Genomic DNA, 72,089 nt, shown 5'->3' with positions numbered 1-72,089 from the left:
AGGACCACAAATCTTTTTTGTGCACTTTTTCCAGACTTTGTCTTGTCTGGGGTTTCTTCTCCTTATTTACCTTGGTTTGTAGCTCTCTCCTACTTCTAACAGACAATTTCTTATGGCGGGATTCCACTACTGCTTGACGGGATGACCAAGCAATATTTAGCAAATGCCAGAGAAAAAGGATGACTACAATGAGAGCAAACCATAGGAATACATCGCAGACAGTTTCAAAAAACTCTGCGAGTCCTTAAGCTTAGTGTCAATGCCTTGTGACTGGAGCAGATCTAGGATTCCCTTAATTACCTGCATTTTAGAGAGTTCTTGGCCCATGATAAATTTGCTTATGCCCCTGCAAAAATTATAAAACCTGCCTCTAGATTTCTGGGGTCCCTCAGATTGTCCCTCATACCCCTGGATGGGGAGAAGGCCTGGGGATAAAATTATTTATGTCCCTCTAGTGTCAAATCCTAAACTTGCCTCCTGATTTCCGGGGTCACTCAGATTGTCCCTCGTGCCGTAGCACAGGGAGAGGGTCTGGGGATTTAATCAGTTATGTCCCTGCAACATTCCCAAATTCCAAACTTACCTTCTTAGGTTCAGGGTTCCCTCGGACATCCTTTGCGCTGTGCCCCACGTTACGGCGCCATCTGTCGCGGCTAGCTGAGCTGGTATAGCAGGCACAGCGGATGTCCGAGGGTCAAGCACCAACACACGAAGACCATGATAGTGGTGGGAGCAGCCTCTTCCAGACTCTTTATTACCCTAATTTATGCTCTTTCCCCCAAACCCATTAACATGACAATAGGACACCAAAGAGTCTGGAAAGGTCAGGTGCTACCGCTGCAGGCCTAATACCTGAGTGCTCAACTTAAGGAATGTAAATCAACTCCTCAGCCCACATCTTTCGGAGGCCAAGAGCTCTGAGGTCACCCACCCCCTGCCGGAGCTTCCGCAGGGGATGGAAGAAGTCCAAACACTACCGTGCAGAATGACAGCCATAGCACTGAGCAGTCCTCAGAAACAGAAGAACAATAAACGTCCTTCAGAACCAGGAAAAGGAGCTTTCTCTGGTCCTAGCCTGATTCCAGCTCTGGACTCCCACTCTCCCTTGCAATGACTATCAGGATTGTTCCAGAAACAAAGAAACGAACAAACTAAAAAAAGCTAGAAAAAATAGACAACAAAAAGTAAAGCTTAGAATCTGACAGGAAAGAGCTGGCATGGATTTACTCATACCTCACCAGGTCGGAAACAAAGATTAGTCACTCCTCACCATGGTGTTGAGGATTTCTCTACACACCCCTCCAAAAACAAAATGTTTTGCACCTTAATTGTCGACAAATGTCTTGTTAGAGTTATAAGCCAGTCTAGATTACCCTAAAATCTGCCAAGTTCAACAAAATTATACTTCAACACAACAAATGGCTAAATACTAAAATAAAAATAGACACGAGACAGCTTGGTAGTACCCTATAGCCATTTTAACAGATATAGCACCGGTTCTGTATACAAACTAGAAATGTCAATGAGCTAATCACAGGATGTGGCTAAGAACTTGCATTTTCTTTTTTTTTTAACATATTGATTACTCAAAACCATGTCAATTCCATAATGCTGTAAATTGTTGCTGATGTTATGTTGGGACTCTTAATTGATTGGGACAATATTCTGCCAGCTCTACCTTCACACCAGAAATGGTCTCACCAAGAAACTGTTCAACTTATATGGACAATAAGAGGCTGGACGCTATACTTGGTATATGTTTGCACAGAAAGAATCTTGATTGAATTTTAACTGTAATACTGCAACAAGGTAGAAGAATCCACCATAGGGGAAGGGCATGGGGAGGGTTTGGGAGAAATCCAGAGCCTATGAAACAGTCACACAATGCAATGTAATTAACAATAGAAAAAGACAAGGGAATTGACTTACATCTTTTAAACCCCTAAGCTACATAACTGTCAACCAAGAATATTATATCCTGCAAAGCTTTCATTTCTATTTTGAAAATGATGTTAGATACTTCCACAGAAAAGAGATACTACAAGAATATGTCCACATTAAACCAACCCTAGAAACATTCCTCAGAATTGTCCTGAAGTCAGAAAGAAAAAAATATAAACCTTAATCAAAAATGGCAAAGGGAAAGGTCTCCACAGTAAAGCTTATGTCTTTTTTTTTTAAAAGATTTATTTAAATGAAAACCACCTTGAGGTACCACCTAACTCCTGTGAGACTGGCCTACATTCAGAATTTGAAAAACAACACATGCTGGCGTGGATGTGGGGAAAAAGGTACCCTCCTTCACTGCTGGTGGGAGTGTAGGTTAGTCCAACCACTGTGGAAATCCATATGGAGAGTGCTTGGAAAATAGCAAATAAACCTGCCATATAACCCAGCAATCCCGCTCTTAGGAATATACCCAACATAAGTAAAATCTGCATACGAGAAGGGGATCTGTAATCCTATATTCACAGCAGCACAATCCATAATAGCAATGTCATGGAAACAAACCAGATGTGCATCTAAGGAAGAATGGTTAAAAAAACTGTGGTACATCTACTCAATGGAATATTATTCAGCTGTCAAGAAGAACGATATTATTCTATTCAAAACCGGGTGGTCCCAACTAGAAACTATTATGCTCAGCGAAATGAGTCAATCACAAAAGAATAAATACCATATATTCTCTCTCATATAAGGAAGCCAACATGGAAAGGTGGAGTTCATCAAGTGCCCATGGAGTATGTGATGTAAACATAGTTCCTAAGAGACTTCTGTATTTCCTTTTAGTTAAGTATGTGCTGCCTACTCAGTGACACATTATTTAATCAAGGTGTTACAATTTGTCATTGACATTGTTGCTGCTGTTATTCATGCTGTGATTGATGTGTTAAATTTGCATTAGTCAGTCATTTTCCTTGTAAAATGCTATGATTTATAGTTAGCTGAAAGAGCTGTGCATTTAGTTTAATCAGTATGTATAAAAGTGCATATGCAGTGTTAGAGATGGGAATCATTGAAAAGATGGTTGATGTTACTGTTAAAATTATTGTACCTCTTTATAATTAGTTCTGATCTAAATATAGATTGCTGCAAGTCAGGTCCCATGGCAAGAGATGGTGAAAATTCTCTGTTCTAGGCATGTAGGCATTCCATGGATGAAGTAACAGCAGAGTATATTTAGCATGTTGTGAACATGAATATGGCAAATTGGCAGTTTCCATCAGTTGCTGGCAATAGTTTAGAGTGATGACAAATATTATTTTGATTTTTTTTGCGTGTTATTTAGTTATGAGGAAAGTGTATGGTAAACAGTTCATTTGATGGTTTACTAATTTCCTCGTTGTTGAGAAGTCCGAGTTGATTATGTATTTAATATGATAACCATTTGTGTGCTGTGAATTGCATTAAGAGTTATGTAGGGCAGAGTTGATGCTTACTAAATGTACAAAATGGATTGATGAGATTAGCCAGTTAAATCTTTTCACCAGTAAGGCACTCAACAGCCCATGAGATATTTATTAAAAATGTCAAGTAAATCCTCTTATTTTTGTATCATAGTGTCAAGTAGCAGTAAAATAAACATGTTAAGATCCTTAATCTACTGCTATGTTTCACTGTAAAATTTACCTTTGTTACAATTTGCTTCTGTTCAAATTTGTTGAGACCACACATAAAAGTATCCTAATATTACTTTGGCTGGTATTTTCTAATTACTGTATAATATTTTGGGAATGCAAATTTTATTTGAATGTCAACTACAGTTAACCATGTGTTGTTTGTTTTTCTTACTCAGGTTTTGTAATTTGATGGAATGTTTTTATCACAATTTAATAAATGTTTGCTTTATTTAAAAAAAAGATTTATTTTATTTTTATTACAAAGTCAGATATATTGAGAGGAGGAGATATAGAGAGGAAGTGGAGCTGCTGGGATTAGAACCAACAGCCACATGGGATCAAGGCGAGGACCTTCGCCACTAGGCCACGCTGCTGAGCCCCAATGTTTATGTCTTTTAGGAAATGCTGAACAAGACGCCAACACACACACACACACACACACACACACACACACACACACACACACACACACAATCATGACAGCTAAATTGCAGCCTATCAATACTACCTCTGACCTTGTCAATCAGAAGTCATAGACTTGGGCCCAGTGTTGTTATCTAGCAATTAAAGTCCTTGCCTAGAACATGCTGGGATTCCATATGGGCACCGGTTCTAATCCCAGCAGCCCCACCTCCCATTCAACTCCCTGCTTGTGGCCTTGGAAAGCAGTCGAGGTCAGCCCAAACCCTTGGGACCCAAATGGGAGCCCTACTGGAGAAAGTTCCTGGCTCTTGGCTTCAAATCAGTGCAGAACCAGCCATTGCCCTCACTTGTGGAGTGAATAGTTGCACGGGAGGTCTTCCCCTCTGTCTCTCCTGTTTTCTGTATATCTGACTTTACAGTAAAAATAAATGAATCTCTGCTAAAAAAGTAATAGACCAACTGAATAAATCAAAAAGCAGGAGCTAACTATTTGCTGTCTATAGAAGACTTACCTAGTTAACAAATACGTAAAGAAGATGACAGTGGAAAAAGATATTTCATGCTAATGGAAAGGGAAGAAAAGAGCTGGTGCAACTGTTCTTATTTCAGATAATGTAAACTTCACTTTAAGATATATCAAGAGATAAAACAGACACTACATAATGATAAAGAGAGCCATTCATCATGAAGAAATAATAATAGTAAATACAAGAGCAAATAACTAAATGAAACAATTATTGACTGACTTGAGGGAAGACATTGATGACAACACAAACATTACAGGAGACTTTAAACCCCATTTTATATAATTGATATACATATATATAGAAACTTTCATACTGTGGACACCAAATACGCATTTTTTTTTTCACCTATACATGGCACATTCTCCAGTATAGACCACATGATAAGGCACAAAACAAGTCTTACCAACTAACCCCCCCCCAAAAAATAAAAATTATCATCCATCTTATCAGACCATCATGAAATAATACTGGAAATCCATAAATCAAAACACCCTAGGATATATGTAAACTCTTAAAAGAACAACATGCTACTGAATGAATAATGGGACAATGAAGAAATTAAAGAAAAATAAATTCTTTAAACCAAAAACCAACAGAGACTCAAGCACAACATGACAAAATTTGTGGAATAGCACCAAAGTAGTAACCAGAGCCCATACCAAGAAGCTCCCCTTTGATGTTGACATTTTCTTTTCTGGATGGATTTATGCACTGAAAAATCAGTAGCATTTTGGTTGTAGATCCAGTGAAAAATGACTCTGGTTTATGATCACATGGTTACCCTGAGGGGTGTTGAATTTCTAGTCTTATTGAGGCAGGTGTGAACTGGGTTAGCTGAGGTTTTCCAGGACTCACTCCATCAACAGTGGCATCTTCATTCTCTCTTGTGAACAACCCCTAAGGAGACTACATGGTTTGAGTTAGGCACCCCTCATGCATCTTCTCACACCTGGTGCCCAATTGCTTTGCCATATTTTGTGGATACTGCATTGATATCTCACAGAGTTTGGAAGTATGCCTAGCTTGATCATTTTTATCCAACAGTGGAGGCTTCCAGCTACCAATCAAATCAACACAGCAGTGACTGCATGAATTTGAATGGAAATACTCAAACTTGTACTTTTGACTTTGGCATCAGGTAAACACATTTTATACTATAGGACCATGCATTAGTCCTGTCATTAGCTGGTACATTAAGCCCACTGAGTCTGACATATTTCTAGACCATGTTTGTTAATTTTGTTTTGTATTTACTGTGTCCACCCTGAACATCCTAATTTTTGCCAGGCAATGTGTGAGTCATGCCTGGACTAGCTGTATGGTGTAGGTATGCACTTCATTCCCTGTCAGGTGCTCAATTGCATGTCCCCCAATAGACAGTATCTCTGCAACTCCAGAAATATTGATTTATTTGTTTGCTTGTGTCAGAAGTAAAATGAAGTAAACTTCAGAATGTAAATAAAAGTTCTATAATACAAAATTGTTGGGCATTCACAACATGTCCATTGCAATGTGTAGTTTACCACTCTATGAATATAGCGGAATCCAAACTTCTTTGCATAAAATTAAGCAGTGGACCTATTTTTTGTTTGTCATTTAGAATAGTTTTCTATTTGTGAATTTTATTTGAAACAGTTACAGAGTTGAGAGAGAGAGAGAGAGAGAGAGAGAGAGAGAGAGAGAGAGAGAGAGAGAAATCTTCCTCCACTAACTCATTCCCCAAATGGCCAGAGAAGCTGCAGCTGATCCCAAGAGATTCCTTCAGGCTTCCTACATAAGTGCTATTGCCCAACATCTTGAAACATTTTTCAGTGCTTTCACAGATCATAACTAAGTTCAAGATCAGAAATTAAATGCTAGGACTTGAAAGATGACTTATATGGGAGGCTGCCATTACAGGAAGAAGCTTATCATGCTGTGCCACATTGTCAATTCCTATTTGTGTCTTTTAAAAATAAAATGTTGAAAACAGTGAGCATATCCTATTGATTACTATACGTATTATGTTAAAGATGAAATAATGGACCTGGTGTTGTTGCCTAATGGTTAAAGTCCTCCACTTCAACACACTGGGATCCCATACAGGTGTGGGTTCTAATCCTGGCAGCACAGCTTCCCATCCAGCTTCCTGCTTATGGCCTGGGAAAACAGTTGAAGATGACCCAAAGCCCTGGGATCCTGCACCCATATGGGACACCTGGAGGAAGTTACTGAACCTTGGCTTCAGATTAGCTCAGCTTCAGTCATTGCTGCCACATGGGGAGTGAATCCTTAGATAAAAAAATCTTCCTCTCTATCTCTTCTTCACTCTGTATACCTTTCAATAAAAATACATAAATAAAAAAAGATGATGAAGTGTTAAACTCTCACTGTAACTTGAGAAAACAAACTACTTAAAGAAAATCAAAAAGCCTGTCTCACTTTATAAGATTTATTTTACATTCAAATAGAACACTTAATATGTTGATATAATGTTAATCTTTCTGAGAAGTTCATTTTACACTCTTCTGATAAAGACCCAAATTTTCAGAAACTTTAGCCGTAGTGCTGAATCACATGTTTGGTATCAATACTGTTGGCCCAGATACTTAAACTTCCATTTTTATGATAGCTCATGATCTTTTTGAGGTTGTGCAAATGTCCTATAATTATTTTAAGGTAGAGAAATATCTGCTATATGATATTTTAATTAAATGCAGTAGGAGAAGACAACACTCCTACTTAATTTATAGCTGTGAAACTACAGAGGTTGTGGGGTTTTTCTGTTTTTATTATTAGTATTTTATTTTCTTCTGCTAAGATATGTCTATGGGAACAAAACGGACACTGCACATTTCCATTATTAAAATCTGTTGTTGTACTCTCTTCTATTCACTATTCTTGACTTATTGCTTTAAGATTGTTTATTTCAAAGGCAAAGTAGCAGGTAAGAAAAGGTAGGGAGAAACGAAAGAGGGGCAGAAAGAACATAAACATATTTTTTCATTGATTTGCCTTCGAAATTGCTTCAGTAGCTGGTGACAATTTTTCTGCTAATGTAACAGGAGAAAAAATAAAAGGTCTTATTGCCCTCACATTTTATCTATCTATCTATCTATCTATCTATCTATCTATCTATCTATCTATCTATCTATGTAGCTATCTACCTTTCTATTTACCTATTTATCTATCATCTCTCTATCCATGTATCTGTCTATTTAATGGGAAAGACAGTTTAAAGAGAGAAGGAATTACAGAGAGACAGATCTTCTATCCAATGTTTCTCTCCCAAAGTGGCTGCAAATTCCAGGAGCAGAGATGATACAAAGCCAATACTAGGAGTTTCTCTGGGTTTTTACATGGCTATAGTATCCCAAGGGTTCAGGCCATCTTCTGCTGCTTTCTCAGGACACAAATGTGCGACGTAAGAATGTAGTGTCCGAGTCACCTTAATCAATATATACCATGATATTATGAAATACATTTAAGTAGAAAAATCATGGATTTTCTTTACATTGCTGAAGGACTATGTATTGTTATAATACAGGAGAAAACAGTTAGGAGGAGGGGTTTGAATGTTAAAGTGGGAATGCTTGTACCAAACTAGGGCAGGGATGGTCCAAACAACTCCTGGAACTTGATCTGCTTTCTTTTCCTACATTACATATTCATCTTTTTCAACCGTTAATTTATCAAACTATATTTTGGCCAATATTCTAGATCACCCAGAAAAAATTAGACCTGCAAGGATAGTATATAAGATAAAATGTTTAAAAATTCAACCGCTGGGTTCTGGCATGTTTGCCAAGTGGCTAAAGTCTTCACTTGAACATGCTGGGATCCCATAATCTAAAGGCAAAATCTGAAAATACTATAGAGCATAAGCATATGGTAAATGAGACTGCATGTCAGAGACTTACTTAAAATCTAAAGGGAATTCTTCCCCAGTGAGTTATATTGAAGCACAGCGAGATGTATTAGAGGCAGTGTTCCTGCCCAGGGGTTTATACATCACATCACTTCTCTGCCCATATGCACAAGAGATCTCCCACTCAGCATTCACATGTGGGTTAGTTCTGTGTAGGTGTGACCTGTCATTGGGGCCACATTCTGAATGACTGTGATGAGAGACCTCATCACAGTGTCTGTGTCCTGAAGCACTGCATTGGGAATAGAATGTGAAATGAGTAGTGGTGGAACTCTACATTTCAGCTTTTACACACACCCTTCCTTACCATCTTCAATATTATTGCATTCAACCCATTCAGAAGCAAAGTAGACTTCATCTGAGCTGGTTTACCATGTGTAGTGCTTCCTAATGATTACTATGGTAACTTAAGGAGGACAGAGTTTGCTCCAACCCAACCTGAAATGGAGGGCAGAATTTGGGTTGGCCCCTCACTATTGCACCAATGGGGTACAAAAACCCATATCCCCCACCAATAAGGACTGATAGGATCCCTGTTTTGGCTTCCATGTCAAGAGAGATCAAAAGGTCCCTGCATGTCTCTTCCTGGTGTTCTTAAAACTGTGTAGCCCTTTCCTTTGCATTTCTCTTTCTGCTGCATGAGTAAGGTAAGCCTGTTACTGTGGTTCTCTGAAATATAAGCCATCTCATTTCTTTTTATATATTCAGTTTACATATTCTCTATCTGGTGGTCAGTGAATCTAACACTGTAACTTTTATTCAAGTGACTGTCTATGAATGTAATGTCTCAAAGCATGCAGCAGTGTTGGGCATGTATTCTAGCATAAGGGTTAAAAAATTGTCACATTAATGTAAGAGTTTATTCGTTTGCAGGTCAGATGTTGCAAATATGTTATTGTGCATTTTCTGAAGGGGTGTATGGGAATATGACATGGTGGATGAAGCTACATTTAAGTGGCTTGGTTTGAATGGAAAATTATTCCTTCCACTCGGAGGATACAGATTCAGCTTATTTTGTGTGCAGAAATTTGTTCCCATTAATTCAATGAGGCTCTGGACAGTCTCCATTCAATTCATCCCTGTCCATGACATTGCATGAGGATTTCTAATTGCTCACGTTTGACTTGTGGCTGAGGAGCTGTGATTTATTCTTGGGACCATATTTGCAGTGTTTTCACTAAACAGATCTCATCTTAGTTCCATTACCCTGAATGACTCCATTGTGAAAAATGTAGAGTAACTAGAGGTTGGACAGAGTGACAAAATTCCAACTCTTGTCTACAAATAAGGCATTCCATAACATCTCCCTAACTATCATCTTTGATAATGAATTCAACTCATTCAGGAGAACAAGTAGACACCTTCTGTTGTGATGCAATGCTCTAATCTTTTTTTAAGTGATGTTGGGACCTCCACACATATATCACAAGCGTCTTCTTGAGGCTTCTGGAATTCTGTGTGGATAATAACAACATGGCAATCTCGAAATCTGGTTTTTACCAAGATGCCCATCTTTTCAAAAGAGTAACACATGCTATTGGTATGTCCTTATGCATATGACCATTCCTAGGTCGTAGTGTTTCAGAAGCGATGGTGCCTTAGCCATTACATGAATCTGAAATGTTTCCTATTTGTTTACTGCCATGTAGACTAAGGCATATGCCCTATTCAAGCCATGTAAACAGCACTCTTTTACAACTCTCAATTTTATATATGGTTATGGCTAGTTGACACAGTCTATTTTTATACATATATACATATTGTATATGATATATATTGATTTTATATGCATCTGCTATGTGGTGCTTACCTATGTGTTTATGTTTGTGTGAGTATGCAAATTTGTGCTTCTATGTTACTGTGGGTTCAGTGATATGATCTCTGTTAAAACAATAGACAAAACATGGTGGAAATACCATACAGGAATTTCCTTCACATGCAGATCTTTTAAGAAATTGACACATAGCAGATAATGTTACCTATCAGGTATATGAAAATCAGTTCTCAAAATATCAATGTGCAATTCCTCAAGAGATTTATAAAGAAATCATTAATGAAGATGCATTTAAAAGCAAGTGTCAGAAGCAGAAAAAAATAATCCCATTTCAATGGGGTGAATCAGGCGATTTTCTTAGCAGAATCTTGTTCCATGTGTGTAGATGTGGCTCTGGAGATTTTCCACATATCTCACCCCTGTCACAGCCGTTATTTGGGAGATTTCTCTGTATGCATCTGGCTTGCTCTTAATGAACAGTGCCCTCCATTGAACCATATTCCCAATGAATCCTTACCCAGAGACCTGTGTCTCTTTAGTGCCTGTGTCCTGAAGAACTGCATTGTGAAGGTTAATCAAATTGGACAGTCTGGCAGTAGTCATTCTGTGGTATATGTTTGTTTTATGCTGTGCATGTCAATTGCATTTTTTCAGAGGTTTCACTCATGTATCTCCTCAAATGAAGAGGTTTCAGAGTGTGCCAATCTATGAAACTACAGATACAGCAAGCTGAAAAAGCCTAGAGAATTTGTCTCACCACATACATTTTTCTGAATAGCTAAATTGATTGTTGATGTTGTGTCCTGTGATGTTAATGGCTGTATATGGAAGTCAGTTCTTGAAAAGCTTAATGTATAATGTGTGTTGAGTATAGTAATGTGATAGTGAATAAAAATACATTTAAAAATGGTTACAGGGAAACAGATTTCTTCTTCAATAAGTGTAGTGAAACAGGTGATTTTCTGAGCAGCAGCTCACTCCCAATGTATGGGGGAGGTTCTGAAAAAATGCTTTTATAATCTCATTAATGCCCATGTTATCATTTGGAGATCTCCAAATTCTCATTTCTGGCATGTTCCCTGTAACTGGGGCAACATGTTCAATGAATCTCTATCCAGTTCTCCACCCTAATGTCTTTACCTTGAATAATTACTTTGCATGGCAAATGTGTGCAGTATAGTGTTTGAGATTTGTGGTTGACTTAAAAATCTCATCTGCAAGTAGAACTTCACATATACTCTTCCTAACCATCTTCTTCAATAATATGGGGTTCAACTGAAGCTGAAACAAAGAAAGCTTCATCTGAACTGAAGGAACTCTCTTTTTTCATTCTTTCAAGCCACACACAATGCAGGAGCATTCTTTTGAGGGGCTTGATTTGCTGTGTGGGAATTGACAACCTGTCAACCTTAAGCTGTGGCATCACTGCAGTTGTTTGCTCTTTCAAAGAATAGTAGAGTAAATATATGTGTCAGTCATGTAACTCTTGTGAGAATTGTTATTTTAGGATAGAAGGCAATTTTGCCAAACCATTTATCTCTATTATTACCTCTTGCCCTTTGCTGTGCTGACTGAAGTATATGTCCCAGACAAAGCACAAAAGCAGGTGTCTTCAAAAATGTTCAATAACACTCTTGTGAGTTTGTTGAGGTTATTTTCATGATGCTTGTATGCATATATATGTACATAGAAATGTGTATGGATATGCAAGTATATATGTATTTCTATGTACATGTATATATGATCTCTGTGCATGCACATGTAAATATATTCATACCTATCATATGTATACACACATACATATATCTATATATGTGAATACATACATACACACTTACATACATACACACATGCACACCTCTTGATTATGCATGTCGGTGTAAGTTTTGTGAGCTATGTATCCATATTTCCTTGGTTGAAAAGATATCTACTTGTATCAATTGGTAAGTCCTCAGAAACAGCATGTGAAAAATTCATTGTAGGATTCTCACCACATGTATTTTTCTGAAGACCTAAAGAAGTTGTGGATATAGGAACCTATGGGACCAATGGCATCTATGAAATCTTTTCACAGAGGTGTTCTGTACAATGTCTCTACTAGATGATAAGAAGATGAAGAATGAAGTTAGATTTGAGAAAATTGGTTGAAATATTATTGATTCTTTTTATAATTAGGAGTATAATATGTTCATATGCCAGCATGAGCTGATTTCCTTGTTGGGAGTCTCAAGGCAGTTTCCACGTGCATTATCATCGCCCACTTGAGGACCTGCTCACATTGAATTTTCTAACTGTGACTTGTAATTCGGAACACATTCCCAGTGAGTCTCTCCAAGTTCCTTTGCATTGAAATGTTGTGTTGTAAGGGGAAAGTGCATAGAGTAAAGGTTGGCTGTGGCTGGTTTACAACTCTTCTTTAATTTTACACTTGCTCTTTGAATCTTTCTTACCACGCTTTTTTTTTATAAGAATGATTTTATCCTAAGCTGAAAAGTAGGAGACATCATCCTCCTGGGAAGAATTATCTCCTTCTTTCATTAGGTGAGCTGGATCCTTCACACATATCTCAGAAAAATGTTCTTGTGGATTTTACAATGCAGTATGTAAAGAGTTGTCACTCTTCAGAATGGTATATGAAGTGTCTGTTTTGTCAGTCAACATGGGACTTGCTATCATTAGAATGAGATTAAGTTCAAAATATAAAAACATAGATTCACCACCGCATGTGCACTCCAAGTAAAACTGTGGCATGCTGCCTGGCCAAGAATTAAAATCAATAACTTTTATTTTTTCTTGGATTGCATTATTTGGGAACCGTGTGTGCATGTGCATGTGTGTGTTTATATATAGTCTGCATAGTCAAGCATAATTTGTGTCTTGAAGTTGTTCATCACATAGAATGTATCCACAATGTGCGGTGTTTTAGTATCTATCATTCTATTTGTCTGATTTTGTTTTTAGTAATTTCATTATAGTTATGAAATTCTGTGAAATGCTCTTTAATCAAGTTATTTTACCTTAGCTTTCTCAAGCTTATCAGTGTTGCCTACTGTGTAAAATTGGAATTGTCAGAGTGAAGAAATTAAATACTGTGTAATTCAAAGATGATACTGTATTACAATTCCAAATTGGCATAGTAGACAGAATCATCACAATTAAATTTAAAGGAGAAATAGCAATGTGGCAGGGGTTAGAGCTAAGCAAATAATGTGGAGTAAGACGAAGATTGTATACCTACAAAGAGTAAGGGTATTCCCCAATAGCCCACACAAAATTTAGCTTTTGTGTAATTTATTGGTAGCCCATAACACAGGCTGACTTTATTTCTATATACGCAAGCAGAGATATGGTAGAATAGCTTGTTGCATTTTGTTTTAGGTTGTGGAAATTTGTAACACATTAATACACAGTAGAAAAATGTACCAAGTTTGTGTAAAGGTTGTATCTAACCCATGGGTACTTCATTCTTTCCTAATTTCTCTAATGTTTTGACTTCATATTGTTGAATTGCTGGTTTGAATTTTGCTAACAGAAATAACTAGTTCTTAGAACACTTCTAATTCTAGTCACAGGCAGATATTTCAGGAAACACAAAAATATATATCCTGCTAAAAACCCAAACACATTGTGTGCACATTTGTTGGTGACTACACACCATAATCTGGAATGTTCTTAGTATGGGCAGAGGTCTTGTGTCTTTCAGGTTTTGCTACTTTTTATTGAATCTTTCCTACCAACCACCTCAGTCCCAACTTCATTGGCTAACATTTTTTCCTCTTTACCTCCACTATATTTTTTCACTCTTTCACTCTCTTCACTTCACCTTGAAATGGACACAAGCATATAAATTAATATCCATTTGTTCAGGTATTTAATTTGAGTTTTTAAAGACTATATATATATTTATGAATTTTCATGTCACTGTTACTGTTAATTGTTAACTAAACTCAACATTTGATACTCAATTCTTGAGATGATCAATTGTGTCATGAATTTATTCTATTGTGTATGATTAGCTCATTGGATTCACACATCGCAGTAAAATATTTCATTGTATTCAGTGTGTTGGGTGTATTTTTCTTCATAGCATGTTAGCACAAATTGAGTTGAAGCTTATATGATTTAGTGATATGTGAGTGTTGCAATCAGTTTAGTTTCCCAGCCCACACTAGTGCCAAGGGAGACTACAACTGTTTCCTAGATAAAAGAGTTTAGTTTTAAAGGTAGGTTTTTACTTTCCATTTGTAGGCCAATTTTATGCACAGCTGTATTGTTAGTGTCACATCATTCTATTATGAATTTACGTATGTTTTATGGTATATGAAATGCATTATGCAGTGTTTGGTGAGTGTGTGTGTATTTATGTGCTATAGTGTGTGGTTCTATGTTTTCAGCATTTTCATGTGTTGAATTTGTTGTGACTTCAGTGATCTGTGAGATGAATGACTGTGACTAAAATGTCAATAAAACAGAAGGGAGTTTCAGTTGGGGAGGTTATGGGGAAAAAGAAGAGATGGGGGCCTGACACGATAGTGCAGTGGTTAAAGTCCTTGCCTTGAGTCTACTAGGATCTCATATGGGCACCAGCTCTAATTCTGGAGGCCCTGAATCCAATCTAGTTCTGATTGGGCAAACAGTCCAGGAAGGCCCAAAACCTTGGGACCCTGAATGAGTGAGAGAAAGTTGGAAAAAGCTTCTGGCTCCTGGGTTCACATTGTCTCAGCTCCAGCCATTATGGCCACTTTGGGGGTGGGCCATCAGGTGGAAGATCTTCCTCTATGTCTCACTTCCTCTCTGTATGTCTGCCTTTCCAATAAAAATAAATTAATGTTTAAAAAAAGGAATAGGAGATGTGGGGGCAATCCCTATTGCAATAAAATATATAATGAAAAATAATAACATGTTAAGAAATGAAAGTGAATTTTCAGAAATTCAATCGTTTGGCCACGGACTTGAGGGCCAGGAAGAGTAGCCTAGCTGCTACAGTCCTGCACACACTCAGCTCTCATAAGGCACTAGTTCTAATCCGACAAGCTCTGCTTCCCATCCAGCTCTCTGTTTTTGGCCCGGGAAATCAGTAAAGGGCCGCCAAAAGCATTAGGATTCCGCATCTGTGTGGGAGACCCAGAAGAGGCTCCTCTCTGGCTCCTGGCTTTAACTCGATCCAACTCCAGGACATTGTGGTCACTTGGAGATGGAATCTTCGACAGAAGACCTTGCTTGCTGCCTCTACTCCTTTCTGTATATCTCACTTTACAATAAAAATAAAACAAATCTTTAAAACATTAGGGACTTGTGGGTTTGATGCAGTAGCCTAATGGCTAAGATCCTTGCCTTACACATCCCAGGATCCCATGAATGCCTTGGTAATTCTAGTGGCCCATTTCCTGTCCAGATTCCTGCTTGTGGTCTGGGAAAGCAGATGAGGATGGCCCAAAGACTTGGGTCCCTGCACCCATTTGAAAGACCCGGAAGAGGCTCTGGGCTCCTGGGTGAATATTAGCGCAGCTCTGGCCATTGAGGCCACTAGGGGAATGAATCAATGAGCAGAGGATCTCCCTCCTCATCTCTACTCCTCTTTGTATACTTGAGTTTCCAATAAAAATAAAATTAGAGAATTGTATTGAAATGAGATTGAGTGTATTCATGGCACATAATTCTAGATAGCTCACAAATTTGAGGGTGGAAGTATCTTACTATGCAGTGCATACAGGGTAGGAAACATCAGGATGAATGCAGGTGAATTTTAGTTGGTTATTTGTAAGAGAAATGGTTCTTTCCATGATGAGGTGAGTAGAGCAGGTGAGTAAGTGAGCATGAGCTTGTGTACGAGAGTTCCAGAGAGGTTTTGACATAAATTATTACTGTACCTGGCCTCACTTACAGGTCTTCCAATGCTGAAACATTTTGAGTTGGTTTTGAGGAGCTATTATTTGTTTTAGGGACCAAAATACGTGTCCCTTTTCAAAGCCATCATTTTATTCACTGTGTCCCAAAGCACTCCACAATGAAGAGAAAGTGGAGTGAGTAGAGGTTGGGCTGGCTGGCTAAATTATAACTCCATCTGAATTCAGAACTTCCATTTTACAGCTTGCCATCTTCTTCCATAAGAAGCGGTTCATTCCAAGTAGAAACAAAATACACATCATTTGAGGAGGAAGAACTCTTTCCTTCATGGGATGGGTTGGGACCTCCACACATATCTCAGCAGCATCTTATTGAGGCTTCTGGGCTGCTGCTTGGAAAATAACAGCACGTTAGTCTTGAGACGTAGCATCATCTTACTTGTCTGTTTTCCAAAGTACAGCACATAATGTGCATGTTTTGTTTGTCATGTGAATACTCATAAATCTTGCTGTCACAGGAGTGAAGTTGACTTCATGAAAGTCAGATATTCATACAGAGGCTACTCAAAACTTTATTGCAGAAATCTTTACTAAGTTTCAGGTTTTTCTGTGTCTTGACATATTTATGGATGAAAATAATTATTTATCACTTATTAGTTTTCATCTGTTTTGAAGCTATGCTGTCAGTGAATGTAATACATTTTACGCTAACTATGTGCTATTTTATTTAATGAATCCATAAGAGTTGTGAACAGCTTGGCTAAAATATGTTAATCCATGGAGTTTGTAAATGTTGCCATATTGTCTAAGGGGAGATGTGCAAATAGGATGGCATAAAAGATTGTGTGGCAAGGAAGAGACCCTTAATTACGTAGGCAGATCACAAATACAGATTAAAGAAACATACAAAAGGGAGGTAGGGAATTCAAAGGGAGTATGGAAGTAAGAATTGGAAGTAAGAATTGCAGTAGCTAAAAACAAGCAGCATGAAAATTCAGACAGGGAAATTCAACTTTGAGCCAGCATAATAGAACTACTGTGTTAGACTCAAAAAACAAACTTTGAATATGTGTAAATCCTCCAGAGCAACAGGCAATAATTTGTTACATAATATTTTATGCATCTAAATCTGTAGTAATTTGTAAATGTGATTAATAAGTTTAAAATAAGACCATTAGTGCTTCAGCAACACATATAATAATTCCATTGAACTCAAACTGAGACTTTTTTCTAATTTGTAAATGAGCCTGTAGTTTCCTGAGTTTTGAGTTGTTTATTGCACTCTCTGGTTTAGCTTTATTTTATGAACTAGCAGGAGCATAGGATACTTTTGCTTCTAGTCAATATTTTTTTTTTTGACCTGTTAAAAAGTTTTATTTATTTGTTTGGAAGTCAAGGTTACAGAAAGAGGAACACTTCCCCCACACACAAAGAGAGCGATTTCATTTATTCATTTGCTCCTCACATGGCCTCAATAGCAGGGCTGGATCACGCAGGAATTAGAGGCAGGAAGGACTCCTAGACCTAGACAATCTTCCTCTGCCTTTTTAGTCATTAGCAGGAATTTGGATTATAAGTGGAACAATGATTATTGGAACTAGGTCTCTTTAAGATTGTGGCCTGTTGGCTCTACCCACTGTGCACCACAGAGAGCCCAAAGAAGATTTTTACTTGCTTGCTTGCTTGCTTACTTATTTGTTTGTTTATATATTTATTTATTTGAGACATATTGCCTTCAAAGGGCGAGAAACTTCCACCAGAGAAGAGGATAATATGAAAAAAGTATGCATGACAGCTGGGCCCCAGGTTGAGAATGACATGACTCTGACAACAGACAACTGACTTGTTTCTGGTTTTCTTCTGATGCTGTACTATCCCTTTCAGGACACGTGCTGTCCTGCATCCCAGACTGGCTTGCTCCATGACTTACAAATCTTTTCTAAAACTTCTACCTACTGGTTTTCCTTTACTAACATTCAAATGCAGCTCTCCTGCAAGCTAAATGACCTGGTTATCAGCCTATTGTTCTGATCTAACTAAAGGCCTGACTTACTTGACTTCCTGGGTAAGAGTCTGGCTCTTCTTACTAAAATGACTTTCATTGTACAATTAGGCATGGAACTTTGTTTTGCATCCTAACTATCCAGTTAGCAAAGCACTTGGTAGAAGGTCTCATATCTCAAAATATGGATACTATTTGTTGCTGGTACCAGTCTAACATGAAAATTTGTCGCAGGGAACTTCTCTTGTTCATCACCAGAATTACTCAGGCAAAGTGGCGTCATCTTTCTTGTGTGTTTTATAAAGTAGCTCACTGTTCTGCTTGGAAAATAGGAAGGTTCTGATTCACAGTTGTACCATTCTACAGATGCTTGCTGTTTTTTTTTTTTTTTTTTTTAACACCAACCTCATATTGCATGTCTCTAGTGGATCCACTAACAATGGTTATGACATGGTTGCTCAGAGTTGGTCCAGTAAGTTCTCTGTGATAGATGCTGTTGACTCTCTAGCCAGTAGTAATAGCTCACACTTTCATGATGTCAGAGTCAAAATTCTGTTCATATATTTTATCCCGATATTGAGGATGTGTTTCCAGGAAGCCCACATGCTGCCTTAGCAACAAGGGATAGGTACTGATTAGCAGCCCTGATAAGAACTCAAGCACACACTCCTAGTTCTCATTTAATCCTCCAATGCAGAGCACAGGCAGATTGAGTCAGATCAAAAGCAAGAAACGTGCATTTCAATCCATGCTTCTCACGGTGCTGAGGATGCAATGACTTGAGCCTTCACCATTGCCACGCAGGGTCTTCACTACCAGGAAGCTGGCGACAGGAACCAGAATCAGACACTGAATGCAGGTGCTTGGATCAGGGACACACACATCCAAACCAACCTCTTAACACCTGCTCCTGGAGAGCCTGTCTTAAATCTAGTGAATATTTGATCTGTTAACATACTTTATGCCCCTTAAGTTTAGGTGTTGTGTCAATTCTGAATTAGTTACTGCTGTTCTATTGATTTAAATAATCAAAGTTTATCTATATTAAAGCACATATTTTATCCAGTATCCAGAGTGTCATTTGCTGTGTCCATGCTAATTTTATCTTAAGACTGTATTAGAATTGAAAACAACTTCTTTTTATCATGTTTTATCTTAAAATGACTCTACTTAAACTCTCTCTCTATATATATACATTGTATTTTATTTTTATTAATTTACATATAAATTCAAGATGATTTTGTAATAAATTATTATACCATACATATTTCACATGTAATATAAAAATCATTGTATAAGTATATATATTTAACATATAATTCTATATAACATTTTATATACACATTATATATAATTCTGTTATATCTTTATATGTGTGTACATGATGATCATGTTCTTTGTTCTGCAAGCATCCATCTTATGAGAGGCGATATTAATCCACATACATATTCTCATTTAACCCTAGCTGTATACCACAGTCCACTTGTATGCAGGGGCATCTTGTTTTTAGCTGAGAACATGGTCCATGAGGTCATCAAAAATGGCTGCTATAATCTTGTTATAATTATAACTCAGCATTCGTGTACACAATACTTGGTATGGAACTGGATGTGTACTCGGAATCAGACATCATGAATTCATCTGTGTCTTCATGCCTTACATACATTCTTATACTGTGAGATATTAATCCTTTATGTTAGGAAAACATGTTCCACACACGATAAACCAACACCCACAAGGAGTCTGTAGGGTTCCCCATAGGAACACCACTGTGACTACTCTCCTTCCTTACTGGCCTCTTCCAGTGAGATCATGGCAGTTCTCCATCCACAGAAAGATATAATGTTCTTAAAGTTATAACTTGTAAAAAGTGCTGTCTCTTTATGTTATTTCTAAATTGCAATGGTTGTTCAAGGGTGCTCAAACCTACCATGCTTGATGAAAACTTTACCCCCGATCTCTCTGCTACTTTTATAAATTATTGTTGATTATTTCATTTATGTAAAATGAACAAATTTCACAATACAGATCCAAGAACACAGTAACAGCCTCACCCCCTCTTTTTTAACCACTTTCAATTTTTCCATATATCTAGATGTGTATAATTTTCAATGAAATAATGGATAAGTTTAAAAAATACAGCCTAGATATAATTTTATCATATTATTGTTGCTACTAAACAGTAAATTAGCTCATTACTCAATATTTACACCTAAAGATCATCGGACTGTCCGATGAATGTGTGTAATTTCAGTTATACACACATTTGCTAGTGCACTGCATGCACTATGCTTTGTGTATGATAACATTTTCTTTCAAATTTGCTGAAATTTCATGAATAACATTGAATTTTTAGGAATCTGAGTATTGCAGTGTCTCATTTGGGTGGAAGACATGCATGGTATGTTCTGTATTACTTTAACAGATTTTTTATAGTAGTATCACATGTTTGTGTTTTGGATTGTGTGTCTTTTCTTGTACAGGTCAATTTGTAATCTTCCCCAAATCAGTCTCTTGAAAACTACAGGCTTTTCCTGGAAATCTCTGGGGAAACTCTTTCCTACATTCTATTTTCCTTTTCTTTTTGCTCATGCAGAGGTCACTGAACAAAATTTTTAAGCTCAAAGCTCTGTTGACTTACATATATCCCATGTTGTTTCTTTGGAGTTTTTTGTTTGGACTGCTGCCCACACTAAAACCATGGCAGATTGTTGCTATCACTACTTATTAGTGGAGCTTTTCCAAGGCTTACTGGTGTTCAGTTTAACCGAAGGAATGAAGGAGTTGTGTACTTAACCAAGCCACAACATGTATGTGTGAGATCTAGGGAATAGATTAGAGTTATTTTGGTGGTAGTCACATAACTGAATGCTGCTGTATCTCTAAGAGAGACACAAGCATGGACCTCTATATGCTTTTTTTTTTTTTTTTTTTTTTTGTCTCTTGCCAGCTAATTCGATACATACTTTTGGATTCTTACCACACACCAGTCCCCACAAGCACAGCTCCAGGGCCATGAATCAGAATGAGTTTCTGTTTAGCCTGTCTCAGGAATTTGCTGATTAAATAAAAAAGTGGACTGACAAAAGAATCTTGATGTCTTTCTGGACTGGAAAAATGGTTGTCAGTTAATGAGCAGAATCATTGGGCTCATCTCCTCTGTGTATGGATCCTGGTTTCCCTTGTCTTCCCTGTAAGAATCCTTCAGTTCTGCTCCAGGGAGCTTCTCTACAGAAGAAATGCATCAGGACCAGAACAAAGAGATAGAAGCAGCAGCCCTTGTCTTAGGATAGCAGGTTGGGATACGTTCTTATATTTATGTTGTTCATTACCTTTGTAAATTAAGCTTTCATAGAAATCTGTGTAACAAAGCATTCACATCTCATTTGTATATGTTTTTATCCACCTTAAATAATGTTTTGTTTGGCTAACATTCCATCATTTGGCTTCCATAGGCTGTTTCTTACAGTTGTATGTAGAATATATTTAATTACTATATCAGTGCATACTCTAGGTGACAGAATTGCACAATATGTCAATTGTAAGCCAAGCAGAGGCTGCTAGCAGTCTCTAGTTTATATGTAAACTGCACTGTGCTATTTACCTATCTCCCTCAAGATTACTTATGATCATGTGACTAAACTAATGAGAAAAGAGTGCTGCCTCTTCCAGGAACAGTTACATGAAACTCTATATATCTTCATGTTCTGATTTTTCTGTGGTTGACTGTCATGGTAATAGTCCAAGTTCCCTTTCAAAGATGCCTGCAATGATGACAAAGTTTTCATCAGTACCACCTAAGGAATTATCCCATGGAGAAGACATCACCCACTGACCATGCCATATATTCTGACCTATGTAAGTTCACAATGTGTTGATTTGTATGGCCAGTTTTGTTCCAAATGAAGTCCAAGTGTGAGCCAACAATATTAGATGGTAAATTTAGTCTCCCCTGGCTTATTTGTGCATTATTTGTCTTTATGTATACAATAATGACTGTGTGTCTTACATGTTTGAATATTTACTTCAGCATCTTGAATGTGCATTGATTTACTGAAGTTTAAATGAATAGTTTTGTTCTGTAATTTTCTCTTGGAAGGATCGCCATGATATGCAGAACCCAAACTTGATAAATATTGCTTTGTGAAATATTAAGCGTGGGTCTATCCACCAACAATGGCCCTGCCTCATAGGTGTCACATACATATCTTCATTCACATTGTAATTAAAACTTACTAGGTTTTCACTTTTTTCTACGAAGAACCCAAATGTATCTCCAACATCCAATCCATCCTTCCAAATATGGCTGATATATGTGTACACCTTAGATCTCATGATGGAATTTTATTTATATATTCACAGTCAAAAAATTGGATATACTTCACTATTTTATGATTTTGAAATAGCCTTTTCTTGCTATCTTTTTTAAAAAAAAATTCATGTGTTTATTTAAGTAACATTTCTATCTGTTGCTTTAGTCTCACAAATCATGCAAACTCCAGTTAGATGAAAACAAGGTGAGTGAAATTTTACTGGGTCTCGAAATTTTACTGGGGCTGTAGGTGTTAAACAAATTGAATCATCTTACCTTGATTTCCTCAGGTATTTTAGCATGATATTGAAATGGATGGGGAGAAACAGACTCAGCCAGCACTCATACATAGGATGTTGGCATCGCAAGTGATGATCTAGGTCACTGTGACATAATATCGGTAACTATTCAAATACCATTTAAATTCCAAATTTTCCTTATTCCATGATCCCTCAGAGTCACATTTTTTTCTTCTGGTAAAAAGCTATATTTTTACTGAGAAAATTAAAAATTGGATATTTTTGCAATGCCCTCAGCAAGATTTTTGTCTACCTACCATGTCCATGACTTGCAAGTCCAAAATCAAAGTGCAGGAACATATGCCCTGCTGGAGAGATAACGTGACATGTGAATTTTAGTAACTGGGAAGTTCTGCATGTACACACACAGACATGCACACACACACAACAAAGAGAAGGAGATACAGTTATCCTTTTTTTTCTTCATTCATTTATTGTTCCTCTCATTTCATCTGTTTTTCATTCAACTACAATTAGTGACACCACTTCCTTTCATTCAGATGTCAGTACCAGATTACCTTCTGCCAAAGGAATATCCTAGGACACACCACTTGTAATCTTTGTAGCTTGTGGGCAGTTTGCTCTTTCCAGATGTTTTGTCTTTTGCTTGTGCTTTATGGAGAATAACTCAAATCTGATATTTTTGTTGCTGAATTCTTGCTGCCATATTCAATGGATGGTGAGACAGAATGAAATTACAATATTCAAAAACAACAAACTGCATTGATTTCCTCCCCTCAAGTTGCCTAATTAATTCCCTATGTTGTACTCAATACAGTCAGGAATTATATAAGTAATGAATAATGGAAATAACTCCTCACTAAGGGGCCAGGAGCATTCTATCAATGATTGATGATGTCTCTCCATTCCAGTGGCCCAGACAATAGCGGCAGAATCAAAATTCTGACAGAGTCAATAATATATGTGACGTATTTATTCTAATAGGAACCTAGAATCAATTTTAATTTTTGTGTCTTTTATTGGAAGCCAAGATGAGAAGATAGAGAAATGTAAATTTTTGATGTGAGGTCATGGTGTGGTCAATATGACTAGATTTAGAGCCATGATTATTGTTGTATCACAGAAGATACTGAATGTTAGTAATTGCATTGTCTACATTTTGTATAAACTTAAAATGCTAAGAAACAAGCATATTCATAATGGTTGAAACTTATACAATGTACATGTATATCAAAATGTCACATATTTCTTTTTTGATACATATACTAGTATATATATGTTATATATTATATATATATATAATTTCATTTTATAACATCGTTTCATAGGCTCTGATGTTCCCCCACCCCCTCTCTGTGCCCTCCTCCCATGGTGGATTGCTCCATCTTATTGTAGTATTGCAGTTCAAATCCAGTCTTGTTTCTTTCATTGCAAGCATGTGCCGTGCATAGAGTCCAGTATCTTATCGCCCAGCTGAATTCAACAGTTTCCTGGGAAGACCAACTCAGATCTGAAGACATAGCTGGCAGAATATATTCTGACCAATTGAAAGCCATAACATAACATCAACAACAGTTTCCAACCTTATGGGTTTAATTAACATTGCATTGAGTGACTGATACGTTAGACAATGTGAGTTCTTTTTTTTTTTTTTTTAACTTCATTAATTACATTGTATCATGTGACACAGTTACATAGATACTTGGGTTCTCCCAGCCCTCCCCAAACCCTCCCACCATGGTGGATTCCTCCACCTTGTTGCATAACCACAGCTCAAGTTCAGTTGAGATTCCCCCATTGCAAGCATACACCAAACATAGAGTCCAGCATCTTGTTGTCCAGTCAAGTTCAACGGCTTCTTAGGTATACCCTCTCTGGTCTGAAGACAGAGCTAGCAGAGTATTATCCCAGTCAATTGAAAGCTCCATCATACCATCAGCAAAAATTTACATCATTATGGAATTAATTGACATAGTAATGAGTAACCAACAGGTTGAAAGTAAATGCGAGTTCCCAGCCACCTTCTGTGACCACCTCATCTACACTTCAATTTAGTTTATACACAACATATAACATTCAAAACATAACATGTTATACATAACATCATATCATCTTAAATTAAGGCAAACATGTGGTATTTAACCTTTTGGGATGGGCTCATTTCCCTTAGCATTATGGTTTCCAGTTTGGCCCATTTGGCCACAAAGAACTGCATTTTGTTTTTTTTAATAGCTGAGTAGTATTCCATGGAGTAGATGAACCATAGCTTTCTTTTTTTTTTTTTTTAATTATTTATTATTTAACTTCAGTAATTACATTGTATTATGTGACACAGTTACATAGATACTTGGGTTCTCCCCACCCCTCCCAAAACCCTCCCACCATGGTGGATTCCTCCACCTTATTGCATAACCACAGCTCAAGTTCAGTTGAGATTTCCCCATTGCAAGCGTATACCAAACATAGAGTCCAGCATCTTATTGTCCCGTCAAGTTCAACGGTTTCTTAGGTATACCCCCTCTGGTCTGATGACAGAGCCAGCAGAGTATCATCCCAGTCAATTGAAAGCTCCAACATACCATCAGCAAAAATTTCCATCATTATGGAATTAATTGACATAGTAATGAGTAACCAATATGTTAAAAGTAAATGCGGGTTCCCAGCCACCTTCTGTGACCACCTCACCTATACTTCAATTTTAGTTTATACACAACATATAACATTCAAAACATAACATGTTATACATAACATCATATCATCTTAAATTAAGGCAAACATGTGGTATTTAACCTTTTGGGATTGGCTCATTTCCCTTAGCATTATGGTTTCCAGTTTGGCCCATTTGGCCACAAAGAACTGCATTTTGTTTTTTTTAATAGCTGAGTAGTATTCCATGGAGTAGATGAACCATAGCTTTCTTATCCAATCCTCTGTTGATGGGCATTTTGGTTGTTTCCATGTTTTTGCAATTACTGATTGTGCTGCTATGAACATAGGAGTACATGTTGGTTTCTCATAGAACAAGTGTTCTGGATATATTCCTAGGAGTGCTATTGCTGGATCATACGGTATGTTGAATTTGAGTTGTCAAACAAGCCACTCAAGAAATGGGCACGGGAAATGGGCAGACACTTCACAAAGGAACAAACCCAAAGGGCAAATAAACATATGAAAAAATGCTCAAGTTCCCTGGCAATAAGGGAAATCCAAATTAAAACATCAATGAGGTACCACCTAACGCCAGTAAGACTGGCCCACATGAATAAAAGCACCAACGACACTTGTTGGCGAGGTTGCGGGGAAAAGGGAACCCTACTCCACTGCTGGTGGGGCTGCAGGCTGGTACAGCCTCTATGGAAATCAGTATGGAGAATATTCGAACCATAGCTTTCTTATCCAATCCTCTGTTGATGGGCATTTTGGTTGCTTCCATGTTTTTGCAATTACTGATTGTGCTGCTATGAGCATAGGAGTGCATGTTGGTTTCTCATAAAACAATTGTTCTGGATATATTCCTAGGAGTGCTATTGCTGGATCATACGGTATGTTGAACTTGAGTTGTTTGAATGTTCTCCATACTGATTTCCATAGAGGCTGTACCAGCCTGCAGCCCCACCAGCAGTGGAGTAGGGATCCCCTTTCCCTGCAACCTCGCCAACAAGTGTTGTTGGTGCTTTTATTCATGTGGGCCAGTCTTACTGTACTTAGGTGGTACCTCATTGATGTTTTAATTTGGATTTCCCTTATTGCCAGGGAACTTGAGCATTTTTTCATATGTTTATTTGCCATTTGGGTTTGTTCCTTTGTGAAGTGTTTGCCCATTTCCCGTGCCCATTTCTTGAGTGGCTTGTTTGTTTTGACATTTTGGTTGTTTTGTAGCTCTTTGTATATTCTGGAAATTAGCCCTCTGTCACCTATGTCGTGCGCAAAGATCTCCCATTCTGTGGGTTGCCTTTTTACTTTATTGTTTCCTTTGCTGTGCAGAAGCTTCTCAGTTTGATGAGGTCCCAATTGTTTATTTTGGTCTCGATTTCTACTGCATTTGGAGTCTTTTTTAGGAAGTGAGGGCCTACCCCTAAGTGTTCCAGTGTGTTTCCAACATTTTCTTCCAAAAGTTTGAAGGTTTCTGGATGTAGGTTTAGATCTGTTATCCATTTAGATCTGATCTTAGTGTATGGTGAGAGATGTGGATCTATTTTTTTGTTTCTGCAGGCTATTAACCAGTTGTCCCAACAGCATTCATTGAACAGACCTTCCCATTTGCCTGGATTGTCATTTGTCTTTTTGTCAAAGATTATTTGGCTGTATCTGTGTGGGCTTCCTTCTGGTGTTTCTATTCTGCTCCATTGATCTTCTTCTCTATTTTTTGCCAGTACCACGCTGTTTTGATAACCACTGCCCTATAGTATGTCCAGAGGTCCGGAACTGTGATTCCCCCTGCTAACTTCCTGTTCTTCAGGATGGTTCTAGCTATCCGTGGTTTTTTGTGCTTCCAGATGAACTTTTGGATCATTGTTTCCAGTTCCATGAAGAATGTTTTGGGCAATTTGATTGGGATTGCATTGAATGTGTATATTGCTTTTGGCAGTATAGACATTTTAATGATATTGAGTTTACCTATCCAGGAGCATGGGATGTTACTCCATCTTTTGAGGTCTTGTTCAATTTCTTTTTTAAATAATTTGTAGTTTTCTTTGAATAAGTCTCCTACATTTTTGGTTAGATTTATTCCCAGATATTTCATACTTTTCTCTGTTATTTTGAATGGTATCTTGCTGGTTAAGTCTTTTTCCATCTTGAGGCTGTTCGCATACACTATGGCTGTTGATTTTTGTTCATTAATTTTGTGCCCTGCCACTCTACAAAACTCTCGTACAAGTTCTAGGAGTCTCTGTATTGAGTCTCTTGGCTCTTCTACATAAAGAATCATATCATCTGCATATAGTGAGAGTTTTTTTTTTAATTATTTATTATTTAACTTCAGTAATTACATTGTATTATGTGACACAGTTACATAGATACTTGGGTTCTCCCCACCCCTCCCAAAACCCTCCCACCATGGTGGATTCCTCCACCTTATTGCATAACCACAGCTCAAGTTCAGTTGAGATTTCCCCATTGCAAGCGTATACCAAACATAGAGTCCAGCATCTTATTGTCCCGTCAAGTTCAACGGTTTCTTAGGTATACCCTCTTTGGTCTGATGACAGAGCCAGCAGAGTATCATCCCAGTCAATTGAAAGCTCCAACATACCATCAGCAAAAATTTCCATCATTATGGAATTAATTGACATAGTAATGAGTAACCAATATGTTAAAAGTAAATGCGGGTTCCCAGCCACCTTCTGTGACCACCTCACCTATACTTCAATTTTAGTTTATACACAACATATAACATTCAAAACATAACATGTTATACATAACATCATATCATCTTAAATTAAGGCAAACATGTGGTATTTAAGCTTTTGGGATTGGCTCATTTCCCTTAGCATTATGGTTTCCAGTTTGGCCCATTTGGGACCTTAGACTTAGATGTCTGGAAAAGAGTAAAAGAGAATATTTTAAAAGCAAATAGAAAAGATGAGCATCTCCCAGTGCAATTTTAGATCACTTGGGCTTTGCTCCAAGTAGTGCTTCTAAGTATTAATAGGATGATATGGGTGCCGGTTCTAATCCCGGGGGCCCTGCTTCCCATCCAGCTCCTTGCTTGTCGCCTGGAAAAGCAGTCAAGGATGGACCAAAGCCTTGGGATCTTGCACCCACAGGGGATACCTGAAAGAGGCTCCTGGCACCTGGCTTTGGATCTGCTCAGATCTGGCCATTGAGGCCGCTTGGGGAGTGAATCATCGGATGGAAGATCTTCCTCTCTGTCTCTTCTCCTCTCTGTATATCCACCTTTCCAATTAAAATAAAATAAATCTTTTAAAAAATTTAAAAAAAAGTATTAATGGGATGAAGGCTAAAAATTTAGAACAAGACACTTCAAGCCCTTTAAATGAATATGAGCTATATCAATGTGGTAATTCTTATCTATAGCCTTTCATTTTAAGGTAATCACTATATTAAGGTAAATTTCTGTTTTTGTTTTAGACAGTTGAACAATGTTATTATGTCAACAATTTAATCTATATTGTGTCATACAAAAAGATCTTATCTCTATCAGATATTTTTGGCATTTTTTACAGGTATCGAGAAACTCAAAAGTTTCATATATGAGGCCTCGGTCAGAGGTCAGTGGCCATCCTGTGTTCTGGAAGCCAGCTTGGTAGTTCTGGGGATGGCCACCGTGATGATTAACACAGCCCCATTTGCCAATCCTGGCTTTTAAGTTCACAGGATTTACACTGACCTTTACCAATCCATTAGGTTTCTAAATGGTGTGAATGTGGTGGTCACCTATGTCTGCCTTCATGTACGTCTTTTTGTTAAAATTGTTTGATTTAACAGGTTCAATGCCAAGATAACTGATAAGCAGAACTCTAATCTTACATCCACCTAGGACGTATTTCACAAAATAAAAGACTATTGTCTTAAGTGGTGGTATTTAGTTTCAATGCTCACAGAGATTAAAAAAAAAAGGAAGTAGAGAAGATAAAGAGAAAGTTTTTCCCAATGATTTATAAAATGGTAAAAACAACAGTAAACGCCAGTACAGTCTGCTCCTGGAACTGAGAGCAAAAATGAGGGTCTTAAGCCCAATGCAGCACTCTAAGTCCACTTTTTCTTCCAGCCCTGTTCTGTCTTGAGTAAATTCCAGTTTTATTCTTAAACTCTTGAATTTCAGAATTCCAGTTTTAGTAAATTCCAGTTTTATTCTCAACCTCTTGAGGCTCCCCTACCCGGGAAGGTTTGAAAGCACCCAGGCCCAGGTGACGCGGGTATAGACTGGGCGGTTGCCATGGCGACGTGACGCCCACCTCGGAAATAAATAAATAAACCGCCAGTGTTGCAACAGCCGCGCCCCCGCGGGACACCCGCACCGGGGAGGCAGCCCCGCTGGTCCAAGTCCAGCAGCCCGCGCGTGCTGGAGTTGGCGGAGCTGGGGGTGGGCACCCCTGGGGGCGAATGATACAGTCCTCCGCCCACGCCCCGGCCAGCCCGCAACCCGCGAGCGCGCGCCCAGCCCCATGCAGACGCTGCCCGCCTTCCGCCGGGTCCCAGACTGCGCTGGAGGGGGTTAGCAGCCACCTGAGTCTGTCCTATAGCCGCTGGAGATACTACAGCGTCTTAGATAATGAGGGAAGCAACCTGTGGCAGCAGAAACTCGACGGCAGCGGGCCCTGCTGGAGCAGAAGCAGGAGAAAAAGCGCCAGGAGCCTCTGATGGTGCAGGCCAACGGAGACTGGCGGCCCCGGGGCCGGCGGGCCCGGCAGTCGGAGAAGTAGGCGCCCCTGGTGGAGTGCTACCTCAGCAGCAGCGGCAGCACCAGCTACCAAGTTCAAGAGGCAGTGCCCAGCTGGGAGCCGCCCACCCACCAGCACCAGCCTCAGTCAAGAGAACCAAGGTGGTGACCATGCCAGGGAGCCAGGGTGAGGCCTCCAGGAAGAAAAAGGGGAAGCACAAAGGCACCAGTGGGCCAGCAGCCCTGGCAGAAGACAAGCCTGCTGCCCAAGGCCCAGTGCAGATCGTGACTGTGGGCCACTCAGACCATGCCCAGGACGCGGGGGAGACAGCCGCTGGCTGGGGCGCTCGGCCCAGCGGGCAGGACCTGCGTGCCACGATGCAGAGGAAGGGCATCTCCAGCAGCATGAGCTTTGACGAGGAGGAGGAAGAGGAGGATGAGAACAGCTCCAGCTCCTCCCAGCTGAACAGGAACACCCGCCCCAGCTCTGCGACAAGCAGAAAGTCCGTCAGGGAGACAGCGTCTGCCCCGAGCCCAGCGGCCCCTGAGCCGCCTGTGGATGTGGAGGTTCAGGATCTGGAGGAGTTCCCTCTGAGGCCAGCCCCCCAGGGCATCACCATCAAATGCCGCATCACATGGGACAAAAAGGGGATGGATCGGAGCATGTACCCCACCTACTTCCTGCACCTGGACCGTGAGGACGGGAAGAAGGTGTTCCTCATAGCGGGAAGGAAGAGAAAGAAGAGTAAAACATCCAATTACCTCATCTCTGTGGACCCAACAGACTTGTCCAGAGGCGGGGACAGCTATATCGGGAAACTGCGGTCCAACCTGATGGGCACCAAGTTAACCGTGTATGACAACGGAGTCAACCCTCAGAAAGCGTCATCCTCGACCCTGGAGAGCGGGACCCTGCGGCAGGAGCTGGCGGCCGTGTGCTACCAGACCAATGTCTTGGGTTTCAAGGGGCCTGGGAAGATGAGCGTGATTGTCACTGGCATGAACATGGTTCAAGAGCGAGTCTCCATCCGCCCCCGGAATGAGCATGAGACGCTGCTGGCACGCTGGCAGAACAAGAACACGGAGAGCATCATTGAGCTGCAGAACAAGACCCCTGTGTGGAACGACGACACCTAGTCCTACGTATTCAACTTCCACGGGCGCGTCACCCAGGCCTTGGTGAAGAACTTCCAGATCATCCATGGCAATGACCCAGACTACATCATGATGCAGTTTGGCCGGGTAGCAGAGGATGTGTTAACGATGGATTACATCTACCCGCTGTGTGCACTGCAGGCCTTTGCCATCGCCCTGTCCAGCTTTGAAAGCAAACTGGCCTGCGAATAGAGGCCACCTCAATCTCCCTGGGTTGCCCAGCCTGGAGTGGAGCTCACCTGCCTGCCTGCAGAGATGGCCCTGCCTACCATGTGTACATAGGTCTTCCGCTAGAGGAAGCCATGGTCCGCGGTGGGCTTTCTGGCCCAGCCAGCCAGGAACTGGCTGACTCCTCTGCCTCTGTGGCTGAAGCAGTGGAGTAGAAGTGAGTGTTGGGATGAGAGTAATTTTGTGCCCCAATTCTCGGGTTAGTATTCTGCTGCAACTGTGTTTGCCAAGCTGGGCAATCTCTTTAGCGGGGAAGGCTATAGCAACAACAACAACAACAAAATGTGTGTGTGGATGTGTGTGTGTGTGTGTGTGAAATCGCTCTCCTGGAAGGATATCTGGCAGGACCTGGCCAAATCATACTCCCCCACCCTTCCCTGATGAACAGAAGTTTGACATTATTAAGCCTTTCTAACCTGAGAGATTTTTCCCTCTGCTGAATTAGGATTTCTTTATTTGTTAAACTCAATGGGATCTATAGGTACTTCAAGACTTTAAATTGGGCCCGGCTGCATGGCCTAGCGGCTAAAGTCCCCCCCTTGAAAGCCCCGGGATCCCATATGAGCGCCGGTTCTAATCCCGGCAGCTCCACTTCCCATCCAGCTCCCTGCTTGTGGCCTGGAAAGGCAATTGAGGACGGCCCAATGCATTGGGACACTGCACCTGCATGGGAGACCCAGAAGAGGTTCCAGGTTCCTGGCTTCGGATCGGCGCGCATCGGCCCGTTGCGGCTCACTTGGGGAGTGAATTATCGGACGGAAGACCTTCCTCTCTGTCTCTCCTCCTCTGTGTATATCTGGCTGTAATAAAATGAATAAATCTTTAAAAAAAAGAAGACTTTAAATCAAGTTTTCTGACTTTGGGATGTACAGCGGGATCCCTGAAACTCTCAAAGATACAGACAAAATTTGGATAATTTAATTATTACTTAAAATAATTTGGATTATAATGAGTCACTGTTATAAAGTTGTGACAGTTTGTTGCTTTCTATGTTCTATTAAAGTAAATGAATATTTGCAAAGTTACATAGAATGTGTATTGATGTTTATGATTATTGGTTAAAATATTTTTAATGATAAAACAGATCATAGTTAAAAATTATCTGTGTTCTTATATAAAAAAAGTACTGTGTGTGAGATTTGCTTTACAGAAATACAATAAATTCTTAAAGGATGTGTAAAAACTGATAATATTGTTTTAACATCTCATTTTAAGTCATTTTAATCTTATTAATAATCAAACTGTAAGGAGTTATTCAAATATCCCACACTGGACCGGGCTCCATTTCTTCTTACAGCTCAAAAAATTCACACCAGTGCAGCCATCCACCAATCAGATGTAACCTGGCATTTAACCTAAGAATCCCACCCCCAATCTTCCAACCACTTCCCCAAACCCACCCACTCACCAATCATACCTAGGCATTCACCTGCAGGCATCAATACCCTGGGGCCTGCCCTCAAATCCTCTCAATCCCCACCCCCTACACCTTGTAGACAGAAAGGGTGCCCAGGTGTTGCTCTCTTCTCTCTCTTCTTCTGGCCTGCCTTCCCCTCTTCCCATTCCCTTTCCCCTTCCCACCTTTTCTCTCCACCACCTCTACGCCATTCCTGCCACACTGAAATAAACCTCCTAAGATACCTTGTTGCGTCTGGTGTTTTCAGCTTATGGTAAAGAACCAGGTTGCGGGAATTAGCTGTACATAATACTATCATAATATTGTATGAACTAGAACTAGAACTCAACCTTTTTAAACAACTAACATTTGGTGCTATGACGGTCGGTTTCCCCCAGCACTTGGCCACGTGGCCTTCAGGCCTTCGGCCACTACCGGGACCCGAACCGTGAGAACTGTGATCTGTGTTAACTGTCTTCATCTGCCCCACCAAGGTTCATCAGCAGCCCGCAGAATCCATCTCCATCCACCCACTGGTTCATGAATTCATCTCCAACGGCCTGTTCCTAATTTTGCCTTCTTCGGCCTGTTCCTGATTTTGCCTTCTTTGCCTGCCAGTTCCAGAATTCTCTACCTCCTCATGACCATACCTGAGTTTATCTGACCTGACCTTGCTAGCACCTGACTCAATCCAGCAACAACATAGCCCAGACACACGCTCCCCGGTACTCCATCTCCACATGGAGCACGCGAGGTATTCGCCATCTTTCTGAATGCTAAGGAATTGCAGGCACACACTGTTGTAGTAAGGGTTCCCTTCCTCAGTCCTTGGAGTTCTGGGTGTAGCTTGGCACATTTGTGCTCCTCCAACTAGATCTGATTTTCCACTTTTGGGAGTTTTTAGGAGACTGGTTCTGTAAATTTGCAAACCCTGGCCAGGTGCCATGTCTCCTAGCCACTGGGCAGGAAGTCCCCTGAATACTGGGTAACTTTGCGGTGCCCCTGGTATGTCTAAGTTGGACCACAGGACTGAGTTAATAACGTCAGATACAGGTACAGGCAGTATTTGGGAATTAGTTCATCCATTACAGAGGGGGTGACAGCCTTCTATGAGAGCCAAATTTTCTGACCACTGGGTCGTTATGGATGACTGGGTCCACTGTGGTAATCATTCCTGAGCCATAATCATGGGAGCTTTGCTTTTATCACTAGTTCCTCCCAACAGCACCTTGGGCTATCTTCTAGCAAATTTAGAAACCCTTCAATTGCCACATTATCTAAAATGTAAAACTTTAATACACCTCTGTAATGTGGATTGGCCCCAGTACTCCTAAGTCCTCCAAGTGGCTAGTTAATGGCATTTTGGATCTGGACATCTTTCAGAATCTGATTGCTGCATGCAATTGGAAAACTGAGGGAGTCTCATTCTCTCTTCACTCTCAGCTTTTTGTCTGTCTTTTCCATAGTTCTCTAGCCATGAAGTAAGAAAACCCAGTGCCCTCTTCCAGGGCTCTGGCGCCATGTGCTTTCCCCATCTCTTTTGTCATGTTTCTAAGAAACCCCTTTCTTATCCTCCTCCATCTGTGGTTTCATCTCCCACCTTATCACTTTGTCTGCCATTTTGCCTTTTCTCTCCCTCTCCATTTGCTCTCCTCACTGGGTAGCAGACAAAGATTTTCTGTTTAAAACCTTTCTTCTGTTTTTACACTTGGTGTAACTTGCTCTCCCAGTTTCTTTTGACTTGACCACACCCAGCCACCCCAAGGGCCTAAGTTTCTCTAGCTTTCCCTCCCACCGCTTAGCTGAGAGGGGTGGAATAAGAGATAAGTGATTTAGCCATTCTTTAAAAAAAGAGAGGAAAAGGGCCCTGCGGCGTGGCCTAGTGGCTAAAGTCCTCACCTTGAAAGCCCCGGGATCCCATATGAGCGCCGGTTCTAATCCTGGTATCTCCATTTCCCATCCAGCTCCCTGCTTGTGGCCTGGGAAAGCAGTTGAGGATGGCCCAATGCATTGGGACACTGCACCCGCGTGGGAGACCCAGAAGAGGTTCCAGGTTCCCGGGTTCGGATCGGTGCGCATCGGCCTGTTGCGGCTCACTTGGGGAGTGAATTATCGGACGGAAGACCTTCCTCTCTGTCTCTCCTCCTCTGTGTATATCTGGCTGTAATAAAATGAATAAATCTTTAAAAAATAAGTTTAAAAAAAGAGGAAAATAAAAAATGCAACTTGTTCAGTAACTTAATGTAATGTAACAATTACATATAAAATACTCTGGTATAAATTATTCCAAAGCGTAAGACAAACCCATGTACTTGATTTACAAAATATTTCCAGGTTAAAGTATGTCAACGATGGTGTGGGAAGTTACAAAAGGTTTGAGAATTTTGCATTACGTCTCTCTGTTCTGAAGTGTTTGTGTATATGTTTGTTTGGTCATAGTAGTTCTTGTTTTGAATTGGGTGTGCATGTGGCTGATTTTGAACACATTTAGACCTTTAAATTCTTCAGTTCTAAACCAAGTCTCCAGAGATTGGGATTTCTAGCTGGATTCCTGCAACTCTCAAAGATTGAGATAAGATTTAGATAATATAAATGTCATTTGAAATAATTTGGGTATGATTGTCATTTTGGATAATTTAGATCATGCAAAGAACATTATGAGGTTGTGATATTATGCCAAAGTTGTTGTTCTAATATCACTTGTGTATACCTAGAGCAATGCTTGCCATAAAGAGGAGGAAATTCTGCAAGTCAGCTTGTATGCTCTTTTAAAGTGAATGGATACTTGCATGATTACAAAGTTCCTTGGTAAACGTTTCAAAAGTGGCTAATACATACTGGTGCTTATGCTTATTGGTCAAAATGTTTTCTAATTGTAAAGTTCTTCTAAGTTGTGGGATTATTTGTGTTCAACAACCAATTGATCTCTCAGATATTTTAAGCCTATTTGGCACCCTTCACAGTCATTTAACAGTCATTTAAAAACTCAAACATTCAAACTTGCTGACTTTTGATATTCCCAGTGAAGCCTCATGGGAATGTCAAAAAAAACTTATCTCTCATTTTGTTGAGATGGTTATTGACTAGGCTGCTTGGATTTTATTAAAAGGTGCTGTTAAGATGTGAAGTGGCATAAACTTTGTTATACTAATTAAATGTTAACAGACTGCTAAAACTGTAACACACTATAAAACTGTCAAAATATCACCAGTCTAATTAATTTATTGCATTATTAGTCACAATTGTTATCCTAATGAACAAGGTCTAGAGGCCTAACAGTAGAAGTGTGTGTAAAGTCCTACAGGTTGCTTCACAGGGTACTGTGAAGTATGCATCATCTTCTAGGTTCCAACAGACACTTTTGCATCCATTGTAGATAGAGCTAACATTAAACAGCAAGCTACAGATTTCAGCCAAAAGCATCTTTAATTTGGGTTACTAAGAGCAAGATGCCATTCTAAGTAACTGGGAACTTTAAAATGTTTTTAAAACCTTGAACTTGTTTCTGAAAAGAAGTTACAAAAGCTGCTTTGTTTTATAATGTATGGTACCTGGTATGCATACACAAGTTTACATGCCAAGCTATGCAATCTTCAAATTGATTTATAGATGAAAAGTGTTCATATATGAGAATTGCTCAGCTAAATCTTTTAATTTTGATTTTAAAAAGTCTCTGAGATTAGAGCCAGAGAAAGTTCCCAGCCTTTTAAAATGCTTGATGAATGTCTGAGTATATTCCATTAGATTCTATGTAGAGAAGAATAGGTGATGTACAGATAACAGATTCTTAATTGCCCTGGACATTAGGACAGAGCTTTAGAAACTTACAAATGGGACCTGAAAGTACCCTGATAACCTCTTAAAGGGGTCACCATGGTCTTTTAACTCAGAGACCAGGAGGAGATCCCATGGCAAAGCGGGATGAGAGAGGTTAATATTCCTGGTTCCAGTGAGATCCCCAGGGACCTCCCAATTGCTCTCATTGCACAAGCAATGGACACTACACCAAGGACCATCAGAAAGGACACCCAGGGCCAAGTCCCAACTACCAAAGAGGTCATTGGAGATATAACTATTCCTGACTATTACTTCAGGTCAGTCATTACTTCAGGTCAGTCATTTTCCATTGGATCTCCCACATGGGACAAAAGCAGCCCAGGAACCTGTACAAGCTCAAGGCCACCCACCCATGGACTTCAGTGACATCAGAATAGCACCCAAGAGCCCTGGGTGATTCATGCAGTGAAGAAAACTGTAAGGTTTTGTTTGAACACTGCTTTCTATGTCCTAGCTAGCTTTCTATTTTTTTTTTCTTTAGATTTATTTATTTTTATTTGGAAAGTGGATATACAGAGAAGAGGAAGGCAGAGAGGAAGATCTTCTTTCCTATGCTTCAGTCCCCAAGTGACTGCAACGGCTGGGGCTGAGCCCATCTGAAGCCAGGAGCCAGGAGCTCTTCTGAGTCTCCTGCGTGGGTGCAGGGTCCTAACGCTTTGGGCCACCCTCAACTGCTTTCCTGGGACACAGGCAGGGACCTGGCTTTCCTGGGACACAGGCAGGGACCTGGATGGGAAGCTGGGAAGCGAAGATTAGAATAAGCTACCATATGGGATTCCAGTGCCTTCAGGCCGAGGACTTACAGCACTACACTATCACACTGAATCTGGCTTCTTCCCTCTTTTATAGTGACAATCAGGGTCTCTCAGGATCCCCAAATTATATTAGGTGACAGACCTCACCTCAGAAAAGAAGCTTTTCTAGGGAAAAGTTAGTTAGCCTGTAATTGTTCAGCCTGTATCAAAGACCAGCCTCCTGATAGACATGTTTGCCACCTCCCTCTTCAGTTTTAGCTAAACTTCACTTTGGTAGGATATCCTCACTGCCCTATGGCAGATTTGATGTCTTGCTCATGATTTGCCAAATTATTTGGGATTTCTCAGATCATATATTTAAGATTCCTGTGTTCTTCAATTGCCAGTACATGGCTTGTTACCCTATAAATTAGTAGATTACTTGCCTCTGCCTGAAAGTATATAAAGTTCTGTAAAATCTTGTTGTAATACTATAAAATGCCAGGTCATTGTAACTGAAAACTAGGTTATATCTTGTGTTACCTAAAGTGTGACTAGTAGGTCTTGTAACAGAATGTTTTGAGTGCTGTGCTTTATGTTTTAGGCTATAGATGTGTTCCTGAAACTCTTAGGGCTTGCAATAATTGGTAAAATATTTTTTGTAAAATCTAGCACTTGCCTGTTTCCTAGATAGATTCAAATTACTAAAGTATTTTCAGATATCAAATGCAGTAATTGTTAAGGTTAGTCAAAAAGTCGGTTTGTGCATATCTGTGATGGGTTTATATTCTGATGCCACACACTAATCCTTTCATTGTTTCAGATGACAATTTCATACAACTCAAAAGGCTCCATGTGCTTCATTGCATTCATTGGATATGTTAAAAATTTTGGTACTGAAGTAGTTCAGTTAAACTGATACAAATCTAATCCATTGTTTTAAACTAAAGTAATGTTTACTCTGACAAAGTTTGAAACCTGACAATTCTTTTGTATCTAAGCTTGAAAGCCCAAGTATTCCAACTGAGTTTCTAATTGAACTCTATAATTATATTACATTTTGTTATCTAGACTTCAAGAAAAGACTTCAAATGTCAGGCAGTACTTGAGACATCTAATGACTTTTACCTTCTTCCAGGAACCTCTAGAACCCCCTACTGCTGCAGTTACACAACAACGCCCCCTTTCAGTGGTCATCGCCCCTTTATCCCTGTTCACTCCTCTGCTTGGAAATGTGAGGATTTAGATAGGATGATAGGCAGTCAGAGTCTCTGGTTCCTGGTGAAGCTACCCTGTCTACATAGACCACCAGGACTAAATAAGAATCAATGACTAAAGCACAAGAAGGTCTGGCTAAGAGAAAATGAAGTCAAGCCACCTCTGCAAAAGGATTCTTAAGAATCCTTCCCTCAATTCTTATTCACTGAAATGTAATTTTTTTTAATCAAACTATTATCCAGTTTCTTTTGCAGAAGTAGAAGCAACTTTCCATCTCCCATTCTTCCCACCGGGTTGCAACCACTGCCAATAGAAAACAGCTCCTAGAAGCCATAGAGAACAATGCCCTTCTTCCTTTATATACAACAAAAGGGAGGAATGTAAGGAGCTATTTGATTATCCCACACTGGACCCTCACAGCTCATGAAATTCACGCTGGTCTAGCCATCCACCAATCAGTCTTTTCACCTGAGATCCTACCACCAGCCCCCCCAGTCCCATCCCCACTCTGCCCACTTACCAATCATTCTTGGGCAATAGCCTGTGATAGTCCCACACACCAATCCCCTGGAGTCTGTCCTCAAACCCTCCCAATACCCGCTCCCCACACCTTACAGACAAAAAGGGTGCCCAGGTGCTGCGCTCTCTCTCTTATCCTTCCAGCCTCCCTTCTGCCCTCTTTCTTTCCTTTTTCCTTCTTACCTCTTCACCACCCCCACCCCATTCCTGCCCCACTGGAATAAGCCTCCTAAGACACCTCATTGCATCTGGTGTTTTCAGTTTATGGTAATGAACCAGGTTGCAGAAATTAGTTGCATGTTATAATATCATAATATCATATGGACTAGAGCTCAAACTGTTTTAAATAATGAACAACTATTGCCCTGTCACTAGTTTCAACTAGATTAGGAGATGCAGAGCCCAAGGAGCCTCATATTGAAGAACAAGAGGCCAATTATGTAGACAGTTAAATAGGCATGACAGCAAGACTCTACAATGTCACTGCATAAAGAAACATTAGTAAGAAAGTTATTCATTGCATGACTTATCATTTCAAGTCTACACAATTTTTTATTTTTCAACTGAAGGAAGAAGGAGCATGTTATCACAGATAGATGTACTCTTGTTCTTTTTTTTATCATAAAACATGTTTGGAAACACTGTTCTCTTTTGGCTCCAGTCTTGGACAGGTCTTCAGTTGGGCTGCCCTTCCCCCATGTAAGAATCATTTACAATTAGTTCCCAGCAAAAAATATGCAAGAAAAATTAAGCTGTGTAATGTCCTGTAATCTAGGATAGCTGTTCTCTCCCTGTCCTAGGTACTGCTGGAATCAGGAGTGGGAGGTAGTCTGAAAAGGCAATGGTGTGGTGACAGCATATTACCAGAATGGTTGGATAGTGGTGAGCAGGGGATAGTGGCTTGGGATTCCATGATCGAAGCTCCTCATGGTAGCCTGGGACAAACTCACTGTAGGGTGTGGCGTAGTTACAGCAAGAAAATCTTGGAATATCCATCCTCTCTGTCTTTGTTGCTTTTCTGTGTTGGTGGGTCTCCAAGTGTCCCTTTGTCATCATCCTGTCCTCTTTTACTTTCTTGGATTGTGCATGCTTTGTTTCATCTTGGATAATGCTTCTCCATCTGTTTAAACACGTCTCCAATGTACAAACCTGTGAAAACACAGCTTCTAAATCAAATATAAGAAGAATCCTCAGATCAGATATGTGATAAAACCATGAATTAAAAAAGAAATATAGGTACAAAATTAAGTTAGCAGTGTCTGCCCAAGAAGGGAGAAAAACATCTAGACTAGACTCACATTTTACTGAGGATGACATCAAGATATGTGAAAAAGAACCCTTTATATTTATTTTAATTTTCATTAAAAGCACCAAGAAATGCATACAGAAGTTCAAGAAAATAAAGGAATGTATCACAACAGAAATAGCAATATTGAAAGACAAACAAGACAAAATATCAGAAATGAAGAACATAATACAGCAAATTAAAATGAAGTGAAAAACCTGAATAATACAATACATGAAACAGAAAAATAACTTTATAATTTAAAGACAATTACTGCAATAATTAAAGCAGTTAAAAATCTGTAAGTGGGTATGGGTCAAACGAAGAATATATTCAAATATTTAGGAACACCATCAAAAGAGAAGATATAAAAGATTTTGCAGTTTCAGAAGGAACAGAAACAAAACCTGGTACTAAAGATTTACTAGTACTTCTGACCATGAAACAACATACTCAAGCTCTCTTCAGTTGAATATATGGAAAATATGCTTAAGTATACATATACAGACGAATGTTTACATAGGAGCAACTCCACTAAGATTGACCACTTGACTTTCAAGAACTCCATTTGCCAAGCAGAAATGGAATGACATATTGAAGATATTCAAAGGAAAGTATTGTCATCCGGGAATAATTTAATCAAAATGCCTTCCTTTGTCTTTGAAAATAAAAGATAAATACTTCCACAGCCAACAAAGCTCAGTGACTTCACATTTACTAGACATGTAGCACAAATTTAATTTTGTAAAAAGTGTTGTACTAAATGAGAAAAAAATAGCACCACTAAAACCACAGGTAACTGTACCTATGTAACATAAAGGAAGAAAATCTTTAACAGCAAAGAGTTATTGGTAAAATGACAGGTAACGTGATTATTTATCAGTATTTATTCTGAGTGCAAATGGAATAAACTCATGCATTAAATGTTTGGAGTAATGGGCTGACTCACAAAAGATAAGCTATCTATCCATTAGCTACAAGTGACACATCTCACCATAAAGATTTGTAGAAACTAACACTTAAAGGATGTAAAAAGATATTCCAAGTTAATGGAAAGAAGAAAATGACCTGGCATTGCCATTTCTACATTAGATACTGTAGACAGCAACAAAAAAATCATTAAAAGAGTTGAAGAAGGACACCACACAACCATCATAGGATTCATTCAGCAAGAGGAAATAATCAAACCAAATATATATACACCAAATGCAAAGGAGCCCAGCTCTATGAAACCAATATTAATGGATTTTAAAAGGAGAAATGCACTATAATGCAATAAGAGTGGAGGACATTGATATACTATTGTTATCAATGGGCAGAACAAAGAGATGAAAACGCAGCAAGGAAACAACAGAGCCCATTCACACACAAGAGCAAATGTACTTTCAACGTGTCTGTACAAACATTTATCTTATAAACAGAGAAGCCACTCTTTCTTTAATTAGTGCATGGCATTTTCTCCATGATTTATAATAAAATAAGCACAGAACAAATCTAAGACAGTTTTATAAGACCATGTAGTAAAAATTACCCACAGAAGACACACAATGATTTTGAAACTGAACAATGTGCTAATAAATGAGCAAACTGGGTTACAGATTAATTAAAAGGAAAAAAATGCATGAATTAAAATTGTATCAACACAGCATGGCCAAAGGAGCTCAAATACCATAGCATTCCAATTTTAGCTGGAAAAAAGAAATAAAGAAAATTAGGAATGAAATAAACCAAATAGAAAAATAATACACATGCTCAATGAATCAAAGAGTTGGTATTTTGAAAAAAATCAATAAAATAGGTTTCCAACTAGTCCAGCTATTTAAAGAAATGAGATGCAGAATTGAGTCTATAGAATCAGAGACCAAAAAGGAAGCATAATAATGGATAATTCAAACATATAGTATAATCAGGAGTTAATACATTAACTATATGCCAGCAAATCAGAAAACATAGAAAACTGGGAAGAAATGGGAACATAGAAAGCCTCCCAAAATTGAATCACATGGAATTTATTAATGTAAACATTCTTATATGTACTAGTAAGATTGTATCAGTAATAAAATCACTCCCACTGGGGGAAATCAAAAAGCCTGAATCAGTTGGTTTTAAAGCTGAGTTCTAACAAGTGTCTCAAAAACTAATCCCCAAATCTCCACAAGTTATTCCAAATAATAGAAAGAAAGGTATTCCTTCCAAACACTTTATATGAAGCCACTATCACCTTAACACCAAAGTTAGAGACAAAACAGAAAAAGAGACCTGTACACACAGACCTGAATCCCTAATTAACATAGACACAACTATCCTCAGCAATATACTAATCAACAAGAACCAACAGTGCATCAGGCATATCAATCCCTTCAGGGGTGGTTTCAACATTTGCAAATCAATATCTATAATATATAGCATCAACAAATTGAAAAAAGGCACATGGTTATCTCAATAGATGCAAGGGAATCATTTGATAAAATCCAACACCAATTCATGCCATAAACCTTAAGCAAGACAAGCAAAAGAGGAACATTCTACAATACAGTCATCACAAAATAAGAGAAAAAAACAATGCTGGGACCATTCTAGACAGGGAAAAGACCAGAAGCTGTTCCAGTAATGACTAGAACAAGACAAGGATGTCCATTTTCACCACTCCTGCTTTACATGGTACTTGAATCTCTAGACATAGACTTCAGTTTAGATAAAGATATTAGATTGGGTGGGGCTTCTCCCTTAAAATTTCCTTTTACATCAGATATATTAAGGAAACAATACAGAAAAACAAAAAAAATTAAAATTGGAAACATGGAATTAAAAATATCTGTTAATGTGCAACATGCTTCTACATAGGCAATGCAGAGTACTCAATATGGAGATAGTTGAAACTCATAAATGAGTCTTGCAGAATAGCTAGACACAAAATTAAATATCATAAATCAGTGGCACTGGTATGCTCAAATATCTCCATGGCTGAAAAACACTCCATAATTACAATCCCCTTTAAATCAATAGAAAAGATTGTTGCATACCTTTGAATCAATCTAACCAAACTGATGAAATCCTTATGAGAATATGAAACAGATCTACAGAGAAAAGAGGAGTCAGTAAAACACAAGTAAATGCAAATTAAATAATGAGTAAAACACAGCATGCTTTCAAAAGAATAGTGATAATAACCAAAAAGTTTGAACAAGTGTGGTGCAGGAGAAAAATTCCTCAATGCAATCATAATAACAAAAGAAATTGAAATTAGAAAACAAGAATCAACCTGTGCCTATTTGCACACAGCATGGTCCTCCATTTAGGGAACATTCAAAGACAACCAGTGAATCTCATCTGGGAGGTTGGGAAAGTACCGGCTTATAAAATGAACAAGTCAAATCAGAATCCTGGGCATATACAATCCAAAGCCTGGCAAAGGACTTGGTAGATTAGCTCCAGAAAAAATAGCTGCCAAAAACTTAAATGCCTTGGAAAAGTCTAAACAAAACAAAGAGGATCTCAACAATGAAGATGACACAGCATTCAAGAAAATAATACCCAAGGACATCAAAAATATTAAAACAAACTTCCATGTTGTTGGATTTGCAGAATCATTGCCCTCAAATACCTGCACTCCACAAGCAAAATCACTTTAAATGAGATCCCGATCTATTGCCTGTGACACTCTTCACATCTACAGTCATAAACCCTAAAACCCATATAGAAAACACAGACACAACAACTAGCTAATATACACTCCAGTTACAAAAGCATATCTGGAAACATCACAATACAGATTATAAGATGCTTACAGAGTAGTAACATTCAAATAGTATGGTCTTCGAGCAAAAGAGAAACCAATTAATGAAGCAGATCAGAAGTCCTCATCTTCCCCCCAAAAAGAAAGAATTGGAAAAGCACCGTGACAGACACGTTTGAAAGGATTATTGGGAATGGCAAACACAAATGTGAATGCATGTTCTCTAGATATTAGGGAGAGGGAAATAATAATAAAAAAGGATTAGCTACTATCTCAAATGCTACTCCAAGTTACAACTATCATATAACAGCAAAACAAACACACAGTGCTCACTTTGGCAGCACATATACAAAACAAACACACAGCAATGAGATTAAGGCATGGTGAATCATGAAGTTATTATTTGCTATGTATTTTACACTGTAAACTATTTGCGATGACTATTTGAAGGCCACTAAAGAGACTCTTCAGATATCTGAGATTGTATCCAGTGTTATGCAAACCATCTCACTATGTGCCTTTATCCAGAGAGATGTATATGTCCATGCACACAGCAGGTCAATTACAATATCTAAAATTAGCCTTTAAAATCACATGCACAATAAAACAGTAAGTGGAAGAGTTCTCTCTTCCTTCTCTTTCACAACTAAAAAAAAAACGTGGACTTCTTTGAAGATTTCTAAAAGATTTCTATCAATCTGCTAAAGCGTCTTACTTAAAAGATTGCCCCAAAATTACACTAGCAATCTATTCCAAACTAACTATAACAGTATCTAATGAACTCTTATTGTATTCTGACCTTAGCTCAAACAAACTCCTTTCTGATTAATTACTATTTGACCCACTGTTTTTCTGATCCTTTTTACAGATTTCAATTGTGTTCAAACCAAGTTGTAGCAGTAAATACACTTCTTTCTACTCTGTCCTAATAGAAGTGCTTTGGAAATTGAAGATATGTCATAACCTATGAATACGTAATTTCAATTTGCAGTTTTCAAAAAACATTCTTGAGCTCTGCACAATAGTGTAGTGGTTAAGGTCCTCACCTTGAACATGCCTGGATCCCATATGGGTACTGGTTGTAATCCCAGTGGCCCTGTTTCCCATCCAGTTCCCTCCCTGTTACCTAGGAATGAAGTCCAGGATGGCCCAGAGACTTGGGAACCTGCACTCATGTGGGAGGCCTGGAAGGAGCTCCTGGCTCCTGGCTTCAGATTGTCTCTACTCCAGCCATTGCAGCTGCTTGGGGAGTAAACCATCAGAGAGAATATCTACCTTGTCCCAACCTACAGGACACGACGCTCAAACCCTGAGGGTGGACTGGGAATGTCGGACTGATAGCCCCGGGCTGCTGGCCCAAGAAACACACGGACACTCGTACTTGGTGGAAAAGAGTGCCTTTCTCTTTATTTTACTCCTCATATATATACCTTCTTCTCTAGGGGAGGGGGAGAGAACGAGGAGTTTCCTGGGAGTAATTATCTTCACTGAAGCAGGGAAGGAGCTAATCAGCTATATTGAAACAGAGGAGGAACTAATTATTTGAACAGGAACAAAGGTGGAGGTTCTATTCTGCTTGCTCTACACAAAGATTGCAGACCCCGGTCTCCCAAGGATTAACTCCACAGCTGAGCTTTTTTCTCAGAGCATAACAGGATTGGTAACTTTGGCCTGATATATCTAGCCACTGGCTTAACCGCAAGTTCCTGCTTCCTACTTGTCAAGTTATCTGCCAAGGGATTGGATAAACACTGGGAGGAACTCAAGGGATTTAGGGTGGCCACTAGAGGATTGGATAAACACTGGGAGGAACTCAAGGGATTTAGGGTGGCCACTACTGGGAGGAACTCGAGGATTTAGGGTGGTCCCTTGAGGACTGGATAAACACTGGGAGAGTATAAAAGAAAGCCTGGAGTTGCAATAAAGATCAATCTATCATCGATCGGCATTTTGGTGTACTGCGTCTTGTGTTGTGTTGTCCTCTGTGCGCTGTCTGTGTTGTAACCCTAGTCCCTCCGCTCAGCTCGGATTACGTGGCGACGCGGGCGTTGCCAACAAAAGTTGTTTTGTCCTAATATCTTGCCTGCTGTAGCCCTGATTGCACAAGCAGGCTTTGCAATGCAACAGGCTGTCAGGTGGGCCAAGTCTAAGGCCCATAAGTCTATGGCTCCTAACACTACTTTTTTGTATATCTGCCTTTAAAATAAAAAATAAATATTTTTTAAAAAAAAATGATTATTTTTATTAAAATGGTGTATTTCACATAGAGAGAAGCAGAGATAGAGAGATCTTACCATCTGCTGGTTCACTCCACAAATGACTGCAGCAGAAATTTGAGCCCTTCTAAAGTCTGGAAACAATATCATGCTCAGGGTCTCCTGCATTGATACTACTCTGACTGTACATTTAGTAGTATTAGCAAAAGATGTTGATACCGAAATCTTGGCTCCCAGGATCGCCAGCTAAAAAGAAATGTAAAGTGCCAAAAAAAGAAAAAATAAGCAAAGGATAGACAATTATCCTGCATAGAGTTGCCTAAAGCTCATGAATTCCAAGAGAGATGATCTCAGCGGAAGAGACAGAGGAATGGTTGCTTAGAGTGCCAAAGAAACCACCCAAAACATAAGTGCCTAATTTATTAGATATGCTATTCAAATTTGCTTATGTTTTTTATTGTTTTGTTCATAGTTTCTTATTTACTTACTTATGTATTTATTTATTTATTTATTTTTATTATTTCATTTTATAACACAGTTTTATAGGCTCTGGGATTCCTCCAACCCTTCCTAATTCCCTCCCCCCATGGTTTCTTTTTTATTTTAAATGTTATTTTTGATGGTGATTATATTGTTGGGAAGAGTGCAAGCCCATGTGGACCACTGATTAATGCAGGTAGGGTCAAAAAATAGGAGAAGACAGATGAGCCATTGCTTGATTTTTCTTTTTCTTTTTCCTGTAGTGATCAAGTGGTTTCAACAGTTCTGAAATGCTGCTGATTCATTACTCCAAGGATGAGAAGTCCTTCCAAGGTCCATTGGCTGACACCATTCACCTCAGAGGCTCTATTCACCCAGATACTTTATGTCAAAGCTTGGCTGAAAAAAATTGTCCAACTTGTTGTGCTATTGTACCAGATATTCTCTGCATGCCCCAATGAACTTCATATCCCCCATTATCCATACCAAGGCATACTGTCCACTGCGCTTTCTGCAGGTTCTGTGAGAACCCAGTTGTGGTACATGCATTCCATGATAAAATCATTGATCCTGTGAGTCTCCCCATAACTGGGGTTGTGAGTCCAGGGGTCCAGTTGGAGTGGTCTTCAAAGAAACCTCACCAGAGGTCACTCCAAACCTGACTCCCATGTTTGCCAGCTAGTGCAGGGTCTGGCTCATACCATCACCCACATCAGCCTACACACACACACACTCATGGTTGTAGTTGTTTGGTGAGTTCTGTCTCCAGCCCTATCTCCTACACAAACTAATGGATACTGTAGCCCAGCCCATCTCTGCTAACTGCACACTCAGCCCTCATGTTTACCAGTAGAAATTGCAGCCTCATTTGAGCAACCCCCAAAAGTGTGGACTGGATAGTGGGGTCGTTTGGACTGGACTAGGTTGTAGGATTCACTGGTTGTGCACAAAGATCAAATGCATTTTAGGACAAACCAGACCAGTCTGCCGCACATACCATCATCCATAGAACCCAGGGCTGGGGATGGGCCTAGTGAAGGTTATTGGTGGTTGCTCCAAATCTACTTGTTTAACACATTGTGGGCTGGTCTCTAGGAACCAAGAAGGAATTTAATGGATCAAGCCAGTGTATGTTATTCATGCTGAAAATATTTATATTGAAGTAACAATTTATTTGATAGGAAAAATAATAATTATTTTTTTGTTCAGAAAATGCTCCACTACTTTTACAGGAGTCTCACAACTATGGAAGAATCCAGTGAGGTTGGCAGTATAGGGTTAAGTGCAGATTTAGGGAAATAATGTCAAGACTTACTTGAATGTTTATAGTACTTTTGAATATTTGTAAACCACATTCATAGCACAAAGTTATCCTCTTACACAATCCTATCACTCTTTACGTAAAATTCGCACCCCAACTTTGATTCCCAGGGCAAGTCCACAGAAAGTGTATACCATGGATGACTCAGATGTCCCACAACACAGGGAATCCCACATTAACAGGGGCACAGACTCTTGTCCTACTACTGTTTGTCATGAAGCAGTATGTTAGCTTCATCTTGGTACCACTGAATTGCCAAAGGAAACCACACATAAGCATTCTAATTTCCATCAAAAAACAATTTTCAGAAGGACAATATGATGGGTGTTACAGAACGCTTATCTATAAATCAGTTACAGAGGTGAACAAAATAATTAAAGCATATGGATAAAATATGTTGATGTTATTAACATCATATATGTACTAACAAACAAAAATTCATTTTGGCCACAGGGTGCCTAGTTAATTTGTTAGGGAACAAATCATGTTACTTTGGATATCTCTATGTGTAGTGTGAAAACATATCTTCTTAGTGTGTCACACTTGATACTCCTCCCTCTTATTTCCTTTAAGCTTACAATAAGACTACACTGGCAAAATTAAAAGGATATTAAAGAGACTAACATGTTTCAATTCACATCACAGTCTCAGAACCCTATGGCTTCATATATTTGTTGACTGTGAAATATCAGGAGAGATATACTCTCTGCACTCTTCAAATCTTCACATTTTCTACCTGTAATAAATTGTGCCTCAAAAAACATATGCAGTGTGAGAAATGTTACTAATATGTAATAATTACAAATTTTAAGTAGATTCTCAAATGAAATTAATCGCTGATGTTAAAATCAAATTCATGTATGCCATTCCTATTTAACGAGACTTCCATGGAAATTTAAAGGTTGTTCCCACAGACAAGCAGCACAGGGATCAGTACAGTACAGATTTTTACAGAAGTTGCAAACCAAGAATTATGTTGAAGTTGCTCAAGAATTCAGGGATGTTTAAAGAATCAAAGGATCAGTCACAGAGTCTCTGCCAGTTTAAGAAAACATTACCCTTTCAAATTGTGCCTACTGACAGAATAAACTGTTATTGACTTAGTATCTGCATGACAAGCGTAGACTTCTCCTTGTAAGCAGAACATACACATGTTATTGCTTTTTGAAAAATTATGCTATATTTGTATGATGACTTGCATAATTATATTTAATGTTTCAGCTTACTCTCACAACAAATTAATTAAATCCTATACCCCAGTTTAGGGCTGATTAAGAAATATCCATTCCAAATTTATATTCAATTTATGTTAAAAGATGTGCATTCTTTTACATAATGCATTCATTCCATTAAAAGCTATTAACAATGCAATAAATGAATGACACAAGATTGAAAAAAGAGGGTATATGCGTAGGTCTGTAATTTTGACAGTGTGTGTGTGTGGTGTGTGTGTGTATGTTAGCTTTAAGTTCAGGAGTAAGGCTATTCTTTCTGCAAAATAAGCCATCACTTGAAATCGTGGAATAATTCCTCATCATATATTCTTTTCCCATAACAGAGAGTTGAAGGTCTACAGGAGAAAATGTATGTACTTATTGATATAATTAAGAAAAAAACAAAACAAAACAAAACAACCCTGGATTCTTGAATTCATTTTTCCACTCTGACCTACTCAACTGTGCAATAGTATATACACAAGATGTTTTCATGTCAAAAGTGTCCTGGAAACAGGGAAAGAATACAAAAATGATTCATGTCCTTCAGATAAAATCGCAGTCAAATTAAGTATGGAGGATATTGAATTTTTACAGTTTTTCTTCATAATCACATTTAAACATTCCTCTGAGTGTCAGACAGAATGACAAGAGCTCTGGCAGAAAACAAACACAAATTCCAGGGAGCACGCATGACCATGATACTGAGATGTGTGGCAGTGAGGAGATGATGCAAGAGGCCAAAAAGGAGGAAGGAGTGGGAGTATTTGATCCTGGCACAAGCTTGGACCAGCTGAATGCAAAGGCAGGGAGTTGCTGAAAATCTAGGTAATATGTTGACTAAATTGCCGGTGATCATGCTGCCAAGGGAAAGTTGGGTACTGACAAGCATGGGCTTTGAAGTCAGCCAAGGCTGGTAGTGCACAGGAAGTGGACAAGTAAAAGAAAATTCAGAGGCAGTTGTCCCATTTGGGGGGAAAGAATGGACAAGCAGCAGATACCATCACATAACAATTCTGCTTCCAAGATAGATTCAAGTGATGATCTGCAGCTGACTGTCTTTCAGCATCCAATGTTAGAAATTTTAAGATAAATAATACAAGGTTCAAATGATCTTGGGGAGAGCTCTACTCACCCTTTTTTGCTTTAATAAGATAATCCTTAATAGCATGATTGGTATGTTCCACAATACCTTGTTCTTAGGAATTGTAAGGAATACCTGTAATTAGATGTATATGGTGGAAGACAGCAAAATCAGAACACTTATTATTGATATAGCAGGGGACATTATCAGTTTTAATAGCTTTGGGAGTTCCCAAAATAATAATAATTAAAAAAACATGCAGAACAATGGGCCAGAGCATGCCTGATGTGTTCTCCTGTCTGAGGAGAAGCGAGAATAAAGAGCAACTATCAACAGTAACAAGCACATACATTAGAATTCCAAACTCTGGAATGTGTGTTGCATTCATTTGCCAGACATGATTGAGCAATATTCCTTGGGATTCAAGCCATAAAGGGAGCAGGTAAACATTGAGGCCACACTGACCATTGCTTAATGAAGATTCTGGCTTGGTCCTTGGTCAAACTAAAGTGCAAATAAAGGGTGTTGGAATTTTAGTGAAACCTAGATTGTGCCTTTTGCATTTCTTCAAGGGCCGAGGCCACCAATTTGGTGCTGGTATCTGATGCCGAATTTCCTAATGTCAAAGTCCAGGCAAATCTGTATGAGCCTGAATATGAGTCACAAAGAATTTATCTTTGAATGCCCAAAAGCAGGGTTGAACTTTTGCAAATAGAGATGCTGCTGCAGAGTGAGAAGAAATCTGGCCTGCAGTCTCCAGCACAGGAAGAGAATGGACAATGTATCCACTTAAAGCGTTGAATGGAAAATGAAAAACTGTGATAACTGACACCTATTCCACAACTTGCGTGGATAAAGAGAATGTGGAATACGTGGTAGCCTGGCCATCTATTACAAAAGCTGCCTGACCATTAGACGACCAATCAGTGAAACCAGCTAATGCTTCTGGTAGTGGTTGAAAAGAAGTTACAAGGAACAGGGTGCGAAAAAAAAAAAAAAGGTGCAATAGGGCTCTTGGGATAGTGGTTGTCAAATTAAGATTTAAAGTGCTCAAAATTATTGCCCAGGTCTCTTTAAAGTTTTGCAACCACAGAAGCTGCTTCCAAGTGTACAGAATGATAATGGTATCTAGGACCTTCCCAAAATATCTTAGACTGCTCTTAAATGCTTTCCTTATCAACTCTGCAAAGGCCAAATAGTAAAGCACAATTGTCTTAGCAGGAGAAATGCAAATGTTCCCACAATATAGGGACCCCGGTAGGCATATATGAGGATGTTATAGCAACAAATAAAAGCAGGGCACTGCTATCAATCCTAGTCAAGTGAGCTTGTGCAATGGCCATCTCAACCTTAAGTGGGGCCTGTCATCACTCCATAGGCAGGCGCCCTAGGGAATGCCGAAGAATTTACTTTTAGGATATCAATAAAAGGCTTCAAATCTGTATCAGTAAGTTTCATACTGGGTCTCATCCAATTAACGTCTCCCAAAGATTTTTTAAAATCATTAAGATTTTACATCTTTCCTGTAGCAATGAAAATTTTGGAGGGTTTAATACTATTCTGAACTTCTCAGATGTTAGGATAAACCAGTTGGCTTACAACGTTAACAAGGCATATGTCAGCAGTTGAGGCACAGTACTGTTTTAGAAGGGGTGTGCAGAGAAATCTTCAGTAACCTAGTTAGGTGTAACTTGTTTGCTTGTCCTACCTAGTAGCGCATATGTGAGTCCCCGCTGAACATTTCCTGTCTGGTTCTAAGCTTTCTTTTTTGTTCTCTGTCTATTCTATTCTTTTTTGTTTTGTGTTGTTTATTTTGTTTGTTTTTTTTGTTTGTTTTGTTGTTAGGGGGGCACTCTGGGGCGACCTTGACAGTCATTGCAGGAGGGGGTGGAGATCTAAAGTTGGAACTAAATAAGGACCAGAGAAAGCTCCCCTTCCTAGTCCTGAAGGGAGTTTACTGTTCTTCTATTTCTGCAGATTGCTCAGGGCTTCTGGCTGTTGTTCCAGTGACATTGGACCCTGCGAGGAGGGATTTGGACTCCTTCTATTCCATGAGGGAGATTCAAGTGGGAGTGGATGCATTCTCAGTCTCTGAGGGCACTCCAATTCTACATGTTCTCATTGGCAGTTGCGATGTAGTCCTTGGTGCCTGTATCAGTGGTTATGATTGGTGCCTGTATCAGTGGTTATGAGAAGAGGAAAGAGAGAGAAAGTAAAGACGGGTGTAATGCTGTTTTTTTTTTTTTTTTTTTTTTTAAGTCAACTAGTATTTTGGTGGGGAAAACAGCTCTGTCTTGCTTAGCATTTGTAAAGTTGCAGTCTATATTTCTGAGACTATTGCTTACAGGTGAACAATTATGTTAGCACATTAATAAATTCTGAGTTCCATTGAGCCCTTGAAAACAAATAAGTAAAATAAACTCACAATTTTCCTTTATCAGAATAGCTATCCAATATTTATCTGAAATCATGGGTTCTATTTCATAACACATTCTACATTTCGTTGCCTGGCCCATTTATTTCTGTATGTCCACTGCAAGTTATCTTGTCTGTCCTGGGAAAGAAAGCAAGCAACAATAATTGGGGAGACATTGCTTTTATAGGTGTCTGACTAAAGTCTATTTTCAGAATGCTGGTTCTTATATATTTAGTAAAACAATATCTCAAAAGCTACTCAAACTTAGGTCATGTCTGTCTGCATGGAACAGCAGGGAGTTTAAGTAAAATTAACACAGCACCTTCTTTAAAACGCTATGAATTAGGGAAGAGATGAGCAGTATAGTCTGTTCCTGGTTAGATGACTAGACAGAGCTCAGATGGTCACTTTTGTCATGGAGAGCACAAAAACACTTCCAAAGACTCACTGCAGAAAGCATGCACACTGGCCAAGGCCTTATTCTTGCTTGTACCTCTTTTTAGCCGTTTCTCAGACTTGTGTCTGTCACATCAGCCTACTTTTGGAATGCCTTCTGACACTACTCCTAGGTTTTAGGTTGGGAAGCACCAAGGAGTCATTGTTTCAAGACTAATATTGACCTGCATTGGTAATCTCTTATAATGACTTTAGTGTTAAGTCCCCCACTTCAAATTAAATGTCAACATTCAAAAGACTATTTGCATGGAAATGTGTGAATACATGCATATGAAACTTGCAATACTCTATCTGTGAAACATCTAAGCTGGGTCCACTAAAGTTATGGAACTGAGTCCCCAGAATATCACTCTATGTGTGACATGAAGACATGCAATGGCCCTTCACTGAGACATACTGACACTGGACACCTAAATCAATCGTTAAATAAGATGAAGATTAAATCAATACTAATGATCCTCTTGAGAAAGGTCACGATGGAAACACTGTTCAGCTTTGATCAATCTTCTTGAACTATTGATTCCAATTATCAAGCTTGTTAAGGCAAATGAAACTTTCTTAACTTCAGTGAGTACAGTAACACCTTGGTTCCAGAAACTAAGACCCAACAAAAGAAAGGAGTTATAGACTAATACCCTGATGAACACGGATGCAAAAATCATCTTCACATTATTAGCTGATACAATGCAGCACAAAATCAGAAATATCATACACCACACCAAGTAACAATTATCCCTAATGTGAAGGGATGGTTTGATAGGCACAAATCAACAAAAGTGGCATATCACACTAGTAAATATGAATAATTAGCTGTATGAATACTTAAACAGATGCAACACACTTTAAATGTAAAACATTTGAGGAAATTTTATGTGGAAGAGAAATTTTATAAAGTGCAATATACTTTAAGATACTTAAGAAAATTATATGTAGAGGGGAAATTCCTCAACTCAAGGCAATTCAAGCTAGACCACAGCCTGATGAATTAAGGAATGTGGAAAAATCAGCATTTCCACTAAGATCAGGAAATGGACATGCATCCATACTTTGTGAAAGACATTAGCTAAGCAACTAAGCAAGGGGAAAAAGCATAGTAGTACAAATTATAAAGGCAAATGAAAGTAATTTGTATTTATAAATGACATAAACATGTATGTAGATTAAAAAAGACTCTACTGAGGAACTGTTGGAATGCATACGGAAGCCCCATAAACTTGCAGAATATCAAATGAACACACTAAATGTCAATATTCTTTGTACACACCTAATTAATTCCATGGCTGAAAAGGCTATGTGAAAGTTTTGCTCACAGGCCCTGTGAGGTAGTCCAGCAGCTAAAGTCCTTGCCTTGCACATACCAGAATCCCATGTGGGCACTAGTTCTAATCCTGGTAGCCCTGCTTCCAAACCAGCTCCTAATTTGTAGCTGGGAAAGCAGTTACTGATGGCCCAAAGCATTTATCCTTGTACACACATGGGAGGAAGAGGCCCCTGGCTTCAGACAGGCTCAGTATGAGCCATTGTGGCCACTTGTGGAGTGAATCAATGTATGGAACGTCTTCTTCTCTGTGTCTCCTTCTCTCTGTATAAATTATTTGGCAATAAAAAGAAATAAATCTTTAAAAATAAAACAATAAGGTAAAATATTTAAAATTCAATGTCGTTTTCACTTAAAGCTAAGTTTGACATAGCCTTTGCTCCTTTGTGGGGAAGTCAACATTTATTCCATGGATAACTTCTCTTTTATCCTTGCCCATTTTTGTTCTGGTTAGTGGGTATTCTCCACAGGGCTAGTCTGTACACTGTGCTTTCCACAGGTGTATGGGTCAAATTCACTTACCCCGTTCCATGTCCTTTTATCCATGTATCATCATTACATTGCTCCCTCCAATGAGTTGTAGTCCCAGGCTCTTGTATGACACTTCATCATGTCCTCTGCAGCACCTGACCCAGCACTACTCTCTCTGCACTCTGTGATTTTTTTTGTGTGGTTTCTAGGTTATCTCATGTCGTTAGTCAATTCTCACACTCCCATTGCAGGTGTAAAATTTATGCTGAGTATTCAACAAGAGTAAGTGAGAATGGGGCAACTTCCATGTAACTTTGAGATATGGCAGAGCTTGCCAAAGTTGGAAGGAGGGCAGTGATTTATATGAACTGTGTTTAGGTGGCAGGAATGGATGTGAGGGGGCAGAGAATGTGTCCATAAATGAACTTTGAGCCTGACACTCAAGCCCTTGCTGCTATGATATGCCTGACCACTCTGAATAATTCTCAGGTTCTGTTAAGAGGAGTGGACTATTGGATCCCCATGTTGATCTTGTTCTAGCAGCTTTCAGCTTCAGGATGAATCTGGAAAGTGAAATAGAATGATATTTTGCTTAATTTTTGTGATATTTACATAGTTGATAAGGGCTCAAAGGGCCAAGAGCTACCGGAAAGGGTTAGACCATTGATTCCACATTCTCACTTTTATTTACTGTATCTGGAGGAAGTGGAGAGACAAAGGGAGAAGCTACACCCACCCTCCCAACATTCCCAGGCTCTGAGGGCAGCTCTCAAGTGGTTTTGATGGTTCAACATATCTGAATTACTCCCAATCTTGCCATTGCAAGCAAAATGTAATCTCTTCAGAATCCATAGGCTGATATAGTCCGCTTTAGTATCTCTACTTGTACAGATTTTCACTATCAACTATCACCTGGCATAGTTGATCCACACGTTCTGTGCTCTGTTCTGGTACCAGGTGTCATAGGCAGGCTTCAATGTACTGTCATATCCTCGATGTGCACCTGGATATGCTGTCCACTGCTCTGTCTGAGCCACTGAAGTTTCTCAGCTTTGACACAAGCACTCCATGGTCAGAACCCACGATTCTGTTCATAGTTGAGTTTCTGAGTCCAGTAGTTCAGTTGGGGGAATCCCCAAGGAAAATTCATCTGAGGACATCCAGGACCAGTCTCGTGTGTGCTAGTTAGTTCAGGGTCCTGCACAGAATGTTACCCACTTAACATATCCCTATGCTTGTGGTTGTAATTGCTAGGTCAGTTCTGTATCCATTACCATCTTCTGCACAAATCAATGGGTGCTGGAGTCCAATTCAATCCTTCCCACCACACACTCAGCCCTCACAGAAACCAGTAAGAGCTGCAGACTCATCAGAGTAACCCACAATATTCCCCACCAGACTTGCCGCCCCCCGCCCCAGTTCCCATGTTTTCTAGTATGTACAACAGACTTCTCCAATTTGTTCCACATCCCATTCAGCTTACCGGTCAAAGGGTATTGAAGCCTAGTTCAATCCAACTAGCCCCACCATCCAGCCACACATGGCACTGGGTGTGACGCTCTGTCTAGCCACCACTGCTCCAATCCCGGTTCTCATGCTCACCAGATAGTGTAGCAAACCAAGAGGGAGGTGTCCATTGTTTCCTAACTGGGCCCACTTCCACTTCCGAATTATGCATTCTCCAGGTGGTTCTGCAATTTATCTTGACACTATTAGCTCCACCGTGCCAGCATCTGTTAACTGATGTTGTTGAAGAGCCAAACTGGCCCACACCCACTCTGGCTTCTATTTACACCAGTAGGAGCACTCAAACCAGTCTGACTTTTTCCTGGTCCAGCTCACATGAAGTTCACAGGTATTGTAGCCCTGCTGGATGTGGTCTGTCCACATGCCAACTCATGCTCTCCAGTGGGAATGGTGATCCAGCAGGGAAGCCCCATGCAGTGTTTGAAAGATGCTCACTGCATGGAGGTCTGGTGTGTTTGCCTCCCCCTGCCTCACTGCTGTCACCCCATTCTGCCCAATGCAACCCACTGCCTTGGGACCACTACCCCACTGCTGCCCATGGCCTGCACAATGCTCAATGAGTAAACACACTCCTCAAGTGTGTGATATTGTTGGAGAAACAATTATGAAGGCTCTGAAGTTCAGTGAAGATTATTGCCAGACACACCATGACCTCAATGCAGAAAAATATATTGTAGAAATTCAATTCCACTCCACAAAAAGTCTCCATACAAGTGGTTAACTTCAATACAGAAGGGTGAAATTGAAATCTACTGAGCATTTTAGAGGATTTCTGACATAAATGAGATATTCCTCAGTGAACTTTGGTTCTGACGCCTCAGTATTACTGGATCTCAGAATTCCTGCTTCTTGCTGGGAGCTTTGTTTCATTTCCTATAACTTTCAAATTCATACTCAAAGCACTGAGAATCACAATTGAAGAAAGACTGAGTTCACTTTATGTAATTTCTATATTCAGTTTTTTAACTCTTTCATAGCCCAATGATTTATTTGTTTTAAATAAACCAACATGGATCAAATCAACAGCCCTGCTGCTGTGGAAGTCACATACAAGAACATGGGAAATCTGATTAGACATAATTCAACCAATGCAACACTAAGCAAGTTTATAGAGAAACTTCAGAAATAGAGTTATCCCTATAGTAAGAGTGGTGAAGCAACTTATGACACTAGGCTTGTGAAGAAAGAAGTCTTTTATGATGTGGCTTTTTGACAGTTGTGCACCAGCATCTGATTGCTCGTGACAGGTTAATTCTTGTAAAAATTAAGTGTTGTGAAGAACATGGGCTTTGCTACACTGTTCATTATATTGCAGGTTTTGGGAAAGCTGCAGTGCTTATTGCATTACCATTAACTGAAAGTGGAATGAAATATGCAATACAATTCCTAACAACCAACAACTTTTATATGTTGAAAAATACTATCCTAAGATGTGGCTGCATTTCAAAGATTCCAGTGGTCATAGAAATAACTTGCATTCAATAAAACCTGGGTCCCTAATGCTGCTGCCTTTAAAATAGAAGTGGACATGATCTAATTTTGATGCACATAATAGCCAACATGTTGTCTTTGTGATTAAGTTTAATGGTGCTTTGTATGGATAGTGTAATCCTTTAGCTTACCACAAGTTTGACAGAATTGCAACATCTATGTCTGTATCATAACCAACATATCTGAACTTTTAACAAAATACTCTTGCCATTAGACACTTAAAATATGCTTATCATTTATACCAGTTGACTTCACTGCAAATGATGCAATTGTGCCCTAAGACTATATCATGCCAGGATTTTATAAATTTAAAAGAAATTTAGAAAAAATAGGTGCCAAAATATCTGTGAAATAAGTGTGTATTTTTATCTATTTTCATTTTTTAACATATTTTTATTGCATTTCATTTTTTTTTAATTGATTACATTGCATTATGTGATACATTTTTTATGCACTGGAATTCCCTTTGCCCCTCCACAAACCCTCTCCCCATGGTGGATTGCTCCACCTTGTTGCCTTTCCATAGTTCAAATTCAGTTGACATTCTTTCATTGGAGGTATTTACCAAGCATAAAGTCCAGCATCTTATTGTCCTGGTAAGTTCAATGGTTTCTTTTTTTTTTCTTTTTTTCCTTTTTTTTTTATTCATTGATTACATTGTATTATGTGATACAGGTTCGTTGGAATTGGGAATCACCCCACCCCTCCCCCTGACCTCCCCCGATGTGGAATTTTCCACCTTGTTGCATATCCACTGATCAAGTACAGTTGAGATTCCATCTTGGCAAGCATAAACTAAGCATAGAGTCCAACATCTTATAGTCCAATCTAGTTCCTCAGCTTCCTGGGGAGACCCTGTCTGGTCAGAGGGCAGAACCATCAGATTCTCAACCCGATCAATTAAAGGCTCCAACGTACCCTCAGCAACAATAAACTCTGTTGTATAACTAATAGTTATAGTATTGAAAACCAGTATGCTAAAAACAATTGCAATTTCTTAACCTACTTCTGTGATCAACTCATTGTCAAATCAGTGTTAGTTTATACACAACATATAACATAATATACATAAAATGACATGTTTTATATAACATCATATACTCTTAAATTAACGCAAACATGTGGTATCTGAACTCTTGGGATTGGCTCATTTCCCTTAGCATTATGGTTTCTAGTTCGGCCCATTTGGCCACAAAGAACTGCATTTTGTGTTTTTTAATAGCTGAGTAGTACTCCATGGAGTAGATGAACCATAGCTTTCTTTTCCAGTCTTCTGTTGATGGGCATTTTGGCTGTTTCCATGTTTTTGCAGTTACTGATTGTGCTGCTATGAGTGGAGGGGTGCATGTTGGATTCTCATAAAACAGGTGTTTTGGGTATATTCCTAGGAGTGCTATTGCTGGATCATACGTTATGTAGATTTTGAGTTGTTTGAATGTTCTCCATACTGATTTCCATAGAGGCTGTACCAGCCTGCAACCCAACCAGCAGTGGAGAAGGGTTCCCTTTTCCCTGCAACTGCACCAACAAGTGTTGTTGGTGCTTTTATTCATGTGGGCCAGTCTTACTGGTGTCAGGTGGTACCTCATTGATGTTTCAATTTGGATTTCCCTTATTGCCAGGGAACTTGAGCATCTTTTCATATGTTTATTTGCCATTTGGCTTTGTTCTTTTGTGAAGTGTCTGCCCATTTCCCATGCCCATTTCTTGAGTGGCTTGTTTGTTTTGACATTTTGGTTGTTTCATAGCTCTTTGCATATTCTGGAAATTAGCCCTCTGTCACCTACGTAGTGCACAAAGATCTCCCAATCTGTGGGATGCTTTTTTACTTTATTGATTGTTTCCTTTGCTGTGCAGAAGCTTCTTAGTTTGATGAGGTCCCATTTGTTTATTCTGGTCTTGATTGCTAATGTTTTTGGTGTCTTTCTTAGGAAGGAAGGACCTACCCCTACATCTTGTAGAGTATTTCCAACATTTTCTTCCAAAAGCTTTTTTTTTGAAGGTTTCTGGATGTAGGTTCAGATCTCTTATCCATTTAGATTTGATCTTGGTGTATGGTGAGAGATATGGGTCTATCTTTTTGTTTCTACAGGCTATCAACCAGTTGTCCCAGCAGCATTTATTGAACAGACATTCCCATTTGCTTGGATTGCCATTTGTCTTTTTGTCAAAGATTATTTGGCTGTATCTGTGTGGGATCCCATCCGGTGTTTCTAATCTGCTCCATTGATCTTCCTGTCTATCTTTGTGCCAGTACCAGGCTGTTTTGATTTTGAGAGCGCCTAACGATCTATGGGGCTGTCTAGCACAGCACAGCAGACCAATGTCCTGACGAGGGCAGCGGTAAACAAGTTCAGGAAGTGTCTTCCCCTTGGGGCGTGGTTGTGTGTCCTGCCTGTGGGAGTGACCTTTTAGCTGATTGGTCGCTTCCCACGTGCAGGGGTGACCTTTTAGCTGATTGGCTAGGTGTTATATATAAGCAGGTTGGGTCCTGGAGAGCAGACAGAGTGAAGAGCAGACCGAGTGGAGAGCAGACCGAGTGTAGAGCAGACAGAGTGAAGAGCAGACCGAGTGGAGAGCAGACAGAGTGAGAGAGCAGACAGAGTGGAGAGCAGACCGAGTGGAGAGCAGACAGAGTAGGAGAGCAGACAGAGTGGAGAGCAGACAGAGTAGGAGAGCAGACAGAGTAGGAGAGCAGACAGAGTGAGATAGCAGACAGAGTAGAGGAGCAGACAGGGTAGAGGAGCAGACAGAGCAGAGGAGCAGACAGAGCAGAGAGAAAGAAGGAGCTGACGGCTTTCCTGTTTGCATGCTGGCTGACGGAATAAAGAGTTTCTACACAGCCACTCAGCGTCAGGTTTTCTTCCGCGGGTCCGGAGATTCCCCGACATTTGGTGCCGTGACTCGGATCCACTTCAGCCGGTAAGCCGCACACCACGGGACAAGGCAAGCAACTGAGCGCACAGCTCAGGAAGTTTCACACGCGGGAAAAAGGTCAGTAGCTGAGCACAGACTCAGGAAGCCGCTTTTGCGGGGATGCGCGCGTCAGGTTTGCAGGGCAGCGACGAGAGAGGTTCACGGGTTAGTGACTAGAGGTTCACAGGGTAGTGACGAGAGGTTCACAGGGTAGCAATGAGAGGTTCGCAGGGTAGCGACGAGAGGTTCACGGGTTAGTGACGAGAGAGGTTAGCGAGTTAGCGACAAGAAAGGATCTTGGGTTAGCGACGAGACAGCCTTCGGTCAGGGAATAATACCATTTAACATTATGGGGAATCTATCTTCTAGTATGTGTATGCAGGAGCTGTTATGGAAACTGTTGAAGAAACATGGTACTCCTGTGAAGGCTAAGACGGTGCTTGCATTTTTGCAGACAGCGGGTAGTGTTTCCCCTTGGTTCTTAGATGCAGGTCTTCTGACTCTGACCCAATGGGAGCGCCTCGGGAGAGACCTTCGGCGGGCTGAGCGGAAGAGTCCGTTACCTCCGGGAACCATTGGTTTCTGGACCTTGGTTAAGTCTTGTCTTATGGAACGGTCAGACAAGTTTAAGGAAATCTTGCAGGACGGGGAAGAGCTGTTGCGAGAAATGCAAGAGGAAGCTTCTTCGAAAGGAGCAACTAGTGAATCAGGAGGATCAGATACAGAGGAGACAGAGGAAGCCTCAGGGAGTGAATTGGATGAGCTGGTAGAAAGACTAGAAGCTGCGTCAGTGAGTCATTCAAAGAAATCCTGGGTGCCTAGACCCCCACCAGGAGACCCGCCCTTGGTACCTACGGCTCCTCCCTGGACTGGTGATGTGTTAGCGGTCCGGCCACGCGACCTCAATGTGGAGGAGAGGCAAGGTTGGAGAGAATTGCGTGGCCCTGGGCAGGTCTTTCCCGTACAGGAGGACCGAACCCAAAATCCCCCTGTACGCTCCTGGGTCCGACTAGATTTCAAGCTAGTGCAAGAGTTGGATTATATGCTTTCATTTACCATTTTGTTTACTAGGCTCCACAATGATTTAAATCATCACAATCCAATACTCAGAAATCAAATATCTTTCTTTAAATTGACTAATGATTCATCCTTTTATAGAAAATGTCATTGACACTTAAAGTCATTTGATAAAAGCTAATGAATTCCTCAGCATTCCTTCAGAAAAGTAAAAAAAGAATTTGAATAGTATATTGGTAAATCTTGCAACAGACAACTTGAACAATGAGAAGAACTATTTGGGTCTGAGTTCATGTTTATGAGCAGAAAACTGATGCATTACTAGAAAGAATATTGGCAACATGAGATCATACCCTTTGGAATAGGTTTTTGTGACTTCTTTGCATGTGCACATGTGCTTGTCTTTCAGTTCTTGTTCACTCTTACAGTGGTACTTATTCATCTATACTTGGACCTCATGAAATAGTTTTTATTGTTCACATAATAAATGAACATTTAAGAGTTGTATAGACAAATGGGATGCAAAATTTACTGCAGTTTTTATATATACCCGTGTATCTATAAATGTATATATCTAGGAAGGCAAAGGGAAAACCTGAAAATGGTGAATAAAATATAAAATAATACCTGAAGATAATTATAAAGGCCTTTTAAACCAGTTTAGATCATATTACAGGTGATACTATGTAACCTCATCATATCAACCTAAAATTAGGAGGCTTCAAAATGTACTTGCAATGAATACATTCAAAGCAAATATTGAAGCCCTCTTACTGTGTAACTGGTATATAAACTTTATACTACTATATCTATAATAACTCACCCAGTTGGGAAGAAAATGTAAATGTGACCTATAAGAGTAATGTCTCTATACCCCCTGCCTTTGCATGTGTTTCCCCACCATTTATGTTTTTGGTTTCACGTTGGTTCAATGTTTCTTATTTGAATTGCAGTGAATATTGGGGTTGCTTGACCCAATGTTGGAATGGGTCAGGCACTGCTGTGCTGACAATGGCAGCTGGTCCTTGAGGTTCAATAATTTAACCAGAGAGCTCCACACGCAAATTCTTTCCATCAGTGCCATAGGGGTAAGAGCCATTAAGCCCAACAGCAGGTGCTAGTGCAAGCGGTGCTTGTGCTCCATAGACGAGAGTCCCCCAAGGTATGGCTGAACATGCTGGACCAGTAGTCAAAGACGGGTAAGTATCTGATATGGGCTCTACCAACCTAAGACAGGCGCCGTGTCCACAGCCACGCGGTCAGCCCATGACGGGTAAGGAGAGTGCTAACTCGGAACACCTAAGACAGGCACGGTCCCTTGTTAATTAAACAAAAAGGGGGAGCTGTTGAGAGCGCCTAACGATCTATGGGGCTGTCTAGCACAGCACCGCAGACCAATGCCCTGACGAGGGCAGCGGTAAACAAGTTCAGGAAGTGTCTTCCCCTTGGGGCGTGGTTGTGTGTCCTGCCTGTGGGAGTGACCTTTTAGCTGATTGGCTAGGTGTTATATATAAGCAGGTTGGGTCCTGGAGAGTACACAGAGTGGAGAGCAGACAGAGTGAAGAGCAGACCGAGTGGAGAGCAGACCGAGTGTAGAGCAGACAGAGTGAAGAGCAGACCGAGTGGAGAGCAGACAGAGTGAGAGAGCAGACAGAGTGGAGAGCAGACAGAGTGGAGAGCAGACCGAGGGGAGAGCAGACAGTGTGGAGAGCAGACCGAGTGGAGAGCAGACAGAGTGGAGAGCAGACAGAGTAGGAGAGCAGACAGAGTGAGAGAGCAGACAGAGTAGGAGAGCAGACAGAGTGAGATAGCAGACAGAGTAGAGGAGCAGACAGGGTAGAGGAGAAGACAGAGCAGAGGAGCAGACAGAGCAGAGAGAAAGAAGGAGCAGACGGCTTTCCTGTTTGCATGCTGGCAGACGGAATAAAGAGTTTCTACACAGCCACTCAGCGTCGGGTTTTCTTCCGCGGGTCCGGAGATTCCCCGACATTTTGATAACCACTGCCCTATAGTATGTCCAGAGGTCTGGGACTGTGATTCCCCCTGCTAACTTCCTGTTCTTCAGGATGGTTCTAGCTATTCATGGTTTCTTGTGTTTCCAGATGAACCTTTGAATCATTGTTTCCAGTTCCGTGAAGAATGTTTTTGGCAATTTGATTGGGATTGTGTTGAATGTATATATTGCTTTTGGCAGTATAGACATTTTAATGGTATTGATTTTACCTATCCAGGAGCATGGGATGTTACTCCATCTTTTGAGGTCTTCTTCAATTTCTTTTTTAAGCAGTTTGTAGTTTTCTTCAAATAGGTCTCCTACATTTTTGGTTAGGTTAATTCCCAGATACTTCATATTTTTCTCTGTTATTTTGAACGGTATCTTGCTGGTTAGGTCTTATTCCATCTCGGGGCCGTTTGCATACACTATGGCTGTTGATTTTTGTTCATTAATTTTGTACCCTGCCACTCTACCGAACTCTTGTATAACATCTAACAGTCACTGTATTGAGTCTCTTGGGTCTTCTATGTAGAGAATCATGTCGTCTGCTTATGAAAGCTTGACTTCTTCAATTCCCATTTGGATTCCTTTTTCTTTTTCTCGTCTTATGGCCTCAGCGAGTACCTCTAGGACTATGTTGAATAGCAGCGGAGAAAGCGGACATCCTTGTCTTGTTCCAGATCTCAGTGGGGAGGGTTCCAGTTTTTCTCCATTCAGTATGATGCTTTTGTCATGTTGTGGATTTTTCCATCTATGCCTACCCTGGTTAGGGTTTTTAGCAGGAAATTGTGTTGGATTTTGTCAAAAGCCTTTTCTGCATCTATTGATACTATCATGTGATTCTTGTTTTTCAGTTTTTGAATGTGGCATATCACATTTCTGGATTTCCAGATGTTGAATCATCCCTGCATTCCAGGGATGAATCCTACTTGATCCGGATGAATGATCTGTCGGATGATTTTTTGAATTCTATTGGCTAGGATTTTGTTGAGTATCTTAGCATCAATGTTCATCAGACAGATAGGTCTGTAGTTTTCTTTCTCTGTAGGATATCTGTGTGGATTTGGGATTTAGGTAATGTTGGCATCAGAGAATGAGTTTGGAAGAGTTGTCTCTTTCTGTATTATATTGAAGAGTTTGTAAAGGATTGGGGTTAGTTCTGTTTGGAATGTTTTGTAGAATTCTGCAGTGATGCCGTCTGGGCCTGGGCTTTTCTTTATTGGGAGATCTTTAATCACTGATTCAATCTCTGCTTCAGTTATGGGTTTGTTCAGGTCATTTGTTGCCTCTGGGCTTAGTTTTGGCAGGTTGTATAAGTCTAAGAACTTTTCCATTTCTTGGTGGTCTTCTGATTTGTTGGAGTACAGTGATTTGTAGTAATTTCTAATTATGTTCTTAATGGTTGCAGTGTCTGTTGTTATGTTGCCTTTTTCATCTTTGATGCTGTTAATTCTTGATTTTTCTTGTTTTTTCTTTGTCAGTTGGGCCAGCGGGGTATCTATTTTGTTTATCTTTTCAAAAAACCAGCTTTTGATTCGTTGATTTTGTGTATTTTTTTTTGTTCCTACCTGATTAATTTCCTTCCTTGTTTTGATGATTTCTTGTTTCCTGTTGTATGTGGGGCTCATCTGCTGCTGCTTTTCCAATTCCTGGAGGTGTGTGTTTAGTTCCCGTATTTGACGCCTCTCTTGGGCCTTGACATGAGCTCCAATTGTGATGAATTTACCCCGTAGCACTGCTTTGGCCGTGTCCCACAAGTTTTGGAATATTGTGTCAGAGTTTTCATTGGTTTCCATAAATTTTTTGATCTCATCTTTAATTTCTTCTCTGATCCATTGTTTGTTTAATAGCATATTGTTCAGCCTCCAAGAGTTTCTATGTTTCTTGGGGGCATTTTGAATTGCTGATTTCCAGTTTCATTCCATGGTGGTCTGAGAAGGTACATGGTATGATTGCTATCTTTTTGAAGTTATTTAGGTTTGCTTTGTGTCCTATCATGTGGTCGATCCTGAAGAAGTTGCCATGTACTGCTGAAAAAAATGTATAATCTGTGGCCGTGGGGTAAAAAGTTGTATAAATGTCTACCAAGTCCAGTTGTTCTATTGTTTGTATGAGCTCTGTTGTTTCTTTGTTGAGTTTTTGTTTTGTTGATCTGTCTATTGTTGTTAGCGTGGTGTTAAGGTCATCCGGTATTATTGTGTGCATATCAATGTCTCCTGTTAAGTCTGTAAGTAATTACATCACGTTGCTAGGTGCATTGAAATTTGGTGCATATATATTCACAATGGTGATTACTTCCTGATGTATCCGTCCCCTCACCAATATATAATGACCTTCCCTGTCTTTTTGGTGTCTGTCAGCTTGAAGTCTATATCATCTGAAATTAACACAGCTACCCCAGCCTTTTTATCTTGTCCATTGGCATGCAATATCTTTTTCCATCCCTTTACTTTCAGTTTCTTAGAGGCTTTTCTGGTTAGATGTGTCTCTTGTAGGCAACAGATTGTTGGGTTGTGTTTCATGATCCATTCAATTAATCTATGCCTTTTGATTGTTGAGTTTAGGCCATTTGTGTTTAGAGACAATATTGAGAGAAATTGATTTTGGGCTGCCATGAGTGCGTCTAAGTGTGCAAGTGTGTATTTGCGATTATTAGAGTTTCTGATTGGTTGACTTCCCTTGTATGGATTTTAGTGGGGAGGTCTTCTCATTTGCCATATTTGATTTTGGTTTTCATTTTTTCTCTCTGGTTTTAGCACCTTCCTGAGGAGGTTGTCTAGAGCTGGTTTCGTGTTGATGTATTCTTCTAGTTTCTCTTTGCTGTTGAAATATTTAATTTCATTCTCAAATCAAATGAGAGTTTTGCCGGGTACATTATTCTTGGTTGGCAGTTGTTTTGTTTCAGGATTTGATATTTTGTACCCCATTCTCTTCTTGCCTGGAGTGTTTCTTCTGAGAGATCTGCTGTGATTCTGATTTGCCTTCCTCTGAAAGTAATCTTGTCCTTTTTTTTTACTTGTCTTAGAATTGTTTCCTTGTATTCGCTTGAAGGCAGTTTAAGGACCACATGTCTGGGTGAGGATCGCTTTGGATCGAATCTATTGGGGGTTCTCTGACCTTCCTGGATTTGTGCTGGATTTATATTTACGGTATTCTGGAAGTCCTCCTGTATTATCTCATTGAAGACCCGTTGCAAGCCTGTCTCCTTTTCCACTCCCTCTAGAAGGCCTATTGTTCTAATATTTGATTTTTTGATGTTGTCTTTCATTTCCTGTATGGACCTATTGGCTTTCTCTAGATTTGTCTCCAACTGTTTGATGAACTGCTGCCTTTCATTCTGAATGTCTTCCAATTCTGATATTCTGTCCTCTGCTGTGTTCATTCTGTTGGTTAGGCTTTCAATTGTGTGTTCTATATCGAGGATTCCATTTTTGATTTGATTTATTTCTGCAATGACATGGTTTTCAAATTCCTTGGACTCTTCCCAGTGCTTCTCACTGTCTCTGATGAATTTCATCACTAATTTCTTAAATTCCTTCTCTGGTAATTCCTCTGTCATCATCTTGCATCTCAGGTATTGAGATTAGTTTTTGGTTGTTTTGGGGGAAACTATTTGATATTTCTTCTGAGTCATTATTTTTTCTGATATTTCTCCTCATTGTGTTGTTGTTTCTTGCCATTTTGGGATTTTTAGCCTCTGACTTGCTTGTCCGGAGCCGTTGCCCCGGTGCTGTAGCTTATATGAAGTGTGACCCAGCAACTGCTGTATGGAGTGTTGGCCTAATTATACTTCTTCTTACCCTATTGGGGACAGCAGGTGATGGTGAGGTGGGTGTTGATTGGCTTCGTTTGAGCCTGGATTTATACCTCTGCCACTTGTCTCCATTGTAGCTAGTTGGTTCGGTGTTGTCTTATGTGTGCCAATGTGGATAGGGTGTAAATGATATAGTTTGTAACCTTGGGCTTCTTCTCTTTGCTCTGGGTAGATGTACAGCTTGCTGTTCCACACCGAACTATATCATCATAGATGTATTCCCCTGTTGTGAAACCCCTGCTGTGGCCCTGCTTGCCTGTGTTTCTTCCCGGTTCAGGAGATCTGTTGGGTGCTGCCACTGACTCTGGCGCTCTAGCTAAGCACAGCAAGGGGTTCCAGCTGCTTGTTGCTCGGAGTTTGTGAACCATAGCCCCGAGCTGGGTCAGGAGGCTCTATGTCCCAGCCCTAGTATCAGGCCTTCCCCCTGCAGCTCCCACTCAAAGTCATTGTCCCACTGGGGGACACACACTGCTCCAAACTCTGTCCTGGTTAGTTGACTCTGCTTAGCTGTGTCTTTCCTCTTGGGCTCAGGGCCGCTGCGCCACATCAGGCCACGGGTCTACAGAGCCGTGTCCCACCCCTTGGGCTTGGGGCGAGAGCCGCGAGTAGCTCGGGCCTCTGCATCACCTCAGGCCACAGGTTTACAGAGTCTCATCTTGCCGCTTGGGCTCAGGGCCTCTGTGCCACCTCGGGCCACAGGTCTGCAGAGCTGCGTCTTGCCTCTTGGTCTTAGGGCCTCTGAGCCACCTCAGGCAACAGTTCTATAGAGCCCCGTCCCGCCTCTTGTGGTTGTGGTGGGAGCCGCGTGTAGCTGGGGCCCCTGCGCCACCTCAGGGGACAGGTCTGCAGAGCCGCATCTGGCCTCTTGGTCTTAGGGTCTCTGCACCACCTCAGGCCACAGGTCCGCAGAGCCACGTCTTGCCTCTTGGGCTGGGGACCCGTGCTGCACACTGCGGGGGTCTCTGTTTTGGGCCTCTGCCTCCTGTGGTTTGGATTCTACACCCTAGGCTGGGTTGGAAAGATCCTTCAAGTTCTTCTCCCTGGAATTCCCATTCAAAAGAGTTGTCCCACTGGGAGATTTACTAAACGACTGCGCTGTCAGGGCAGCAGACTTTGTTTAGCAACCTCCAGCTTCTTTCCGTTGGGAGTACTTGCCCCGCGGTTCTGCAGAACCGGCTTTGCTTCAGGGTCTCCTAGTGAGCTGAACACAGCAGGGGATCTGCTCGAGTTCACAGTTCTGCTCTGCCCCCTTTACAAGGCTTTTCTCTCTCTCTCTTTTTTTTTTTTTTTTTGCACTTTCTCAAAGGTGTTCTGCTGTTGGGAGCAGAGCCATGGGAGTCATGTAGCCGTGCTCCCACCAGCCTGCACCTCTGTCCAGGGAGACTATGCCGAGTGTTGCCCCCCGCCTAGTGCTCAGGCTGAGCCCAGCAACAGTTTCCACTGGAGTCTCTTGCAGCTAGTCAACCTTTCAGAGCTGAGTTGGGGATTACTGTAACCCGGTCCCACAGCGCAGTTCCTGTCCCCTCTGCACTCTCTCAAAGCTGCTGACCTGCTGGGAGGCACGTTTCTGGGCAACCCTCCCTGCTTATCTTCGTTTGTTGATGCCCCCTTTGTTCAATCCAGTAGCCTCCTTTAGGTTCTCCTGCACTCCAGTGGTTGGTGCCCCTGTCAGTGTGGACGCCTGTCCTTCCAACCGCCGTTGTTCTCCCTGGAATGGCTGAGATTCAGCCGCCTTCCCCCTGGCTGGGATTGCAACTCACCAAAATTCTTGCAGCGTGCTGTTTCCTCTTTTTTTCCTTTTTACGATTTTCTCTCCACGCTGTGTAGATCTTCTTACTTCAGCAAACTCCAGTGACATTCCTACACATATCCCCACAATTCTGTATCTCCTGGTTTGTTTCTTTGCTGGATCGGTTCCCCTCTGTCCCCACTCTGCCCTACACCAGCTCTCTATGGTCGACCATCTTCGGTCAGTTCAATGGTTTCTTGGTGAGACCATCTTTGGTCTGAAGGTAGAGCCAGTAGAGTATCATCCCAATCAATTAAAAGCCCCAACATAATATTTACAACCATTTACTACATTGTGGCATTAATTGACATGGTATTGATTAACCAATATGCTAATAGGAAAATGCAGGTTCTCAACCACAACCTGTGACTTCTTCATAGACATTTCAATTTTGGTTTATATTCAACCGTATTCTATACACCTTAAAATGGCTTAGATTGCTATTCAGCTATCTCATGCCTATTTTAATTTTAGTATTTAGCAGTTTATAGCATTGAAGCATGATTTCACTGAACCTGGCTGTTTTTCAGGTGGTCTAACTCTATAATTCTAACAGCATATATGTCAACAGTTTAGGTGAGCATGTTTAGTAGGGGTGTGCAGAGAAATCTTCCATACACCAGTGAGGAGTAACTAATCTTTGTGTCCACCCAGTGAGTTATAAGTGTATCCCTGCTGACCATTTCCTGTCTGTTTCTAAGCTTTCCTTGTTATTCTCTGTCTATCTATTCTAGTTTTGTTTATTTGTTTGTTTTGAGGGGTTTCTGGAGAGCTCCTGATGGTTATTATGAGAGCGGGTGGGGACCCAAAATTGGACACAGACAAGGACCAGAGAAAGCTCCTCTCCCTAGTCCTGAAGGAAGTTTACTGTGCTTCTGTTTCTACGGACCGCTCAGGGATCCTGATTGTTGTTCCAATGACCTTGGATCCTGCAAGGCAGGATTTGGGCTTCTTCCATCCCATTTGGTAGATCCCAAAGGGGGTGGGTGGCCTCAGAGTTCTTGGTCTCCGAAGGCACTCCATTTCTCCGTGTTCTCCTTGGCAGTAGGGATGTAGTCCTCGGTGCTCATACTGATAGTCCTTGGTGAGGATCTAGAAGTCTTCAGGTTTGGGATAAAAGCCTCCTCCTGTCCACCTGCTCCACTCTGGGGACCCCTTCCTGCTCTATGCGCATGACCTCCTGTTAAGAGGTTGTTAGGATTACTCCTGATTCCCCCATTTGCCTTTGTAGTTTTACTATTGTCTAATGCTAATTCGAATCTGTTGTCTATGAGTTACCAGTTATGATCCTGATAAGTTATATTTCCTGTCTTTCTCACACCTTCTAGGGTGATGTAAGATTTCTCTGCTCTCCCTCCTCATTTCCAAGTACCATGGGGTCTTACAAGTACATTATGTTTTACAATTCTTTGATGTAGATCATAAGCAATCTGCCTCACATCATTGGTTAATTCACAATATCTTATTGCATGAGATACAGGCTGTTTGGGGTTGAGATAATATTACTGTTTTTCAGATTGACATCATTTCATAACAGCCACATAGATCACAATAACAACAACAACAACATTAACAACAAATTGTAGCACCCTGCTAAATAATGTGCCACTGAGTAAGCAACACATGCTTAACTAAAAGGAAACACAGAAGTCTTTTGGGAAATGTGATGCCATCATATACTTCATGAGCACTGGATGAATTCTACTAGAGAATAGAGATCATTTGGAAGCAAACAAACTGACATCAAAACATCAAAACATATGAGATACAACCAAAAGAACAAACAGACAATCACCGAAAAAAAAAAAAAACAGTATAGATTGGACTGTTGGAGTTACACTTTCCATGTTGGCCTCCTTAAATGAGAGAGAATATATGGTATTTGTTCTTTTGTGATTGAATCGTTTCACTGAGCATAATGGCTTCTAGTTGGAACCACCTGGTTTTAAATAGAATAATGTCATTCTTCTTAATAGCTGAATAATATTCCATAGAGTAGATGTACCACAGTTTCTTTAACTACTCTTCCTTGTACGCACATCTCTTTTGTTTCCATGACTTTGCTATTGTAGATTGTGCTGCTGTAAATATAAGATTACAGATCCCCTTCTCATATGCAGATTTCACTCCTTTTGGGTATATTCCTAAGAGTGGCTTTGCTGGGTCATATGGCAGGTTTATTTGCAATTTACCAAGCACTCTCCATACTGATTTCCACAGTGGTTGGACTAACCTACACTCCCACCAGCAGTGAAGGAGGGTACCTTTCTCCCCACATACATGCCAGCAGGTGTTGTTTTTTGAGTTCTAAATGTAGGCCAGTCTCCCTGGAGTTAGGTGGTACCTCAAGGTGGTTTTCATTTCTATCTCTCTGATGGCTAGAGAGCCTGAGCATCTTTTCATATGTCTGTTAGCCATTTGAACCTGTTCTTTTGAGAA

General features: G+C 40.1%; 2 pseudogenes; both read left to right on the top strand.

Annotated features, from left to right (window-relative positions):
* The first annotated feature begins 29,739 nt into the window (after positions 1-29,739).
* On the top strand, positions 29,740-31,363 carry LOC131478713 (tubby protein homolog; annotated as a pseudogene).
* A 26,273-nt stretch (positions 31,364-57,636) lies between these two features.
* LOC131478712 (protein tyrosine phosphatase type IVA 1-like) lies at positions 57,637-58,147 on the top strand (annotated as a pseudogene).
* Positions 58,148-72,089: the final 13,942 nt, after the last annotated feature.

This window comes from Ochotona princeps, chromosome Y, assembly GCF_030435755.1.
Source record: "Ochotona princeps isolate mOchPri1 chromosome Y, mOchPri1.hap1, whole genome shotgun sequence".
NCBI lineage: Eukaryota > Metazoa > Chordata > Mammalia > Lagomorpha > Ochotonidae > Ochotona > Ochotona princeps.
Note: the sequence above shows the minus strand (reverse complement) of the source record. Positions and strands in the feature narration are given on the sequence as shown.